Here is a 72089-nt window from a genome sequence, read left to right as displayed (position 1 = left end):
GTGTACTTTGCTTTAATTTTTGCCACCTTTAATAAAAACCCCTATAAAATTATTTTTTTTAAAAAAGGAATATTCCAGCAGCAAGCTTAATGTCATTTCCAGTTCAGCTATGTAAAAGATACCAGATGAATCTGACAATCTTCATGTCATGTTGCATAAAAAGTCATTTTAGTTGCACTTAGGGGAAAATAGCAGGTGATTTTCATGCATTATTCTGGGTCAAGTCAGGGGTTAGAACCTGCATTTGCATTTTGGAGTCCATATAACCTTGCTTGCAGAACAACACATGAAAGTTTCTTGGAATGCTGTGACCAAAGCAAATGTCCATGTTTAATCAACACAATATTTGCATAAAATGCAGACACAATTCAATTCCAAATGCTGACTTGTTTATAGAAAAGGTGCATAACTTATTTTTAAGGGCTTCAAGAGCATTTAAAACACTTTTACAAGATCATTAAACTTTTCTTCCCTGACTTATAACATTAAAACTCAGGGTCACTCAGTGAAATTGGTTAGCAGTTAACTGAGGGCCAAAAAAAGAGAAGTGTTTACATTATACATCATTAACATGTTGTTCTAGAAAGTGTTGATGCTTTCACTGGATTGGCTTATTTAAAAAAGGAAATATGGACAGCATCAGGAAGGGTATTTTTTCTTAGCAATTATTACTCTAAACAATGTTGTGCCATGTTATTTTCATGCATTCTTTGCTCCTAGAATTTACTTTTGGAAGTGATCATCCAGTAAAACCCCACCAAGAAGAGGGGGTCAACTTATTTTTGAAAGCACCAGAGAAGAAAAGATGCAAGAGAAGAAACGATTGGTGGAAACCAGAGGTGGGTTTCAGCAGTTCTGATCAGTTCGGGAAAACCGGTAGTGGAAATTTTGAGTAGTTCAGAGAACCGGTACATAAAAATTTTGACTGGCCCCACCACCACTGGTGGAAACTAATCAAGGAGAGAAGCAACCTGGAATTAAGGAAAAACTTCCTGACAGTGAGAAAAATTAACCAGTGGAACAGCTTGCTTTCAGAAGTTGTGGGTGCTTCATCACTGGAGATTTTTAAGAAGAAATTGAACAGCTGCTTGTCTGAAATGGTATAGGGTCTCCTAACTGAGTAGGGGTTTGGACTAGAAAACCTCCAAGGTTCCTTCCAGTTCTGTTCTGAGTGAGTGTAGAGCAGTGGTGGGTTTCAATTTTTTTTACTATAGTTCTGTGGGCGTGGCTTGGTGGGCGTGGCAGGGGAAGGATACTGTAAAATCTCCATTCCCACCCCACTCCAGGGGAAGGTTACTGCAAAATCCCCATTTCCTCCCGATCAGCTGGGACTTGGGAGGCAGAGAATAGATCGGGGTGGGGCCAGTCAGAATTTTACTACCAGTTCTCCGAACTACTCAAAATTTCCGCTACTGATTCTCCAGAACTGGTCAGAACCTGCTGAAACCCACCTCTGGAGTGTAGAGCAGTGGTGGGTTTCAAATTTTTTTACTACTGGTCCTGTGGGTGTGGCTTGGTGGGCGTGGCTTGGTAGGCATGTCAGGGGAAGAATACTGTAAAATCTCCATTCCCTCCCAAATCCAGGGTGAGGTTACTGCAAAATCCCCATTTCCTCCCAATCAGCTGGGACCTGGGAGGCAGAGAATAGATGGGGGCGGGGCCAGTCAGAATTTTTAGTACCGGTTCTCTGAACTATTCAAAATTTCTGCTACCAGTTCTCCAGAACTGGTCAGAACCTGCTGAAACCTACCTCTGGTGTAGAGGCTTCCTAGAAATGGCACCCCACGATGTGAAATTTGCTATATTTTCAAAACTGATCTCCTTTCTTGTGTTTTTCAAGTCAGGAAAGAATGAATACTTCTTCCTTAAAATTTTAAGAGATAGAATTGCTTTATTTCAGATGTTAGAACCACAGCCTGCATCTTCTATGGGATGAGAAAATTTGGAATAATTTAACAAAAATAAATCAGGAATGGTCAAATGGAAACTCTGGATTCAAGAAAAGCAGACTTCTGATTTATGAAAAGATGGAAACAAATAAGCATTCTTTTGAGCTAATTGTGAGGAAATTAGTGAACTCTGGGGCGCAGAAATTTAACCAACAATCCATAGAACCAGCATAGGAAAATTAAAATGACAGCATTGGCTACTAGTCTAACTGTTGACATGGCATGGCCCTTTTATTTTAAAGGAAATTGGTCTTTCTGATTTTTCTTTAAGACTTAATCAAAGGTCTTAAAGAAAAATAAGAAAGACCAGTTGCCTTTAAAATAAAAAAGAAAATAGACAAAATGGAAAGAAGAGCAACCAGGATGATTAGGGGATTGGAGACTAAAACATATGAAGAACGGTTACAGGAATTAGTGAAGAGAACAGTCTAGTGAAGAGAAGGACCAGGGGGAGACATGATAGCAGTGTTCCAATATTTGAGGGGCTTCCACAGAGAGGAAGGGGTCAAGCTATTTTCCAAAGCATCTGAAGGCCAGACAAGGAATAATGGATGGAAACTGATCAAGGAGAGATTTAACCTAGAAATATGGAGACATTTTCTGACAATGAGAACAATCAACCAATGGAACAGCTTGCCTTCGGAAGTTGTGGGAGCTTCATCACTAGAGGCTTTCAAGAAGCTACTGGACTGCCATTTGTCAGAAATGGTGTAGGGTCTCCTGCTTGGGCGGCGGGTTGGACTAGATGACCTACTAGGTCCCTTCCAACTCTGTTAATCTGTAATCTGTAAAATATGACAGTATAAAAGCACCTTTGGGACAACCATGACCTGGATGAATGAGAACCTCCATAGATGACAGACATAACACTAGTTTCCAGAAAGAAAGTGAACAGGTATCAAGCAAAGATCAGTATTTGGGAAAATGCAACTGCTCTGAAGGGAAAATAACAGTGGTAGTTTGTGCAGTTGTCCAGCTGTTGTTTGACCTTGGGAATGAAGACCAGCACCCAACAGCCTAATCCTCCATCCCTCCAAAATGGCTGTTCAGTGCTACCCAAATGCCCAGTTAAGGAGCAGCCGATAACAAGGGCAGTAGGACAAATAAACCATCAGATATTCTTGGCTAGCATGGGGGACTGATTCTTAAAGGACTAATATACTTAGTGCAGGATTTTTTTTTATTTATTTGCATTTATATTCCGCCCTTCTCCGAAGACTCAGGGCGGCTTACACTATGTTAGCAATAGTCTTCATTCTATTTGTATATTTATATACAAAGTCAACTTATTGCCCCCAACAATCTGGGTCCTTATTTTAACTACCTTATAAAGGATGGAAGGCTGAGTCAACCTTGGGCCTGGTGGGACTAGAACCTGCAGTAATTGCAGGCAGCTGCTGTTAATAACAGACTGCATTAGCAGTCTGAGCCACAGAGGCCCCTTTCTTTCTGTTTTCAGAGAATATTTTACAGCTACAGTTGCTAGGTGTATGCCAAGATTTTCCAATGAAATTTGTAGAGCTTTGGAAATTGCTTTCCCTGGCTCAGGTTGAGCTAGACACGCTTCAGGTATAATATCCCCCTCCTATAGCTTAGCCAGTGGAAAAAAGAAATATAAATGTATAAACAATAACTTCTTTGTTTTCCTATTGCATGTTTCAAGAAATTCAAACGATTAAAAGGATATAAGGTATGTAAAGTTTCATAAAATTTAGTGCAGGGATTTTCGAATTACAGACCTTTGAAAAAGCAGTTTTTATAACATGGCCCTAACTTTTGGCTTTTCATCACTCTTCACCCATCATATTGCACCCTACTTCCCCTGAAAAAGTCCTTGCCCAAGAAACCGCACTCCAAAAACAGAAATGGGCAGCTATCTGGCAATAGTGGGCATACCCTCAGTATAATATATTGGAGGCCAGAGCAGACAGGTGTGAAGTAAACAGAGAAAACCCAGAACCAAAAGCGGTATGGAGTTTCATCATATCCTTTTGCTTTTCCTCAAATCTCTCTTTTCCCCCAACTCTTTCTCTGGCACTTTTTTTTTTTAATTTAAGGAACAAGATAAAGAGAAGGAACAGATAACATAGGAAGAATACATTACCCTGAAGGGAATTCTTGGTGCAGTTTATTTATTTATTTTCAAATTAGGCTGAAATCCACATGGAATTAGAGCCAAGGTCTTAGTGTAGATTGCACAGTATTATCATAAAAAATGCCCTCATTACCACTTAATGCTTTCCACGGTCATAATTTACCTATAAAACATTTGAATTCCTCCTCATTTTTCTGATTTCTGGAAATGGTCAATTGTGTGGCATAGGCAGAACCAATTTCAGAAATTTAATGCCAGTTTTGGTGCCCCTATCTCCCCAAAAACATTGCTCTAAGTGGATTTTGGTAAAGCAAGATGTTGAAATTGTATATTCTAGAACCATAGAATGATTAAATATCCATAGTTCTTAAAATTAACATTATAGGTATCTTTAGAAGAAACATATTAGATATAAAATCCACTATACAATAGCATTCCATTTAGATGAATTATTCTGTTGATCAGATTTACAGTACCTGTTTGTTAACATGATGATGATGATGATATTGATGATGATGATGATGATGATATCCATTTAGTCCTGTCGAACTCTTAACTATTCTATGGGCCAGGTCTCTCCACATCTTCCAGTCTTGGGTTACATCTTTGAGTCTTGGTTAACATACAACTTTGTTAATTTATGTATCAACCTACTCATCTTTCCTCCCCAAAAAATAATAGGGACAAGCAACTCTAGTTATTCTTCCCCCATCCCCCAATCACACACAAAGAAGAGAGATTATAGAGGAAGGGATTTCAAGAAAATAAGCAGTTTGCTTTTCTGCATATTGAAAGCAATATAGTGGCACAGGCAACGAAAAAGTGTTTTGCAAAGGAGATTTCCTACAGAAATTGCTTGCTTCCTCTCTCCCCACCACCACCACAAAGAGAGATTGGAGAAGAAGGGATTTCAAAAGAATAAGTTTTTTGTGTAGCATTGCTGTCAATATATACAAGGCAATAAGCAAGTACTTGGGCAATCCAAAAGGCAGAGAAGTGAATACAGAATAATAGAATTGGAAGGGACCTTGGAGTTCTTAGTTAAAAGACCATCGAAAACAGAAAGTGTGAAAACGATTAATCTTGTCTCTTTCCCACTGGTAAACACAGTCATCATCACTGGTAAACACAGTCCCATTGAGCTGCAAGTTTGTTTAGAGATAGAACTGCTCTCAATTAAGGCCGTTAAGTGAGAACTTCCTGTAAAAGGAAAGAAAAATAATTCAAAATATTATATTAAATGAAGCATATCAGGAAAGTACTGTTAAATAGTCTTATCCATAGGAAAAAAAATGTACCACAGAGCTAATCATGCTGGCTAACTATACTTGGAAAAGTTTCTTTCAAGAGGGGATCGAATATAGCAGTCTGCATTGCAGGATTGGCATACACAGTTATGACTGAAATTTGCATCTTTTTATTGCTATTGTTCTGTTTCCCTTCCCCCAATACTCCCAGCAAAGAGTCCGTCAGAGGCCTTCCTTTTTTTTCCCTTTTATTTACATAGATACATGTCCTGGCCACGTCTACCCACGGGCCTGCCAAGTTTCTGGAGATAACGAGGAAATTATAGATAAGGCCAGAATTACTCACGAATATATTCTTCCCTCCATGAAATAGTTAGCTCGCGCCAAATTCATTGCTTTGTCCAAGACAAAAAACCAGGAAGTCCCGCCTCCTATTTATAGTCTCTGCAGATGTCACTGCATGACAATTATGACTTGGCTTTGTCCCAACTCTTCCGCTGCTGCGCACGCCGATCAAGCCTTCGTAATCTTGCGTCCCTCCAAAACTGTTCTTGGGGCGTTGCCAAATCAGAAGAAGGCCCGGGAGAATCAGGCCTTGCCGGCCCCTCCCTTTGAGTGGGTGCCAGGGAGGGAGAGGGCTCAAGAGAAGCAGGGCTTGCCAGGTCTTCTCCCTCATTTTCTGAATCATCCGAGTCCAGGAGTCTGGGTCCAGGAACCTGGGTCACAACACTATCCCTCACCGCAGGGCCCTTCCCCCGGGGCTGACGATCGGGATGCGGTCGGGCTGGGTTCTGCTCATGGAAGGCCTGCACCAGGTCAGGGGCATGAACGTCGGAGGCATCTACCCAGGAGAAATCAGTCCCGTATCCCTTCCACGCGATCAAATATTGGAAGCGACCCTTTAGCCAGCGAGTCTCGTGCGCTGTGGACTTCGTATTCCTCCGACCCGTCCTCGGCGACAGTGACGGGTGCTGTTGGGCACCGAAGGGGACTCGTGTGGCCTCAGGAACCAGAAGGGACCGGTGAAAACGGGTGGATCCGCATGGATCGTGGCAGGGTCAGTCGGTAGGCTACCGGGTTGATGACTGCCTCGACAGGGAACGGGCCGATGAATCGGTGGTCCAACTTCTTTACCGGCGGTCGGACGGGAGGTGTTTGGTGGAGAGCCACACCGGTCTCCAACTGCCAGCGGGGCGTTGCCCGTCGGGAGCGGTCAGCGGACCGTTGTAGTCCTCCTTTGCCCGATTCAGCTGCTGACGTACCAACTGTTGGACCGCATGCAATTCCGTCAGGAAGGTCTGCGTTCGGGAACAGGAGAGTCCGGTGGTGCCAGAGGAAGAGCCGGATGGTACCCACATTGGCAAAGAACGGGGTCATCTGAGTAGAGGTGTGCTGAGAGTTGTTAAAAGCAAACTCCGCCAGAGACAGGTAGTCGGCCCAGTTGTCCTGTTGCTGGTTGATGAAGCAACGGAGATACTGTTCCAGTATACCGATGACCTTCTCTGTACCCCGTCGGTCTCCGGATGGTGCGATGGCGACAGACATACCTGCACCTCCAACGCGGCCATCAGGCTCTTCCAGAAGCGGGCTGTGAACTGAACTCCAGCGGTCCGAAACCACCCTGTCCGGTAGACCATGGAGGCGGAAGATGTGCTGCAGAAAGAGACGGGCGTTTTGCGGCTGTGGGCAGTCCGCGGCATGGGATGAAGTGTGCCATCTTGGTGAGCATGTCCACCACCACCAGCACCGTGGTGAACCCAGAGGACGGCGGCAGGTCTGTCAGGAAATCCATAGAGATCGCCCCAGGGTCTGTCGGGTGTCGGCAAGGGCTGGAGGAGCCGGGAGGGGCCCCGTGGCGGTCTTGGCTTGCCGGCATGGTACGCAGGATGTCACGTAGGCATGTATATCATGCCGCACTCGGGCCACCAAAAGGTCCGTGTCACCAGGTGGAGGGTCTTGAAGAACCCAAAATGTCCTGCTGCAGGGTTGTCGTGGCACTGGGTCATGACGAGGGCTCGGAGTGGTCCTGTGGGCACATATAGTCGCCCCCGAAACTTCAGTAAGTCCTCCTCCAAGGTCCAAGGAGGCGTGGGGCCCACCTCCCCTCTCCTTTGCTGCGACCAGGCGTCCTGGCGCTGCGCCTCGCACCTGGGCCCGCAAGTCCACTGGCTCCCGTGCTGCGGCCAAGGCTTCTGCCGGCAGCACTGTCCGTGGAGGAAGGGGGTCCTTGGCGCAGAGGTACTCTGGCTTGCGGGACAGGGCATCCACCCTCCGGTTGTGACCGCTGGGAATGTAGGTCACGCGGAAGTTGAACCGGGCAAAAAACAATGACCACCGGATCTGCCGCTGGTTCAACTTCCGAGCTGTGGTGAGGTGCTTGAGATTCCGATGGTCCGTTCGGACCTCCACCTGATGTCGGGCCCCCTCCAGATGGTGTCGCCAAGCCTCGAATGCAGCCTTGATAGCCAGCAACTCTTTTTCCCAGATAGTGTAGTTGAGCTCGGAAGGATTGAGTTTCCAGGAGTAGTAAGCGCAGGGAAAAAGTGTGCCGCCATTCGTCGGAGCCTGTAGCAGCACCGCTCCCAGAGCCACATTGGACGCGTCCGTTTTCACCACAAAAGGCGGGCGGGTCGGGATGCCTCAGGACGGGTTCCGTGACGAAGGCTTTCTTGAGGCTGTGAATGCTTCTTGCTGCGGGGACCCCACGGAATGCAACCTTCTTCCTGAGGAGCTGGGTAAGTGGAGCTGTCAGTGTGGCGAAGCCGGGATGAAGGTCCGGTAGTAGTTGGCGAAGCCCAGTAGGCGCTGAACATCCTTCACCCGACGAGGGCTTCCCAGCTACACAAAGCTTCTACTTTACATGGGTCCATGGCTATGCCCTCGGGCGAGATGATATGCCGAGGAATTCTATGGAAGTCCGGAAGAAGGCGCATTTCTCCAGCTTCGCATTGAGTTGTTGCTCCATAGCGTTGCAGAACCAGACTGGCGTGTCGAAGGTGGCTTTCCTGGACCGGGAGTAAATCAGGATGTCGTCAGGTAGATAACCACGAACCGATCCAACATGTCTCGGAACACGTCGTTCATGAAGTGCTGAAAAGCGGCGGGAGCATTGGTCAACCCAAATGGCATGACAGTGTATTCGTAGTGTCCGTATCGGGTGCGAATGCCGTCTTCCATTCGTCTCCTTCTCGCATCCGCACCAGGTTGTAGGCCCCGGAGATCGAGCTTGGTGAAGATCGTGGCCTCCGCAACCTTTCCAGTAGCTCCGGGATGAGCGGCAGGGGTAGCGATTCCGCACCGTAATGGCGTTTAGCGGCGGTAATCACAGCATAGGCGCAAGTCCCTGTCTTCTTCTTCACAAAGAGGACCGGGGCCGAGAGGGACTTTGAAGGCGGATGAACCCTCGGGCCAGGTTTTTGTCCAGGAAGTCCCTGAGGCGGCCAACTCGGGCTCCGACATGGAATACAGGCGTCCCACAGGCAGTGGTGCGTTGGGCAGAAGGTCCACGGGCAATCGTGGGGCCGATCGGGGTAGTCGGTCCGCCTCCTTCTCGCTGAACACGTCGGCGAAGTCCGTCAGCTCAGGAGGCAAGGTGATGGCAGCGGTGGGGCGTTCTGGCGGCACAGGTGTGGCGGATGTGATCGGCACTGCAGACTCGGGAAAGAGATGGCGTTCGCGACCAGGCCACCTGAGGATCGTGGGTCGAAGCCAGGCCAACCCAAGGACCAAGGAAAATGAAGGTCCGCCGTGACATAAAACTGGATCGCCTCCTCATGGTCCCCAATAGCCAGGCGCAAAGGCTGGGTGGCGAATTTAATGGGGCGGACACCAGTTCTCGTCCATCAATTGTCTCTACCCGCATCGGAGGTCCACGGAACCACGGGACCGCAAACTGGGTCACAAAGGCCTGGTCCATAAAGTTTGTTGTGGCCCTGAGTCCACCAGCGCATGCGCCTGGAGCCCGTCCGACTGGTTCCCCAACCATATCCGTGTGTCCAGAATCAGATGCCGAGGGGCCCAGAGTCTACTTCCATAGCGTCCAGTGGGGGCTTAATGCGTGCCCGACCTAGGGTTTCCCGAGGTCGGGCCTGCTCCATTCGATTGGTCACGCTGTGATTCGGGGACGGCGTCGTGCCCGCCGCTTTCTGGGGCAAGAAGCGGCGAAGTGGCGGGCTCCCCACAGTACAGGCACAATCCCCTTGGCGCCTCGGTTCCGCTCCTGGGCTGTTAGGCGAGGTCTGGCGCTCCCAACTCCATGGGCTCTTCCGCAGCGGTTACAAAACGTGGGCGACCCTGGGTGCTGGTGGTGCAGGAAGTGGGGTGCAGATGTCGACGGAGGGTCCCGGGGTGCGACGGGACGGTCGCCGTTGCAGACGGGCATCGAGGCGGAGACAAAGGGCACCAAGTTGTCGAGGTCCGCGGCGCCTCCACGCCGGGCCAGCTCGTCTTGCAATTCCTCTGAGAGTCCCTCCTGAACGCGTCCACCAGCGCTGCATCATTCCAGTCAGAGTCCTGGCACAAAGACGAAATTCGGCGATGTACTCCTGCAGGGGCGTTTCCCTTGACGGAGTTCCTTAAGGCGCCTGGTTGCCGTCAGCATTGACGGGTCCTCATACATGGTGCGAGGTGCTGCCAAAACGCTGTTGGTCCGCCAGCAGGGGCTGTCCTGGAGCAAGAGGGCGTGGCCCATCGAGCAGCCGAGCCGGAAGAAGGTTAATCACGAAGGCCACCTTAGCCCGGTCGTCTGGGAAATCCTCTGGCCTCATAGCCATGTAGAGCTGGCACTGTCCCAAGAAGGTCGGGAACATCTCAGGCTGCCCAGAAAACTTATCCGGCACGGTTATCGGGCACTTGCGGCGAGGAGGAGGTGGGAGGATGGGGGGCTGCAGGCACATTCCTGGCAGCAAGTTGGCCTGCCAAGTGAGCCACTTGCTGCTGGAGCTGTTGATTAGCCGCTTGTAGCTGCTCTAACTGCTGCTGTACCTGCTGCTGATCCATCTTTGGTGGAAGATGTTTTAGTCAGGTCTTGGACAAAATGTTCTGTTTCCTTCCCCAATACTCCCAGCAAAGAGTCCGTCAGAGGCCTTCCTTTTTTCCTTTTATTTACATAGATACATGTCCTGGCCACGTCTACCCACGGGCCTGCCAAGTTTCTGGAGATAACGAGGAAATTATAGATAAGGCCAGAATTACTCACGAATATATTCTTCCCTCCATGAAATAGTTAGCTCGCGCCAAATTCATTGCTTTGTCCGAGACAAAAAACCAGGAAGTCCCGCCTCCTATTTATAGTCTCTGCAGATGTCACTGCATGACAATTATGACTTGGCTTTGTCCCAACTCTTCCGCTGCTGCGCACGCCGATCAAGCCTTCGTAATCTTGCGTCCCTCCAAAACTGTTCTTGGGGCGTTGCCAAATCAGAAGAAGGCCCGGGAGAATCAGGCCGTGCCGGCCCCTCCCTTTGAGTGGGTGCCAGGGAGGGAGAGGGCTCAAGAGAAACAGGGCTTGCCAGGTCTTCTCCCTCATTTTCTGAATCATCCGAGTCCAGGAGTCTGGGTCCAGGAACCTGGGTCACAACAGCTATGGATAATTTCTACCATCAGTTTGGCTGACCTCCGTCACATAAGTAACATAATAATAACAAAAACCCATAGTAAAACAATTGTTTCATTTAAAAAAATATTTCCCAATAAACTTTGTTTTGTATATTTTATATTTTATTAGTATTATTAGTATTCTATATTCTATTCAAGAATAGAAAAACAGAAAGATGTAATCAAACAAAAGATAAATAGGAAAATGATATCTGCGCATTATAAATTTAGATTATAATATTTAAAAGTAAAATTAGTTCTGCATTTTAAATATCTAGTATCAGTTTGAAGCATCAGATCATTATTAAAATCAAGTCAATATCCAGTGATTAACTATAACCAATGTAATATGAATTATGAATCAAAATAGCAAGTACAGTGTAGCTTAATCTAAGAATTTTAGCATAATCTAAGCATTCTATCTTTATTGACAAATCAAAGAAAAACAGATATTAAAACTTTATGTTTAAAAGGTTCAAACATTCGAGGAGTACTAATCCATTCATCGCATTATGAGAAGATTCAGTCTATTCCCAAAAAAGACTGTCAAAAGATTTCATCTTTGTTTTATTTTTAATTCAATAGTCTATTTAAGTTATTTGTCTGTGGATGAGGTTTCATTGTACAATTAGTTTCATGGAAGTAAATACTTAGGATTGAAGTAAGGAGTTATAGGTCTGGATGAATGCTTTCTCTGTACGTATCCAATACTTTTAATATATGTTTGTAATAGAATGGTTGTACATTAGTGTTTGCATCAAACCAAAGTTATTTGTTCAAAGCTTATGGTGGCCCTGCTCCTTCTATCAAACCAGCCCAGGTATAAAGCAGAGGTGGGTTTCAGCAGGTTCTGACCAGTTCTGGAGAATCGGTAGCGGAAATTTTGAGTAGTTCAGAGAACCGGTAGTAAAAATTCTGACTGGCCCCGCCCCCATCTATTCTCTGCCTCCCAAGTCCCAGCTGATTGGGAGGAAATGGGGATTTTGTAGTAACCTTCCCCTGGAGTGGGGTGGGGATGCAGATTTTATAGTATCCTTCCCCTGGAGTGGGGAAGGAATGGGGATTTTGCAATATCCTTCCCCTGCCACACCCACCAAGCCACACCCACCAAGCCATGCCATGCCCACCAAGCCACAGCCACAGAACCGGTAGTAAAACAATTTGAAACCCACCACTGGTTATAAAGTGATGCAATCTAGTCTAGAATCCAAGTTAAACAACTGTCATGATAGTATCATTTGAAACATGTCATTAGCCCTCTTCCTCATTCTTTCAAGTCTTGTATAAGATCTTAAAATTAATGAAAATGGTAACAGTATACACCTTCAAATGCAAATAGCCCAACAGATAACTTTTGCAACTAACTCTCAAAATCTTGACTTGATTTCTATTTGGACTGATGTCCACCAGGCTTGTAGGCAGGGGTGAAATCTAAAAATTTTCCCTACTGGTTCTGTGGGCGTGGCTTAATTGGTGGGCGTGGCTTGGTGGTCAGATGACTGGGGGGGTATGGCCAATAACAATAAATAATAAAAATAATAAATAAGGTATACAAAACAATAAGAGGTACCAAAAACCAACTTTCACACTTTACACACACACAATACAATACAACTGACTCACACACAATGTAAAAGCAGTTGCACTTCGCCCAAAATAGCCCCTACAACAAGCGGAAACCTCACACTTTCACACTTTACACACACACAACACAACTGACTCACACACACACACACACACACACACACACAATGCCACATACAGCTTTGTGAAATTTTGTGTGTTTGTGTAGTTAGAGTGAAACACTACAGAAACACAGCAAATCTCAGAAAGCTGCACAAATATTTTATTTTATTATTTTTATTTATTTTTTTAGATCGTGGTCTCCAAACTTAGTAACTTAGTTTGTGGACTTCAACTCCCAGAGTTCCTCATTCAGCAAAGCTGGAAGTCAAAGCAAGCTTTTTTTTTTCCTTCAGTAGCTGAAGAAAAGCATGTTGTTGCAGTCCACCCCAAAGGAGCAGTAATTATAGGTAAGTGAGGAGGGGGAATTGGGTGGGCATGGGTGGGGGCTCTTGTAAATGGGGGCTGTTAAAAAATGAGTGTAAAAGCCTGTGAGGATCAGGAAACTCCTCTGGGATCACCAGAGGAGGCTTTTAAAACCTCTTTTTTTTCTTTTTCCCCCCCCTTCGGCTGAAGAGGATTTTTTTAAAAAAAACTTTTAAAGGGTTTTGATGATCTCTGCTCAGCCCCGCAATCATCAGAGGGTTTTTTCTACTTTTAAAGGCATGTTTCGGTTGAAGAAAAACTGCTTTTAAAAGTAAAACAAAAACAAAAACCTCTGCTGATGGTGTGGCTCAGCAGAGGCAGGGGGCGGGGCTAGGGATTTTTTGCTACCGGTCCTCCAAACCAGCAGCTGCCATCGCTACCTAATTGGGTGAGCCGGTGCGAACCGGGAGCATTTCACCCCTGCTTGTAGGCCTGATTGGGAAGACACCCCCCCCCCTAAAAAAAAGCTCAAAGGAAAGCAATGGCAGTCTGTTATTGCTAGAAACAGACCATGGATAAGCCCCTGAATTATTCACTAGGGGTAAATAATAGATTCAAAGAGATACTTAGCTCAACTATGTGTACTTCTTTTTTAATGTTCTTTTTCAGATATAGAGATAGAGATAGTGGTAGAAATAGAGATAGGGATAGAGACAGAGAGATGATAGAGATAGACAGATAAAGAGATAGAGATGATAGAGATAGAGATAAAACTAGAGAGAAATAATAGAGATAGATATATATATAGAGAGAGAGATGATAAAGATGATAGAGAAAGAGAGAGAGAGAGGGCGAGAAAGATGAGAGAGATTATAGAGCTGGATAAAGAGATAGAGATAAAACTAGAGATAGAAATGTAGAGGTAGATAAAAATAATAAAGATGATAAAGAAATAGAAGGAGAGGGAGATATGAGAGATGATTGAGTTAGATAATGTTTTGAGTACAGAAAAATGGATAGTATTAGACTCTATTCAGTATTGTTCTCTGTGTTGCAGTAGAATTGCTTCTGACAATTTTTGTAAATCCCCCCATATCAAAATATATGGCAACTTTATTTTATATCCCTAGGTCCATTTGTGTTCATCTGCAAGTCAATTTTCTCCCAGTTTTACATAGATCTCTTTTTAATCTGTACAAAGCTTTGCATTTTATTCTACATTTAGATACTATTTATAAATTGCACAGTATGTGCTTTTCAATTACATGTTTGTAAACCTGTATTCTCTCAATACACATATTGGAAAATGTACTTTTAGTGCTTAGGTGACAACTGGTTGGAAACATTGGTGAAACGTGACAATTGTCGATTAACTAAATCTTAACCTGCACATTTGTTTATGCAGCATTTATAAAATGTGTTTGTTCATGCAAAAAGCCCTTTATGCAAATTGTTTTTGCCCCAATAACCTCTGTTGGTTCCAGCTTTTTTGTCGCAATGGGTTTGGTGGCTAACAGAAGAGGCCATCAGGACTTCCAGTTAGCGTGATGCAGTACATCTAGAGCTCGTCATTTATACTTCTTACACTGCATTGATGTAGCATGGCTTCAGGGGAAATTAAGTGCCTTGGGCAAGATGGGCAAATTCCGGTACTCTGAACTACCGCAGAATCTTTCAGTGCTGTCCTGGCTTTACAGACTAGGATATATAGATATTTATTTAATTATTTATTTTATTTATTATGTCAAACACAACAATATATATATAAGTATAAGCATGAAATAACCACACAAAATGAATATAACTAAAGGGAACATTAGGACAAGAATGGTAGGCACGCTGGTGCTCTTATGCACACCCTTTACAAACCTCTTAGGAATGGAGTGAGGTCAACAATAGACAGTCTTAGGTTAAAGTTTTGGGGATTTGGGGATGAGACCATGGAGTCAGGTAGTGCATTCCAGGCATTAACAACTCGGTTAATGAAGTCATATTTTCTGCAATCGAGTTTGGAGCGGTTCACTTTAAGTTTGCATCTATTGTGTGCTCGTGTATTGTTGTGGTTGAAGCTGAAGTAGTCTTTGACAGGAAGGACATTGTAGCAGATGATTTTATGAGTTATGCTCAGGTCATGCCGAAGGCGGCGTAGTTCTAAATTTTCTAAATCCAGAATTTCAAGTCTGGTGGCATAATGTATTTTGTTGCAATCAGAGGAGTAGAGGACTCTTCTTGTAAAATATTTCTGGACACGCACAATTGTATTAATGTCCGAAATGCAGTGTGGGTTCCAGACAGATTGAGAATTGGTCTAGCAAATGTTTTGTATGCTCTGGTTAGTAGTGTAATCTTTCCGGAGAAGAAGCTACGCAAGATTAGGTTTACAACTCTTAATGCCTTTTTGGCGATGCTGTTACAGTGGGCTTTGGCACTTAGATCATTTGATATGAGAACTCCAAGGTCTTTGACAGAGTGAGGGTCATCAACAGGGTAATGTCCATCAAGCGTGTATTTAGTGTTCTGATTCTTTTTTCCAATGTGTAAGACAGAGCATTTGTTGGTTGAGATTTGGAGTTGCCAAATTTTTGACCATTCCAACACAAAGTTAAGGTCTTTTTGAAGGGTAGCAGCATTTTTGGTAGTGTTAAATAGTTTAACATCATCGGCGAAGAGAACACAGTTAATTATAATATGGTCACAGAGGTCGTTTTATTCAGCAAAATTTAAATATCTGTGACCTAAAGGAAGAGCAAGGAATATATTCTGAACATGTCATAGGCCGGAATACAGATGTCAAGAAAGCGGCTCCATCAGAATCTTTGGAATGTCAGCCTCAGGAGAAACAAAGCCAAGAACCACCTGATTCTGATCAAACACAGGTACCTACTGAACAGTTGAAAAAGCAGATAAGGATGACATTAGGCCTCCTAGCCCCTGCATCCATTAAGTATTTGCCAAACCAAATCTTGAATACAGTTCATTGGCCTGGAATCTACACTATATATCAGACATTAACACTATTGAGCGGGTCCAGAGGATTTCATGAGAAGAGTACTCCACTCCTCTACTCACAATAGAATCCCTTATGCCACCAAACTTGATATTCTGGGCTTGAACAATCAGGAAATGCACCGCCTGCGATCCAATCTAAGCATAGTATACAAAATTGTCTGCTACAACATCTTACCTGTCAACGACTTCTTCAGCTTCAACCACAATAAAACATGGGCAAACAATTGATACAAACTCAAGGTAAACCGCTCCAAACCCGATTGCAGAAAATATGACTTCAATGGTCAATGCCTGGAATGTTCTACCCCAGGGGTAGTCAACCTTTTTACACCTACCGCCACTTTTGTATCTCTGTTAGTAGTAAAATTTTCTAACCGCCCACCGGTTCCACAGTAATGCACCATGTATCATCGTCTGTGCATGCTTCTCATGCATCGTGGATTGGGTTTGGGGGGGGGGGGCCAGCTACCAGCTCTGCTTGTCTGTTACAGCTGGGTGGTGTGGGGGAAGATGCACAAGCTATTCTGGGATGAGGCTCTTTTGTTTGCGGTTGCACTTTAGCACCATTTAGTTTCACATACGTAATGTGAACTAAACTTATGCACGGGCGATACAAATAGTATATTTTCAGAAATTTAAATTGTCACGGGGATTTTTATGAAAACCTAATGAAAAAGTTTTTAAATAATGTTATGAATTTTTTTTTAAAAAAGTCAATTAAATTAAAAAAAAGGAAAGTGCTTCAGTATCGGACAAAACTCCTACCACCCACCATGAAAGCTGGAACGCCCACTAGTGGGCGGTAGGGACCAGGTTGACTACCACTGTTCTACCCGATTCCGTTGTTACAGCCTCAAACCCTCCCAACTTCAACCTCAAACTGCCCACTGTTGACCTCAACCCATTCCTAAGAGGTCTATAAAGGGGCCGTGCATAAGCATACCATCACTCTCTTACTGTCGCCATTTATCTGTACTTACTTCCTTTGTTTATGTTCATGTTTATACCTATACCTGCTATCTTGTACATGTTTGACAAAATAAATAAATAAAAATAAAATAAATAAATAAATAAGTAGAGTAAAAAACATTTTATGAAGCAAGAGATACTTTGCTTAAATACCTTGATTAAAGGCCAAATCTCTGGCTTTTATGAAATTTAAAAAAAATTCTATTCTGTTCTATTCTATTATTCTATTCTATTTATGTAAACTTCAATGTCACTCACATCCAGGGTGCCTCGTCGGCCTCTACTCACCCCTCCCCTGCCAGCCACTCCTCACCTCCCCACCCAGGCTCCTTAGGGCCCCAACAGGAAGCAGTTGTTGGAGCTAAGCAGCCACCACAAGAAAGAGTTTTATTTATTTATTGTTCACATTTATTGTTCACATTTATATACCACCCTATCTCCCTAGGGACTCAGGGCGGTTCACAGGCACTTAAAAATACACATAAATACAAACTAAAAACTAAACTAAACTACTAACTAAAATAGTTGGCAAAACAGCTGGCTCAGTTCAAATTGGATCTGACTGTGAAGGAGGCTCAGCAGAAGCACCTCACTGAGGACTACAAGTGTTAAGTTCTGGAAGTAACGAGGCTGGAGACCAGGGTAGTGACAACAGCTCTTTAATATAGGGTGAACCCAGCAACCGGCTGGGGGAAAAACCCCTCCTTTTATACAGTTCTGGTGGAGGCTTCGTCCAATCAGCAACGTGCTGATTTCCCGCTCAAATATTTAAAGGTATATACAGTAATACATAACACTCCTCCCCTCCCAGAAAACACTTTGTCTCTATTTACATATTATTTACATGTTATTTTTCGACGTAGTCACGCAAATAACCTGGGCGTCTCCTAGTCCTTTCAGACCTGCGCGGTTCAGTTCTGGGTGGTGTTTTGAGCTGGTCGGAGGGGCTTGTTGCTCCTCCCAGCTCTGTCTCTGGGCCAACGGGCTCCGGATTATTTACAGCCTCTTTTTCTTGGCCATCCGGCCCTGGATTACTTTTGTAATTTTCCCTGCTGTTTCCCTCGGGACCCTGATGGCGTCGCTGGAACTCTGGGACCTCAGCTAAGTCTTGCGCCTCCCTCGGGTCATGGTCAGCTGTGGGTTCAAATAAGTGTGTGTCATAATCGGTTTCTATTGGTTTGGTTTGATCAGTTATTCGTTTCCTTAACTGATCTACATGGCGCCTCCATACTCTGTTGTCTTGTAACTCGACCCAGTATGACTTGGGACCGGTTGTTTTGATTATCTGTCCTGCGAGCCAGCTTGGGCCGTCCCCATAGTTGCGGGCCCACACTTGGTCGCCTATGCCCATTTCCCTCGTCTTTTCTATTTCCCCCTTGTAACCCTCTGGTGTGTAATGGGGATTCAAACGGTCCAGTGGGCACCGGAGTTTCCGTCCCATCAATAGTTCGGCTGGGCTTCTGCCGGTAGCCGTGCTCGGGGTTCTGTGCTGGATCGCCAGAAAGAAATCTATCTTGGCTTGCCAGTCGCCTGGCTTGAGTCTGGACAATGCCTCCTTAGCGCTCCGGACGGAACGCTCTGCAAGGCCATTCGACGCCGGGTGGAAAGGCGCAGAGAGGGCATGTCGGATGCCCTCATCTGCCAGGTATTCTTCGAATTGGGCTGCCGTGAATTGCGGGCCGTTGTCTGATACCAGGGTGTCGGGCAACCCGTGGGTTGCGAATAGGTGGCGCAGGGCTGCTATTACTGCCTCGGCCGTGGTGGATTTCATGATTATGATCTCCAACCATTTCGAATATGCATCGACAACCACTAGGAACGTTTGGCCGTGGAACGGGCCTGCAAAATCAATGTGGACTCTTGACCAGGGGCCTTGGGGTTTCTCCCATTCCCTGACTGGGGCCGCTGGGGGTAGGGGTCTGGACTCTTGGCAAGCCTGGCATTTCCCTACCCTCTCAGCAATCTCTGCATCCATAAGAGGCCACCATACATAGCTTCTGGCTAGCCCCTTCATCCTTACGATCCCTGGGTGCCCCTCGTGGAGGAGGTCCAAAACCTTTTCCCTTAGTTTGATCGGAATTACCACACGATCGCCCCATAACAGGCACCCCCCTTGAGCCGAGAGCTCATCACGTTTCTTGGCAAACTCTTTAAACCTTTCGCCCGGCGCAGCGGGCCACCCTCTTTGTACCCAACCGAGTACCGTCCTTAACACAATGTCCCGATGATGCCGAGCCACTTCCTTGGATGTGACTGGGCCAGAGTCCAAAGAGTCAATCAGTAGGATGGGCGTCCCCGGAGTGGGATCTTCGATCGCCCCTGGTAGTGGGCATCTGCTTAACGCGTCCGCATGCCCCACTTCTTTTCCTGGTCGATGTAGCAGTTTATAAGAATAAGCGGCTAAAAAAATTGTCCATCGAGTCAGTCGTGGTGACAGTGCCACAGGCGTTGGTGATCGCCAGCCAGTATTCCTAACAATGGTCGGTGGTCAGTTACAATTTCAAACTGTCGCCCAAAAACATACTCGTGGAATTTTTTCACCCCTGATACAATTGCTAGCGCTTCTTTATCTAATTGGCTATAGTTCCTCTCTGGGGAGGACATCGTTCTAGAATAGAACGCTATAGGGGCTTCTGTGCCGTTTGGAAGTCTGTGGCTGAGTACAGCCCCCACCCCATAAGGGGAAGCATCGCAAACCAGCACTAGGGGCAATGAGTTGTGATATTGGATGAGCAGGCTATCACTTGAGAGCAGGTTCTTGACTGCTTCAAAAGCCCTATTTTCCGACTTTCCCCAAGACCAAACAGTATTTTTTCCTAAGAGCCTATGCAGCGGTTCAGCAACGGTCGCTTTGTTTTTTAAAAAGACCGCGTAAAAATTCACTAGCCCCAGGAATGCCTGTAGCTCTGCTTTATTTTTGGGCGCTGGAGCCTTTTTAATTGCCTTGACTTTGCTCTCAGTGGGGTGAATCCCTTTCTTGTCTATCCGGTAGCCCAAGAACTCCACTGATTCGACCCCTATCTGGCATTTGTTTACCTTGACTTTTAGTCCGGCTGTCCGGAAAATGCCCAGAACCTTTCTTAAACGCTTCCCCAATTCCTCTAGGTTCTCCCCTGAAATCAAGACATCGTCGAAGTAGGGAACTACCCCGGGGAGCCCTTGCAGAAGTCGTTCCATTAGGTTTTGGAACAGCCCTGGTGCCACACTCACCCCAAATTGCAATCGGGTGCACTTGAAAGCCCCCCTGTGCGTTACAATTGTTTGGGCTTCGGCTGTGCGGGCGTCTACGGGCAGTTGTTGGTAGGCTTGGGCCAAGTCTAACTTTGCAAAGACTTGCCCTTGCCCCAAAGAGTGCAATAAGTGTTGCACCACGGGAACCGGGTAAGCGCTTTTCTGTAAGGCTTTGTTAAGCGTCGCCTTGTAGTCAGCGCAAATTCTAATTGACCCGTCCGGCTTTATTGGGGTGACGATTGGCGTCTCCCACTTTGCGTGATCGACTGGCACCAAAATTCCCTGATTTATGAGCTTGTCCAGCTCCTTATCGATTTTTGGTTTTAGGGCAAAAGGGACTCTCCTCGCCTTAAGCCTAATGGGGGCTACCTGGGGGTCTAGGTTGAAGGAAATAGGGGTCCCCTTGTACTTGCCCAGGCAGTCCTTGAAGACATCTTCGAACTCGTTAAAGAGAATGTCTTTCAGGTTACAGTCACTTCTGTAGATGCCAGTAACTCCCATGCCCAGGGCACGAAACCAGTCTAGTCCCAACAGACTGGGCAGGGTCCCTTCGACGATCGTGATGGGCAGGGTCTTTTTGTGTGGACCGTACTCGACTCGGACGGAGGTGGTCCCTCGAACAGGGATGCGATTCCCTTGGTAGTCGTGGACTCGTAGCCGTTGTGCTTGCAGGTGGCGCTTCGCGACGGACGGCAGCGACTTTGCCAAAGTGTCCCAGGACATGATGGTGATCGCTGATCCCGTGTCTACTTCGAGCCGGCACCGTACCCCCTCTATTTTTGGTTTGATGAAGATCTTCTTCTCCACTTGGGTCGAGGCGCGGCCTATGACCACAGTTGTTTGGTTGGAATCCGCGCCTTTTTTGTTTGAGCCAATCGCGGGTCGCCTTGCCGATTCCGCGCTCTGATTGGCCGATTTGAATTTTCGGCGGGAAGGTTGGGCCGCTCGACAAACTTGAGCTAGGTGCCCTTTCTTCCCACACCGCCGACATGTTGCGTCCTTAAACTTGCAGCGTTGGCGCTGGTGTTGACCCCCGCAGCTTCCGCACTCGTCTCGGTCCCCTTTGTCGCGTTTCTCGGTGCGGCAGACCCCTTCCTCATCTTCACCGTCGGATTCGGTCTGAACCTCCTCCTGGTGCACCGGAGTTGCCTTCGCGCTCGCCTTTGGTGGGACCGGCTTCTGCAGTGTCTCTGCCGCTTGGGTGGACATTTCATGTGCTCTGGCTTCGTCCAGAGCGTTGGCCAACGTTAGGTTGCTCTTTGCTAGCAGCCGTCGCCGCAAACGGATGTCTTTGACCCCTCGGATGAGTTGCTCCTCCTAGACGAGGTTGCGGTATCCGCAGTCCTTGGACGCTTTTCTTAGGGCGGCCATGTAGTCACCGATGGATTCGCCCTCCATCTGCCTTCGCTCTCCGAATTCAAACCGCCGCACGTATTTGGACGGCGTTGGTGCGAAGTGGTTCTTCAGTAAAGTCTGTAGAGTTGGCCACGACACCGACTGCAACGGCGTTGGCTCTGCCAGGGCTTCCGCGATATCAATGACCTCCGGACCACAGTGGCTTAAGAAATAAGCCCTTTTTCGGTTATCTGGAACTCCTTGCAGTTCGTTGGCTTCTAGAAAGCTTTCGAAACGGGTCATATACGTTCCCCATTTCTCTTTAGCCGGGTCAAACGGTGCGGGCGGAGTGTAACTGGCCATCTCCGCTTTTCTGCCCTGAGTTTGCTGGGTTCGGGTCTATCGTGCTTCAGCTCGGTTCTGGTTCTCCTTAGCCTCGATATCCCACCTTCGTCGCCAATGTTAAGTTCTGGAAGTAAGGAGGCTGGAGACCAGGGTAGTGACAACAGCTCTTTAATATAGGGTGAACCCAGCAACCGGCTGGGGGAAAAACCCCTCCTTTTATACAGTTCTGGTGGAGGCTTCGTCCAATCAGCAACGTGCTGATTTCCCGCTCAAATATTTAAAGGTATATACAGTAATACATAACAACAAGCATAGGTTTTCCAAGCAGAGGGAAGACCTGTGAGAGTGCAAGACCAGGTACCAGCGCCTGGAGGCTCAGCGGGCTGAGATGGTCAGTCAGTTCCAGACCATGATGCAGTCTCACTGGAACAAGGCTTCTTCGCCACTAGCACAATTTCCCTCCAGCCTTTGCCCAAAGCCCCGCACCAGGAGGCTGAAGCAGACCCCAGGTCAGAATTTCTGTCTCCCTCTGATCCACACAAAACGACCTTGAAGGGGGAGACTTTCTGCAGCAACACAAATGTTCATTGCATGTATCTGGCCCAGGGACCATAGTTTGATTTAGTGCAATATAAAAAAAAATGCAAATAATTTTTCTGTGGACCACCAAAATTTTCTCACGGACCACCAATTGATGGCCACTGCTGTATAAGACCCTGTTCTTGGGGATTCCGTGGATTCTCTTCCTTTCTAGACCTAACCTTTTCCCAGCCCTCTTTACCTTTTTATAGGGAATATTATCTGTGTTCAGAATGGAAATTCTCAGTATCTCTATGTAAAACTATCATCTGTCTGTCTGTCTCTCTGTTTGTCTGTCTGTCCGTCTATATCATCTATCTATCTATCTATCTATCTATCTATCTATCTATCTATCTATCTATCTATCTATCTATCTATCTATATCTATCTGTATCTAATATGCTATGATTTCATCCATTTCATCCCTCTATTCCTTCAAATGATGTCTAAAATAAGAATATTGCATCCAGTTTTGGTCGCCACGATGTAAAAAAGATGTTGAGACTCTAGAAAGAGTGCAGAGAAGAGCAACAAAGATGATTAGGGGGCTGGAGGATAAAACATATGAAGAACGGTTGCAGGAACTGGGTATGTGTAGTTTAATAAAAAGAAGGACTAGGGGAGACATGATAGCTGTGTTCCAATATCTCAGGGGTTGCCACAAAGAAGAGGGAGTCGGGCTGTTCTCCAAAGCACCTGAGGGTAGAACAAGAAGCAATGGGTGGAAACTGATCGAGGAAAGAAGCAACTTAGAACTAAGGAGAAATTTCCTGACAGTTAGAACAATTAATAAGTGGAACGACTTGCCTGCAGAAGTTGTGAATGCTCCAACACTGGAAATTTTTAAGAAAATGTTGGATAACCATCTGACTGAGATGGTGTAGGTTTTCCTGCCTGGGCAGGGGTTTGGACTAGAAGGCCTCCAAGGTCCCTTCCAACTCTGTTGTTATATTATATTAAGAGTCCTAGATGCTTTTGTCCACAATCTGTAGGAATGGAAACAACATAGGGCAAATCACAAATGAGTATGAATTTGCATCCGTTATGTAAATGAAACTTATGACAGTGAAACTAAATCAATATTAAAAGCATTGCCATTAGTGTCCATTAATTACTGAACATAATAACCTTCAGTTTGTTATTTGCTATTCATTCTTTCCATTGCTTCTGCTGCTGCTGCTGCTTATATTTGGAAGGAATCATTCTTTCTGTTAAAATACATTTGTATAGCATATTACATATTGACAGCAGCATCTTGCTTCAGTGCTAAAATACAGTATATAGAGTGCCTTCCTCAAGTAAGAACAAAACAAATTTACAAGAATTCTAATGTTGTTAATCAGCACTGATTTTTTTTATAAGAAAACCTGAATGAAATTTGATTTGGTGTGTTATATGTATGTGTACACTTTTGAGAGCAGGCAACAGATTCTCATTTTTAATGTGTGCCAGTGTGCCCACAGGGGAAAAAATTGACAATAAAGGTTATCTTATTAAAATAACCAAGTAAGCTACTGTGGATAGAGAGCTGAATGGGTTTATGGTTTTCAAACATCTGAAGGAATCTGCTATTTCTTTTCCAAACACATTAAAGAGAATATGTTTTATTCCAAACAAGATATGATTTTAAATGCAAAACAAAAACTAAGAATGGATTATACAACTGTAAAAGATGTAATATTGAATAATTTCCCATCACACAGGATTATATCCTTGCCAGTCTCCCTGTCCAAACTGATTTAAAAAACAAAACAAAAAACAACCAGATTCTTCTAACAAAAAAAAAATGGATGGCAGTTTTTTATAATTTCATTGTAATTTCATTCACTAGAATATATCTGGGTTCTTCATAGGTTACAACCTAAGAAAATATACATATGACATGACTGAAGCCCAGTGGTTTACTTGGAACCACCAACAGTGCCCAGAAAAATGGTACACTATAAAGGTCTGCTAAGAAACATCTCAATGGCTAGAATTGTCAATTCGTTTATCAATGTTTCTAGTTGGTCGCAATGAGCTAAAGCAGCCATTTTGTAAAAACAGAGGTTTCCAAAGCAGCCATTTTAAGTAAAATTAGCTGATATCTGTTATTTTTAGTCTTAGTTTCAGTGGTCATAGAATACAGTTCTTAAACAGCTTCCCTTTATATACCTAACATTAGTATCTTTTTCTCCTTTTTGTCCTAGTAGACTGAACAACTGACATTCCTTTAACCATGCTCATAGGACATTTCCTCACATCCTGCATATTTTTCTTGACTTTTGTTTTTTCTTCTCAATAACTAATCAGTATTCTTCAGGAAATAAGGCCAGAATCATACATAGTGTAGACACTCCATTGCGAAGTAAAATTGCATTAGTATGCTACTCTATTACCTTTTGGTATAAATGTATTTCACTTGTCAGTGGTACTAGTACTATTATTTCTGGATTACAAAACTCAGTGGCAGCAAAGAAGGTTTGAGTTGCCTCACACATCTATGCCTGATCTGCCATAGGCTGTGTAGCAGTAGCAATAGCATTTAGACTTATATACCACTTCACAGTGCTTTACAGCCCTCTCTAAACGGTTTATAGAGTCAGCCTATTGCCCCCAACAATCTGGGTCCTCATTTTACCCACCTCAGAAGGATGGAAGGCTGAGTCAGCCTTGAGCCTGGTGAGATTTGAACTGACAAATTGCAGGTAGCCAGCAGTCAGCAGAAGTAGCCTGCAGTACTGCACTCTAACCACTGTGTCACTGTGGCTCTGTGTAGTGTTTCAAATATTTATTTATTTTATTTATTTATTTATTTATTTATTTGTCATAACAATATATACAAGCGTTACATAAAAGGTTATAAATATATGAACGTATATATGAGGAGAAATGAGGTACTAAAAACGTGTATATACATAGGGAAAGAAACAGTAGGACAGGAACGGTAGGCACGTTTGTGCTCTTATGCACGCCCCTTTAGAGTCCTCTTAGGAAAGTGGTGAGGTCAACCGTGGACAGTTTTTGAGTGAAACCTTTGGGGTTATGAGAAGAAACCACAGAGTCAGGTAATGCATTCCAAGTATATACAATTCTGTTACAGAAATCGTGTTTTCTGCAATCTAAACTGGAACGGTTGACATTGAGTTTGAATCTGTTTGTAGCTCTTGTGATATTGTTATTGAAACTAAAAAAGTCATTGACAGGAAGGACATTACAACGGATGATTTTATATGCTAAACCCAGATCCAGTCAAGGCGACGAAGTTCCAAGTTTTCTAGACCCAAGATATCAAGTCTGGTGGAATAAGGTATTTTATTAGTTTCAGAGGAATGGAGAATTCTTCTCGTAAAATACCTTTGGACACGCTCAACTGTGTTGATGTCAGATATATGGTAAGGGTTCCAGACAGGAGAGCAGTAATCAAGAATTGGCCTAACAAATGTTTTATATGCTCTGGTCAGTAGCATGGTGTTTTTTGAAAAGAAGCTACGTAAAATTAAGTTGACAACTCTTAGAGCCTTCTTAGCTATGTAGTTGCAGTGGGCTTTGGAACTTAAATCGTTAGATGTAAAAACTCCAAGGTCTTTGACAGGGTGGGGTCATCTGCGAGGCAATGTCCATCAAGCATGTACTTTGTGATTGGGTTCTTTCTTCCAATGTGCAAGACTGAGCATTTACTGGTTGAAATTTGTAGTTGCCAAATTTTAGACCAGGCAGATAGATGATCAAGGTCCTTTTGAATTGTGGATGCATTGTCAGTGGTGTTGAAAAGTTTGACATCATCAGCAAAGAGAACACAGTTACTTGAAATATCAATACAAAGATCATTTATATATATTATAAAGAGAGTAGGTCCAAGAACGCTGCCTTGAGGAACACCACTCTTGACAGGAACAGGATTTGAAAGAGCATTACCAATTTTAACTATTTGTTGTCTGTTTGACAAAAAAGCAGATATCCAGTGGTGTAAGGGTCCTGAAATGCCATAGGATTTTAATTTTAGGAGAAGTTTATCATGTACTACTGAGTCAAAAGCTTTGCAGAAGTCTATGTATATTGCATCTATTGATTTACCTAGATCAAGATTAGTAGTCCATAGGTTTTTACAGTAGAGAAGTTGTAGATTGCATGATAATTTTTCCTGAAGCCAAATTGTTTATTTGAGAGAAGGTTGTGCATTTCTAAGTGTAAGGTAATGGATTGGTTGATGATGGATTCCATAACCTTGCAGGCGACGCAACATAGGAGATAGGTCTATAATTATCAACTAAGCTGGGGTCGCCTTTTTGAAAACTGGAATGACTGTGGCTAGCGACCAGAGACTGGGAAGGAACTGGTTCTAAAGGCTATATTAAAGATTATACTTAGGGTTCTGCTAGATTACTAGAGAGTTTTTAAAAGTAAGCACAAAGACCATCAGGTCCAATGGATAGAGATGGCTTCAATTTACTTAGAGCTTTACCAACATTTTCTTCTGTAAAATCAACAATTGTTAAGTTGTCATGCTCATTGATTGTACAAATTTGGAATGTTGGATGAGTGCCATCACTGTTGACAAAAACTGATGCAAAGAATTTATTAAAGAGGTTTGCTCTAGATTCTTCAGCATTGTATTCATTGCCATCAGGATCTTTTAGAGGTGGCATGCGTCTAGAGTTTTTAAGCTTGTTGTTGACAAAATTATAGAAGGCACGATTGAATTTGTGCGCAGAAGATCCTCTTCTTGCTTGGTGTGGTAATTTGTGCATTCAGTTTTATTTGGTTGCATATAGTTCTGTAGCGTTTTTAAAATTAGCTACATAGCCCTTTTTTTTTCTTTTCCAGAGGGATTTTTTTTTAGATTGAAGCTTTTTTATTGATATGGGTAGTTTGCTTTTCCTAATCTTGATGGTAGTTAGTGGTACATATAGTTCGATGACTCTGTTGATTTCGAGTAGAAAAACTCTATAGTGGTCTTCAGCAGTTATACAGGTTGAGAACAGATTTTGCCAGTCTAGAAATGAAAGATCATTGTTTATAGAGTCATAATTGGCTTTTTTGAAGTTGTAAATGGGAATGCTATTGATATGATGGTTAAAGTCACAACGATATTAAGATGGAAGTCAATCATGCAATGATCACTGTTGGAAAAGGGTTCTCTTATTTGTAGTCCATAAATGGTATTGTTATTGTTGCAGAAGATGAGGTCAAGGCAGTTGTTTAGTCTTGTATTATTGGTTACAAGTTGTTCAAGACCTAGGTTAGTAACAGCGTTGTATATTGTTGTGTGGATTGGATCAGTTGTACTTTCGTTAGTTATCCAGTTGATGAGAGGTAAATTTAGGTCACCCAGGAAGATGAGTGGATATGGGCAAGAGGCAGCCCAAGTTAGTAATGAGGTTAAAATATTAGCATGAGTAATATCGTAGTCGGGGGCTCTGTAGCATAGAATGAATCAAGTGCGGTATTAGATGATAGATCACATACAATAGTTTCAGGAAGAGAAAGTTTGTGGGCAACTTGTATGTTTTTTAGATTAAGTGACTTTTTATAGAAAATAGCCACTCCACCACCTCTTCGGTTTTCACGATCTGAACGGTGAACTTGATATTCTTTGTTTAAAATGATGGAATCAGGGATGGAAGAGATTAGCCATGTTTCAAATAAATATAATGTCAAATGTACCACTGTTTAGCAGGAGGATAAATTCAGGTAATTTGTTAAGAATACTTCTTGCATTCATCAATTTACATTTAAAATCTGTAGAAAGAGGTGTTAAAGAGGTAAGAGGCGTGCATACCTAGTTTTGAATGTTAGTTGGTTGAGGATATGTATAACTGGTGGTTGTATTGGAGGTTGGATGGGTGGATGGAAGTTTTGGGTAGTGAGTGCTTGGATGTTGGGTACTAGACTGTTTGTTGATAAGGTTTGTTGGATGGATGGTTGAAAGGCTGGTTGGAAGGTTGGTTGGATGGATGAACGGATGGCTGGTTGAATAGTTTGTTGGATAGCTGTACGGATGGCTGGTTGAATGGTTTGTTCGATGGCTGATTGGATGACAGTTTCGATGGATGGTTGGCTGATGGGTACTTGATTGGTTGTTGGGATGGCTGGTTGGATGTTATGGGTGATGGGGGGTTTGGTGGTGAATTTTTGATTGAAGGATTTAATTTTAATGCAATTGGCACGGTAATCAATATATAGGTTTGATTCACCATTATCTTGTCTTCGTTTAAGCTCAGTGCGGAGTTCACGAGCGTATCCGCTGCAGGAAAGATAGATCAGGGCGTGATCTAAGTTTACTGTAGGCAGGATTAGATTTAGCAATAGAGTTGATGGTATATATGAACTTACGTTTGCTGTTCTCGTTTATGCAGATGACTCTGCAGAATCTTGGTGCTATTGATCCGTCACTGTTTTTATATTCAGGACCATCTCTGGAGACTGAAATAATTTCATTTGGGGAGATGGATGATGAATTATAATTTCCAATTAAGTTTTGAATTTTGGTGATATCGGATTCATTTGTGTTATCTAGACCAAATAATATTGCATTATTTATTTTTTGGCCTCTCTGAAAGGCATCTCTAATTAGTTGGTCAGTAGTAAATTGTTGTTTAGGTAGGGTTGAAGGATCAGTATTATGTAAAGGTAGATGAGTTGGGAAGAGATTTAGATCAGTCGAGAAATCATTTTTTTGTGTTGTAATTTGTTTTATCAGATTGGTGAAGCTTTGTTCTATAACTGATAAGATTTTTTTCTAAGTTTTGTTCAATGGCTAGTATTCTTTTTTCTAGGTTTTGTTCAATAGCAAGTATTCTTTTTTCCAAGTTTAGTTCAATTGTAGCTATTATTCTTGCTTCTAAGTTTTTATCAGAGTTGGATTTTTTGGCTGGCATAGTGATAGATAGATAGATATATTTAATATTATTATTTTAAATAAATTATGTGATAAGTAATGAAGAAGTATCTTTCTTATTATTTCTATTTTAATTATTGAATAATTTTTATAATTATTTTAATTATTGAATAATTTTTATAATTATTCGATAATTGAGGAAGTATCTTTTCTAAAACAATCTTTCTCAATTACTATTTCACTCTCTTTCACTTACACTGGAATAAATTTGGAGTAGGGATACTGGAGGTGCAGAGAAGGAAGTGATGTGAAAATGGAGTAAGCAGGGATAGCAATTGTGGATGCTGTGATCCACTATGTTTATGGTGGAGATTGGTGGGAGATTTAAAAAGACCTTTGGGTATGGAGGAGGAAGTAGAGTGGGCGGTGGCGGCGGCTGTTAGAATCGCTGCTTGAATAGCTGTTTGCCGGTCGTGTGTACACCGGCAGCTGAGGGGGCGGCGGCAGCAGCAGCCTCACTAATCCGGATCTCCTGAGTCCACTGGGCCACCAGAGAAGAATCAGTGGGGCCAGGGGGTGGTCTGACGGCTGTCAGAATGCGGATGCGGCGTGGGTCAGCGGCGGGCGGCGGCAGCGGCTGTTTGAATCAGCTGTTTGGCGGTCGTGTGCCCACCGGCAGCGGAGGGGGCGGCTGCAGCAGCAGCCCCTCAAATCCAGATCTTCTGAGTTCACCGGGCCACCAGAGAAGAATCAGCGGGGCCAGGCGGTGGTCCGACGGCTGTCAGAATGCGGATGCGGCGTGGGTCAGCGGTGGGCGGCGGCGGTTGTTTGAATCAGCTGTTTGGCGGTCGAGTGCCCACCGGCAGCGGAGGGGGCGGCTGCAGCAGCAGCCCCTCAAATCCGGATCTTCTGAGTAAAGTACACTAAAGTACACTACCTTGAGCTCCTCAAGAAAAAAAAACCAGTAAAGAAAACATTTTAAAATCCTGAATGGACTGAATCAGTGATGAAATAGTTCTGGCAGGGTGACGTAATCTTACTATAATACATTTTCCCATTCTCAACATTTCCAGTCCCCAATCTCAGAAATGCTTTAAAGTTAAGTCCCTAATCATCTCTCTTCTGCTAATCTTGGAAGATGGAGTACTATCTACAACAGCAGAATGGATTGGGGAAAAGAGCAAGAAAGCAGTTCCCATCAATGGAAGAAAAGACTAGTTGCAAGAACTTGGAGAAGAAGTGCTTCAAAAATATTACTTTCTTTTAGTTTGTGTTAATTGTTATTCTTGTTTTTAAAACTTTCAGTGCAATCATGTTTAAAAATGTTTTGGATTTTACCACCCAAATTTCTGCATCTTGGTTGGAACTGATGGGAGTTGAATCCCAAAAGAATTTCAAAATAATCTGGTTGCTTACCCTTCCCAATATATGCATTTTATGATTGTTGCTTGATGTGAAAACTATTCCACAGTATTCAGGAGAATGCAATTATGAAAAGATAATCATGTTTTGATTCTGATATTAGTTTGGGAAGTGCAAAACAGGTAGATCTGCATTATGTTGTGAAACTTATGTACCTCATTTCTTTTCCCAAATGTTTTCCAATAACTGTGGAAGTCAGTCTCTAGTGTTATTACAGTTCTCATATATGACAGACAAGTACATTTCCCTAGTTACCTGCAGTAGAATCCTTTACAGCTCGAGAAAGAGACGGATTTCAATTTTAAAATATTCAGACACAAAAAACATAATTTAACCCATGAAAGAACAAAGTTGCTTCTTTCTGTAGTTTGAAATCCATGGAAATAAAAGCGATAACTTGGGATCAAATTATGCAGATGTCAGTAAGAAATTGGTTCTAATGAGAACCATGGGAAAGACCCTACATGGCATGAGTTGCAAGGATATATTGCAGAGGTGGTATTCAGCCGGTTTGCACCAGTTTGGGTGAATATTAGCGACGATCGCGAGTGGGCCTGCCCAGCCGCCCCGGCTCCAAGTTGCGGTATTTAGGCTCATTTTCGAGGCCAAGTGCATGCGCGGAAGGCACGCGAGCAAGCAAAGTGCATGCACAGAAGTCTGGGCACATGCGTGGATAGCATGCACACACCCCTGATATATTGGTACTATTTACAGGATGGATAGATGATCTGCATCTAATTTTTTTCAATCAACAGTTAGAATTACGTTATGCTGTCCCAGTTTCTTTGTCCAAGGTTATTCATTGCTTAGGTTGCTTTTTTTATTTATACTTTTGTCCCTTTAAGTCAGTCTTGACTCCTGGGCAAGTCCCTGCAGTTTTCTTGGCAAGGTTTCTCAGAAGTGGTTTGCCATTGCCTCCTTCCTAAGACTGAGAAAGAATGACTAACCCAAGGTCATGTAACTGCCATTGTATTTATTGCCAGAGAAGAACTCACAATCTTCTAGTTTTTAGCCAGGTGCCTGAACCACTACACTACATTGGCTCTTGGTATTATTTGCATATTGCCGCCAACAATCTGGCTCCTCATTTTACCAATTTCCAAAGGATGGAAGGCTGAGTCAACCCTGAGCCCCATCAGGATCAAACTCCAGGCTGTGGGCAGAGTTTGTTTGCAACACTGCACGTTAATCACTGCACCATCAGATCATTATAGACTTAGGCTATTGTCTTTAAACACATGGCTGTTGGTGCCTTTGAACTTAATTGGGCTTAATTTTTGAGAAGATAGGTATAGAACTAAAAATATAGGGAGTGCACCAAACAGGACGATTTATGCATCAGTCAATAGCTACAAATATTTATCCATTGAGATCACTGGAGATTACTCCCAAGGTAACACACATTAACGTCTAGTCTGTGGCTGCAGTCCAAATCTCACTAATCTATAAAGCCACAGCAAAGATGGAAAAATAACCAAGAAACAAAAAAACAAAAGTACTAATGAGAGAAAAGCAGCAGATGAGGTATTTATTTAAAAAGAAGAAGAAGGGAAAGAAAACCTATGCTTCCTTTTACAATGGAAGAATTTAGGATCATCCCATTAAACTAGACATACCCAATTGCAGCAATCATTGTTTATACGTTTTAGCCTCCAGTCCCCTAATCATCTTTGTTGCTCTTTTCTGCACTCTTTCTAGAGTCTCAACATCTTTTTTACAGAGTGGTGACCAAAACTGGATGCCATTACCAAGGCATTATAAAGTCTTATTAATACTTCACGTGATCTTGATTCTATCCCTCTGCTAATGCAGCCTAGAACTGTGTTGGCTTTTTTGGCAGTTGTAGCACTGCTGGCTCATTTATTTAAATGATTGTCCACTAGGACTCAAAGATCCCTCTCACAGTTACTACTACTGAGTGAGGTACCACCTATACCGCAGTGGTGCAATGGTTAGAATGCAGTACTGCAGGCTACTTCTGCTGATCACCAGCTGCCAGCAGTTCTGGTCTCACTGGCTCAAGGTTGACTCAGCCTTCCATCCTTCCAAGGTCAGTAAAATGAGGACCCAGACTGTTGGGGGCAAAAGGCTGACTCTGTAAACTGCTTAGAGAGAGCAATAAAGCACTGTGAAGCTGTATATAAGCATAAATGCTATTGCTATTGCTATACTGTACCTGTGCATTTGGTTTTTCTTGCCTAAATGTAGAACCTTACTTTTTTCACCATTGAATTTAATTTTGTTAGATAGTGCTCCATGTTCAAATGAACATAGATGTCATGAGAAAATATGTGCGTGTGCATGTGTGTCATTAACAGCTTATTAGATGGGAAAAGTTGGTTAAAAAAAAAAGTCAGAAAAAGTAATGGTCCAGGACATTTTTCAATAGCAATTAGCAGTGCTTCCATCCTTCCAAGGTCAGTAAAATGAGGACCCAGACTGTTGGGGGCAAAAGGCTGACTCTGTAAACTGCTTAGAGAGAGCAATAAATGGAAGCTTCTCATACAGTGGGCAGCAAATGTAGAAGGCAAATAGCAAGGAAGGCCATCATCCCTGCTTGTAAGCATTTCAAAGCATTAAGCCAGCTGTTATTGGAAGGCATTTTTATTTTCTTATTCAGCCACCCACCATGAAGACAATCTGGCAAACACCAAGCTGGAGACTTGACTGCCAGACTAATATACTCTATCAGCAGCCACCCAGTAGCTCTTAATGTGGCTTTTACTATAATATTTTTGTTTTACAATATATGCAGGTTTTGGTATGTTCGGGTCTTTTCCCGTGTAAGATTGAAAGTATTTAGGCAACGTTTTAATAAGATCTCACTCATCATCTTCAGGCTGGAGTTTTTTTGGCTTTGTTCTTATGTGAGCAAAGTGTGGATTTAAACTGCTGTTTCTCTATAAATACTGGTAGGGGGCGGTGTTTTTTGAATTGCTGGCCTAGCTGCTGCAAGCTGATTAGTTGGCTGTGTTGCTAATTGGTTAATGGGGTTGATGTTTGTGTGGGAAGTAGCATTTTGGGCCCTGGTCTGGTTCCGAGTTTGAGATCCTGTTATGTATTGATGTTTGTGTGGGAAGTAGTATTTTGGACCCTGGTCTGGTTTCGAGTTCGAGGTCCTGTCGTGTGTTGGTGTCAATTTTTGTAGCTGGGATTCGTTTCTTAACTACATATACATATAATTAAAAATTGTTAAAAAGGAAGATAAAACATATTGCAAATTAGTATTAAGTAAGAAAAGGAAAGGAAGAATAAAGAAATCTTGCAAGAAAAGGAACAAAAGGTAAACGAACAACCAAAAGAAAGAAAAAAGGCTTGCAATCTTCTTTATAGCAGCTGTAAGTACAATTACACATTTATCTCTTTCTTTAAAGTTACATCATTACTCTCTTCTTTCTATAATCTATCCTGTCTAATCATCAAAATCATAAATCATTAGTACATTTTTTTTCTGCACTACACAAAGTCCATAAGGGATTGAACAAAGATATTGTCTTTTCTCTGATCAAAGAAGTCAGTTTGGCAGGAGGGAAAAAACAAAACAAAACCACAAGCTAAATATAAGTTGTGACAAATGCAAAGCTTTTTAATTATGATTTTAAAATTTGCATGGATTTTAGCATGTGAAAGGAAGTTTCAGACAGGAAATGCATCTGATGCTCAGCGAGTTAAGACAATACCCAACAATGGTATTGGGTGCATATTGGGAAGAGAATTGCATCAACCTCCCCCCCCCCCCAGAAAAAAGATCAGTTGAAGAACAGTGGGTGCTTTCTATTATGCCAAATCCCAATCTTCTTCCACCAGATGGTGAGGTGATGTGTGGACAAGGAACTTAGGGACTGAAAAGAGAATTTTACTTCCGTTCTGCTAATGAGTCAGTTGCTACTTGGAGTCTTAGTGGACAATCAGCTAAATATGAGCCAGCAGTGTGCAGTAGCAGCCAAAAGAGCCAATGCAATCCTAAATTGCATTAACAGAGGGATACAATCAAGATCAAGTGAGGTACTAATACCACTCTATAAAGCCTTAGTAAAATCACATCTAGAATATTGCATCTAGTTTTGGTCAACACACTATAAAAAGATTTTGAGACTCTAGAAAAAGTGCAGAGGAGAGCAACCAGGATGATTAGGGGACTGGAGACTAAAACATATGAAGAACGGTTACAGGAACTGGGCAAGACTAGTCTAGTGAAGAGAAGGACCAGAGGACACATGATAGCAGTCCTCCAATATTGGAGGGGCTGCCACAGAGGCAGGAATTAAGCTATTTTCTAAAGTACCTGAAAGCCAGACAAGGAATAAAGGATGAAAACTGAACAAAGAGAGAATTAACCTGGAAATAAGAAGAAATTTTCTGACAGCTAGAACAATCAACCAGTGGAACAGCTTGCCTTCAGAAGTTGTGGGAGTTTCATCACTTGAGACTTTCAATAAGAGATTGGACTGCCATTTATCAGAAATGGTGTAAGGTCTCATGCTTGGGTGGGGGGGTTGGACTAGATCAGGGGTGAAATCTATTTACCTTCCCTACTGATTCGGAAGTGCGTGCACGCCATCGTCAGGTCTGATTTTTGACCCTCTGTGCATGCACAAAGCCTTCTGTGCATGCATAGAGGATCAAAAATGACATCCAGATAGGTGGGCAGAGCCTTGCTCTGCTGCCGCTACTGGTTCGCCAAATGCATGCAGCCGCTACTGGTTCGTACAAGCCGGACAGAACTTGCAGGTTTTCACCAATGGACTAGATGACCTACAAGGTCCCTTCCAAATCTGTTAATCTATAATCAGTGGAAGACAGAAGATTGGTTTAAATGGTTTCTTAATCTGGGCCACTTTAAGATGTATGAATTGCAACTCCCAGAATTCCCCAGACAGGATTGCCCGTTGCAACCCCATGGACAATGTTCCTCCAGGCCTTCCTGTCCTCTACCATCTTCGAGAGTCCCTTTAACTCATGCCTAATGCTTCAGTGACTCCATCCAGCCACCTTATTCTCTGTCATCCCATTCTTCTTTTGCCCTCAATCTTTCCAAGCGTTAAGCTCTTCTCCAGTGAGTCAAGCCTTATGACACTCAAAAATGGATTTGGGGGGTAACTATTCTCCCCTGGAACAGTTGTCTCATTTATCCCCATCAACACATTTACAGGCCATGGAAAAACATCATCACAATTTTAGTTTGAAATTATAGTTGACATATGCTGTGGGACTCTGCACTACCTTTTCACTTAATTGTCTGTGCAAGGAACATCCTCAGTGAGAATGGCATTCTTTGAGTAACAACAATGTTGTGACACTGTTGGCTGGGAGGAGATGGAATTGTGGGCAGGGAAACTTGCCAGAGACTCTTACCTGCAGCCAGAGATCAGAAACAACAATGTAATATTTGGATGACTAGGTTTAGGTAACGTTAGGAACAAATGGCTATTACCATTGCCTGGGTAGGATATTACTTCTTAATGTATTTATTAAGATACTGAATGAGTTAACATTTAAAATGAGCCTCATTTCCATGCAGGAAAGGTTGAAATTACTAGCCCCACATTCCCTAGAACAGGTGTGCCTATCTTAAAGTCCCATGGGAACATATAATTCCATAATCATGAACCCCTAAAAGCCCTTCTTGAATATTATTTCTTGAATCACAACAACAACAAAAAACCCACATTAAATTCTTGTGAAGCAATTATATTAATTATGTTTAACTAAATTAATTTCCTCTTTTTCTTCACTTCCATCCTGTAGGATTCTTAGGAACTGCCTGGACAAATCCCTGCAGTTTTCCTGACAAGATTTCAGAAGTGGTTTGCCATTGCCTGCTTTTTAGGGCTGAGAGAAAGTGACAGACCCAAGGATCACCCAGCTGGCTTCATGCCCAAGATGGGACTAGAACTCAAAATCTCCCAGTTTCTAGTCTGTTGTCTTTAACACTACACCAAACTGCCTCTCTAAATGTATAATTAGATGTAGATGAAATTAAATCAAATGTAGTTTTACCCCAGCACTACATACTTTGTGTAGTGTGCCCCTATTCACAGGATAGATGTTGTCCTAGGTATGAAAAATGTATACTCCTGATAGATACCACATGGGGGGGGGGGTTTCTTGAGTTATAGCCTAAATATCTTTACATCATTTCCCCACATAGAACCAAAATATTCATTCTCAAAGCAATCTGGACTTTGAGAATCCCCTGTTATGAAAGGAAATGCTAGTGAATATGACAGAGATAAACCCCTTCTTTCAACTGTGTCTATAAGTTTGCCCACAGATCCCTGCCAAACCTGATCCATTCAAAATATCCCTTTGAACCCATCCTCTTTGGCTTCTTCTTGCAACGTTATAGGAGTGGATGGGAAAACCTAAAGGTTAATTTGTTTGCCAAGGCAAAGAGAAAAGAATGCCTATGTGACAATATTGGCTTCTTATGATCATTTTTAATACAGTTTAATTGAGTTGTATCAGAATTACGGCAATAAAATTAGTCTTTAACCTAAGACCGTAACAGAGTCTGGAATTATGATTGCAAGTCATTGCAATTCTTAAACTAGTCACCACGTGACCTGACTTCATCACTTTTTGTAATGGTCATTAAGCAAACAGCACAGCTGTTAAGCAAATGTGACAGTCATTAAGTGACTCAATTTTCCCCAATAGGCATTTTTGGGTGGAAGCAAGAAGTTAACATCAGAAATGGTAAAAAAAAAAAAAACCTACCAAAAATTGTAATCATGTGATGTGGGATGCTGAAAACAACTGGAAAAGGTGACCTGGTTGCCAACTCCCAAAATTAGACCACTTGACCAACTTTGGGGTGGCCTATCTTAATTTTGAAATCAAGTCTTAAGTAGCTTTTGGCAGGTCCATTGCAACTTTGGTTGCTAAGTGTAAGTCGAGGACTACTTGCATTTATGTGAAATAAATAAATTCTTGAAATGAAACAATTATATGCTCCTGGGAAGAGAGAGTTTTGCTTTGACAGCCAGGCTTATATAGTTATTTAGACATATTCATATCCCGAAGGTGGTACAGCTTTGCTCTACCTCCTGTGGTTTATGTCTTGTTTCTTTGCCTATTAGAGTCGAGCTGTGAGGGTTGCTTGATGACAATGGAATAGAACCTTCATCTCCATCTTTATATTCTGTTTGAATATAAATCAAAAGATTTATATTTTGCCCCTTTTGTGGGCTCCCTCTCTGGCACCCTTAGAAACAGGAAAGTGAATGAAAAATTCAGTGCAGAGGTGTCAAACTTGTGGCTCGCGAGCCAGATGCATCACACACTGGCCACCCCCGGTTTAGCAAAGGGGAAAAAAGTCGCGATACGTCATGTGACGCCTCCATGATAACATGAGTTTGACACCCCTGCTGCAGTGCAGTCCAGCAATATGATTTGTACATCTATTTCCCTCCTTTTTCCAATGCTTAAAAAAGATTAAAAAACATTACCTTGGGTAATCTTGAAAGACTAAGTAGGGGTGAATTTGATAAAGACTTGGATCACGAGCCCCTTAAACATATCACAGCCGTAAGCTAAACCAGGAAATTGGGGGAAAAAATATATCTGGGCAAAAGACAATGGCAAACTAGTTCTGCACATTTGCCAAAACACCCTACACAATTAGAATTCACAGTTGCTTACCTCTTGTTCCCTTCTCTTTAACTGTACAGGCTTGTTTCCAATAATGAAAAGGGATCCAATTCAGTTCATCCATTGGCTGGTGAGAATTTATATTCAGCAGGTGCAAACTGCACCAGAGACTAATTTAGCACAAGAGTAATGGAAGACAATGCCTTTTAGAAATACCAAGGGTACCTGTGTTACTCATTTTGCTTCCAAGACCTATATTAGAATACAAAATACAAAAAGAAAGGAAAAACAACGATATACAGAAGAATGTAAGTATACAGTAAGTATACAAAAGAATGAGGAAGTAGTATGACAAAAGAGATTTGTTTTTTCTCTAATATGCAAAATTGATGCCATATATATAGCAGCCAGAAAAAAATAAATGACAAAGGAATCAGAGCTAAGAATACTATTGATCAGTCTCCACGTTTTTTTTTTGTTTTTGTTTTTTTTTTGTTTACATTTATATCCCGCCCTTCTCCGAAGACTCAGGGCGGCTTACAGTGTATAAGGCAATAGTCTCATTCTATTTGTATATTTTTTACAAAGTCAACTTATTGCCCCCCCAACAATCTGGGTCCTCATTTTACCTACCTTATAAAGGATGGAAGGCTGAGTCAACCTTGGGCCGGGCTTGAACCTGCAGTAATTGCAGGCTACTGTGTTCTAATAACAGTCTTCTTAACAGGCTGAGCTATCCCGGCCCTATCGACAGTGCATAAGCAACTATGTATCAGTTATGTATGTATGTATGTATGTATCCCATGTACCAGTTTCATGTACCTGCCAGGTCAGGTTTATCAGATCATAATACTTATGCTACTTTGGCCTTTTAGATTTGTATCTGTTTTTATACTGGATGTTTTATCTATTGTTATGCACCAGCCAGAGTCACCTTTGGTAAGATGGGCAGCTGTACAAATTTCATTAATAAATAAATAAGTGATTGGTGAGGTCATACTCAGCAGCACTGCTCCTTGATAAGATAACTTGTTTGTACAGTCAGGTTAAGATGTACAGATCTGGATGACAAGACAAGGCAAGACAAGGCAGGAATACAATCCAATACAATAACAGAGTTGCAAGTGATCTTGGATCTTCTAGTCCAACCCTCTACTCAGTCGGGAAACCCTATATCATTTCAGACAAATGGTTACCCAATCTCTTCTTAAAAACTCCCAGTGTTGGAGAACTCACAACTTCTGGAGGCAAGTTGTTCCACTTAATTGTTCTAACTGTCAGGAAATTTCTCCTTAGTTCTAGATAAAGTAGAAAAATGTGGGTTAGACAGCACCACCACCAGATGGATTCGTAACTGGCTGACCAACCGCACTCAACGTGTAGTCCTCAATGGAACTACATCCACATGGAGGGAAGTATGCAGTGGAGTACCCCAAGGCTCTGTTTTAGGCCCAGTACTCTTCAACATCTTCATCAATGACTTGGACGAGGGGATAGATGGGGAACTCATCAAATTTGCAGATGATACCAAGCTGGCAGGAATAGCCAACACTCCAGAAGATAGGCTCAAGTTACAGAAAGATCTTTACAGACTTGAACATTGGGCGCTATCTAACAAAATGAAATTCAACAGTGAAAAAAGTAAGGTTCTACATTTAGGCCAAAAAATGCACCGGTACCGTATATGTGGTACCTTGCTCAATAGTAGTACCTGTGAGAGGGATTTTGGAGTCCTAGTGGATAACCATTTAGATATGAGCCAGCAGTGTGCAGCAGCTGCGAAAAAAGCCAACACAGTTCTGGGCTGCATAAATAGAGGGATAGAATCAAGATCACGTGAAGTGTTAGTACCACTTTATAATGCCTTGGTAAGGCCACACTTGGAATATTGCATCCAGTTTTGGTCGCCACGATGTAAAAAAGATGTTGAGACTCTAGAAAGAGTGCAGAGAAGAGCAACAAAGATGATTAGGGGACTGGAGGCTAAAACATATGAAGAACGGTTACAGGAACTGGGTATGTCTAGTTTAATAAAAAGAAGGACTAGGGGAGACATGATAGCTGTGTTCCAATATCTCAGGGGCTGCCACAAAGAAGAGGGAGTCGGGCTGTTTTCCAAAGCACCTGAGGGTAGAACAAGAAGCAATGGGTGGAAACTGATCAAAGAAAGAAGCAACTTAGAATTAAGGAGAAATTTCCTGACAGAACAATTAATAAGTGGAACGACTTGCCTGTAGAAGTTGTGAATGCTCCAACACTGGAAATTTTTAAGAAAATGTTGGATAACCATCTGACTGAGATGGTGTAGGGTTTCCTGCCTGGGCAGGGGGTTGGACTAGAGGCCTCCAAGGTCCCTTCCAACTCTGTTGTTATGTTATATGTTATGTTATGTTTTTTTTTTGGTTTTTTTTTACATTTATATCCCGCCCTTCTCCGAAGACTCAGGGCGGCTTACAATGTAGAAGGCAATAGTCTCATTCTATTTGTATATTTTTACAAAGTCAACTTATTGCCCCCCCCAACAATCTGGGTCCTCATTTTACCTATCTTATAAAGGATGGAAGGCTGAGTCAACCTTGGGCCGGGCTCGAACCTGCAGTAATTGCAGGCTTTGTGTTCTTAATAACAGGCCTTACCAGCCTGAGCTAAACCGGCCCCTATAATATGTTATGTTATGTTATAATATGTTATAATATGTTATGTTATGTTAGGTTGGTTCTCTCCTTGATTAGTTTCCACTCATTACTTCTTGTCCTGCCCTCAGATGCTTTGCAGAATAGCTTGACTCCCTCTTCTCTGTGGCAACCCCTGAGATATTGGAACACTGCTATCATGTCACCCCTAATCCTCCTTTTCATTAAACTAGTCATAACCAATTCCATTCCAGCAACCATTCTTTATATGTTTTAACCTCCAGTCCCCTAATCATCTGTGTTACTCTTCTCTGCACTCTTTCTAGAATCTCCACATCTTTTTTACATCGTGATGACCAAAACTGGATGAAGTATTCCAAGTGTGGCCTTCTGGAGGCATTATAAAGTGGTATTAACACTTCACATGATCTTGATTCTATCCTTCTGTTAATGGATCTCACAGGTCACCTTCCTAATCACCAACATCCCTTATTTTGAAAGTGACTTGGATTATCCAATAGCCCTTTTTAGAAAAGAGATCAATACACATTCCTTGACACTCTTCTTCAATAAAGCTCACCAGGGATGTTCTTCAAAGGACAAGTATTTCCTTTCCAAGAAGGCTTCCTTGGAATGGCATTATTCCAAGCAACCTCTATTGTTAATTGAGACTGCACTGTGTCTTCTGTTACCCAAATGGGCACTTCGCTAGCTGTCAGTCTCCTCGGGTAGACCAGACAGGAAGCAGATCAGATGAGCTACTTCTTCTTTATTGTGATGCTACATTAACAGAACATTGCAAACCTAAAAGTACAAATTGATCATTGTTTCCCTTACAGTCTGAGAAGTTAGGGTCCCTTCTGCTACCTTTACCTTCGATACTATAGAGCACTGCACACCAGAACAACTAGACACAAGAACAGTTTTTTCCCAAACACCATCACTCTGCTAAACAAATAATTCCCTCTGTCAAACTATTCACTAAGTCTGCATTAATATTCTCATCGTTCCTATCACCCATCTCCTCCCACTTACGATTGTATGACTGTCACTTGTTGTTGTTTTTGACCTCACCCCATTCCTAAGAGGACCATAAGGGGCGTGCATAAGCGCACAAACGTGCCTACCATTCCTGTCCTATTGTTTTTCTTTTCTTCTTCCTATATATATATATGCTTATACCTCCTTATATTTACTCATATATGTGTTTATATACTATATAATCTTTTTGTATGATACCTACATATATTGTTGTGACAAAATAAATAAATAAATAAATAAATAAAGAGTTGTATCCTTACAATTTATATTGATTGTTTCCTAGTATGATTTGATTGCTTATTTGTACCCTATGACTATCATTAAGTGTTATACCTTATGATTCTTAACAAATGTATTTTGTCTTTTACCCTGAGAGCATATACAGCAGACAAATTCCTTGTGTGTCCAATCATACTTGGCCAATAAAGAATTCTAATCTAATCTAATCTAATCTAATCTAATCTACCTTCTTTCTGAGTCTCTTATTCAGCTGTGGGCTAAGACATCCCTTCTTACCTAGGCAGCATCTCTTCACTGTGCTGCTCAAGGTTTTTCACACATATAATTACATCAGCAGATAATTCAGTAAATCCAAGAATTTTTTTTTAAATCCCTTTGAGAGGTAGCAAATATGTCCTGTCCTTCAGTAAGCAAATCCTGCAATAGGCTAGTGAATTATCAGATGAAGATAAAGTAGCAATGAGCATTTCCCCCTGTTTCCAGTTCACTGATTTTTCTCTCTTACAAAACTTTACCTTTTGAGGGTTCTGTACGCAAAGTCATGTTTTTATTATCTCCTTCAAAAAAATGGAGAGGGAGGGGCAAGACCTGCTTGCTTGCTTGTATTTTTATCCTGTTTCATTCCAAGGTCTTTATGATTGTGAAATAAATTCAAAAATAAGTAATAAAACCTGTGTGTGCAAACAAGATGTATTTGTAAACGTTGGATTTTGCAGTGGTGTACCTCTGAAATTGGGCCCTACTACTTAGGCAAGATAAGTCATGGCCAATAAGGAGACATAAGGCATACAACTCATTCAGTCTTTAATAATGGTTCTCTTAGAAATTTTTGATATCATCCATATTGATATTCCTCTTTGCAGAACAGTCTCAAGCCCTGGCCCTCATATTGTTGTTTCTGCTTCTTTTTGAAAACAAACTTATAAACAGAATATATAACCTCATAGAAAGTTTATTCCAACAAATCAATTTATCTAGTCCAGTATTGTCTGCTGTGGCTGTAGCTCTCTAAGACATGAATGGGAAGAAAATTGGACCATGGAGTTGATTTCACTGGGGGCCTGAATCCAGTGATGCAACAAGGAAGAGCCCTAGACAGATTAGCAGAGTTGGAAGGGACTTTGTAGGTCATCTAGTCCAGAGGTGTCAAACTCAAGGCCTGAGGGATGGATCTGGCAAGGGGGGTGCTTAGATCTGGCCGCCAGGGCCACCCTGGAAACAGCAAAGGACCACAGTCCTTCCGTGTTCTGTTTTCACTGGCAGAGGGTTGCAGGAAGCTGTTGCAGCCAAAAATGGTGCTCAGGAGCCCATTTTTGCTGGCAGAGTGCTTGGGCTTGGGCTTGGGCTTCCCCTGACATGAATGACATTGAGCTAGCCACGCCCACCTGGTCACAGTCATCCAGGCCTCCCAAGGTCAAACACATCCCTGATCTGGCCCTCAATGAAATCGAGTTTGACACCGCTGATCTAGTCCAACCTCCACCCCCCACCCAAGACAAATGTGGAAAAAGCCACACTCCTCTTTTCTGTCTCTTGCTTCCTTTTCATTTTCTTTCTTCTCCTTTTTTATGTTCTCTAAGTCAATATTGTTTATCCTAATTGGATGTAGTTCTATGCCTCATATAGATGATTGTTGGTTGTGGAAACTGAATTTAAGAACTTCTTTATACAAAACATGTACTTTACCAGCAGCATATAATTTCAATAGAAAAGTGCCATTTATTTCATTTTCAATTTAGGGTTAGCCTAAGCCTAACTGATGCCTGATACGCTAGAATTACAATTTCCCTTTGGCCATGCTGGTGGGAAATTTTGAAAGCTGCAATATTTTAAAGAGAACCTGATTGGAAAAGAGAGGTCCTGGGTGCTCTCTGAACTTGGTTGTTTTCTTGCAGACATTTCAATACCCAACACAGTTCAAGAACACCAAGATCCCCCTCGTTTCAACCTTGAAGTACAACTATTCTCCTTTATTGATTGGAGAAGGTCGGCCTTACATGAAAGTTGGCTTTGAATGCAGTGAGAAACAAATGAAATCAAGTTCAGGAAGTTGTGTTGGCTTTAAATTATGCATAAATCTACCACAGGCATGTACATTTTTAATTCATACTGTTTTTTATTGTCCGGAGTTGAAAGAATTCCAGTGTTTAGAATGCATTTACCACAATGCAAATAAGATTGATGATTCTCCCTGATGTTCATCCATAAGATGCACATCACATCTCTTCCACTAGGGAGTCTGACCCACAACAGCATCAGAATGTAGCATGAGAAGGATCCATTGAATCATATCTATTCAGGATGCTTGGAAAAGGAAACAGTTGGAATAAAACTCATAAAAACTTGGGTAAAAATCAAGGTAAAAAGCAACTTAAAACTAAGAAAATTCCCAACAGTGAGAACAATTAACCAGTGTAATGGCTTGCCTTCCAAAGTTATGGGTGCTTCACAGTGGTGGGATTCAAATAATTTAGCAACCAGTTCTCTGCCCTAATGACTGGCTGGGTGGGCGTGGCCATGCTGGGCATCGCCAGGGGATGTGACAGGCAGCACTAGGCCTCCTGCACCCCCTGGGAGCAAAAATGGGCTGTGGGGGGCTGGGTTCCCCCCTGCTCCCTGTTTTGGGCCTAGTAGTCCTCCCTACAGCCTCCTGGGAGCAAAAATGGGCCGCAAGGGGACTCCGCGGAAGGGGCATGGGCAGAGTGGGGGCACGGGAGGGGCAGGGCAGGGCCAGGGTGGGGAGGGGAGGGGAGGGGAGGGTCAGTCAGCAATTTAACAACCGGTTTGGCTGAACTGGCCCAAACTGGCAGAATCCCACCACTGCTAAATCACTGGAGATTTTTAAGAAGAGCTTGGACAACCATTTGTATGAAATGTTATATTTTTATTTATTTATTTATTTATTTGATTTTTATACCGCCCTTCTCTCTCCAGGGCAGTGTACAGGCAAAAATAAAACAGATAATACAATATACAATTTAAAAAGCAGATTAAAAAACTTATTTTAAAATTAGCCTGATAGGTTAAAATATACTAGACTAAAAAACCCCATTTAAAATTAATTAATAAAAATTTAAAATTTAAAATTAATAAAATTCAATTCAAGCCAGCCCCGCGCGAATGAAAAGATGTGTCTTCAGTTCGCGACGGAAAGTCCGAAGGTCAGGTATTTGGCGTAAACCCGGGGGAAGCTCGTTCCAGAGTGTGGGAGCCCCCACAGAGAAGGCCCTTCCCCTGGGGGCCGCCAGACGACATTGTTTGGCGGGCGGCACCCTGAGACGTCCCTCTCTGTGAGAGCGTACGGGTCGGTGGGAGGCATGTGGTAACAGCAGGCGGTCCCGTAAGTACCCAGGCCCTAAGCCATGGAGCGCTTTAAAGGTCATAACCAACACTTTAAAGTGCACTCGAAAGGCCACAGGTAGCCAGTGCAGTCTACGCAGGAGCGGTGTTACGTGGGAGCTACGCGTAGCTCCCTCTATCACCCGCGCAGCTGCATTCTGGACTAGCTGAAGCCTCCGAGTGCACTTCAAGGGGAGCCCCATGTAGAGAGCATTACAATAATCCAAGCGAGAGGTAACGAGCGCATGAGTGACTGTGCACAAGGCATCTCGACCAAGAAAGGGGCGCAACTGCCGAACCAGGCGAACCTGGTGGAAGGCCCTCCTGGAGACGGCCGTCAAATGATCTTCAAACAACAGCCGATCATCCAGGAGGACACCTAAGTTGCGCACCCTATCCTTTGGGGCCAGTAACTCGCTTCCAACAGTCAGCTGCGGGTGCAGCTGACTGAGTCGGGATGCCGGCATCCACAGCCACTCCGTCTTGGAGGGATTAAGCTTGAGGCTGTTTCTCCCCATCCAGACCCGTACGGCTTCCAAACACCGGGACAGCACTTCAAAAACTTCATTGGGGTGGCCCGGGGTGGAGAAGTACAGCTGAGTGTCATCAGCGTACTGCTGGTATCTCACCCCGAAGCCACTGATGATCTCACCCAACGGCTTCATGTAGATGTTGAACAGCAGGGGCGAGAGAATCGACCCCTGCGGTACCCCACAAGTGAGGCACCTCGCGGTTGACCTCTGCCCCCCTGTCAACACCGTCTGCGACCGGTCGGAGAGATAGGAGGAGAACCACCGGTACACGGTGCCTCCCACTCCCAATCCCCCCAACCGGCGCAGCAAGATACCATGGTCGATGGTATCAAAAGCCGCTGAGAGGTCTAATAGGACCAGGGCAGAGGAGTACCCCCTGTCCCTGGCCCTCCAGAGATCATCCACCAATGCGACCAAAGCTGTCTCCGTGCTGTATCCGGGTCGGAAGCCGGACTGGAATGGGTCTAGATAGACATCTTCATCCAGGTATTGGGGTAGCTGTGGCGCCACAGCACTCTCTACAACCTTCGCCACAAAGCGAAGGTTGGAGACTGGACGATAATTACCCAAAATAGCTGGGTCCAGGGAGGGCTTCTTGAGGAGGGGTCTCACCACTGCCTCTTTCAAGGCGGCAGGGAAAACCCCTTCCAACAGAGAAGCATTGATAATCCTCTGGAGCCAGCCTCGTGTCACCTCCTGAGTGGCCAGTACCATCCAGGAAGGGCACGGGTCCAGTAAACATGTCGTGGCGTGAAGCCTCCCCAACAACCTGTCCACGTCCTCAGGAGCCACAGGGTCAAACTCATCCCAAACAGACTCAACAAGACGTGCCTCCTCTACCTCGCTTGGATCATCCCAATTTCGGTCCAGACCGTCCTGGAGATGAGCGGTTTTATCGTATAGATAACCACTAAACTCCTCGGCTCGTCCCTGCAAAGGGTCATCCCGCACCTCCTGGTGAAGGAGGGAGCGGGTCACCCGAAACAGGGCGGCTGGGCAGTTATCTGCCGACGCAATGAGGACCTAACTAGTGTCCGATCAGCTTCGGAACGACTGGACTTCCAGGTGCTCTCTAGGCATCTTCTCCGGCATTTCATCTCCCTCAGCCCCTCGGAGAACCAAGGGGCCGGACGAGATCTGCACCGGGTCAGAGGCCGCAAAGGCGCGACACGGTCCAAGGCCCCAGCCACGGCCTGTTCCCAGGCCACGACTAGTTCCTCAGTCGTGCTGTGGGCCAGATCCTCAGGGAATGGCCCAAGCTCCATCAGGAACCTCTCGGGGTCCATCAGGCACCTGGGACGGAACCAACGTATAGGTTCCGTCTCCCTGCGATGGTGAGTGGCGGTACGGAAGTCTAGGCGAAGGAGAAAATGATTGGACCATGACATTGGTTCTGTTACTAAATCATCTAATTCCAGATCATTTAACCACTGTCCAGAGATATAAATCAGATCCAGCGTGCCTCCCCCCATGTGCGTAGGGCCATCATTTATTCGAATCAGGTCCAAGGCCGTCATGGAAGCCTGGAACTCCCGAGCTGCCGTCGATAACAAGCCAGCCGATGGCAGGTTGAAATCCCCCATGACTATAAGTCTGGGGGTCTCAAGTGCCACAGCGGCAAGTAACTCCAGCAGCTCGGGCAGGGCTGTGGTCACGCAGCAAGGAGCCAGGTACGCGATCAACAAGCCCAACTGATTCCTATGGCCCCACCGCACATAGAGGGATTCACAGCCGGCAATCTGAGGAACAGTGGCCTCCCTCGGCTCTAGATCTTCCTTAATGACAACCGCCACCCCCCCACCCCTACCTTGGGCCCTCGGCTGATGAAATGCTCGGAAACCTGGCGGGCACATCTCAACAAGGGGAACCCCCCCCTCTGGGCCCAACCAGGTGTCCGTAATGCCCATGAGGTCCGCGGACTCCCCCTGAATAAGATCGCAGATCAGGGGAGCCTTATTAGCCACGGACCGGGTTTCCTGCTTGAACAGGGGGTTGGATTAGAAGACCTCCAAGGTCCCTTTCCAACTCTGTTACTATTCTGCTATTATGTTAAAAGGTAGGCAGAGACACCCCATTCTGAGAAAATTACTAATACTAATACTAATACCAAGCCACTTATTTATTTTCGTTTGCTCTTTCAAAAAGTGAATTTCACAAAATTCAAATGGTTGGGTAACAGAGCTTTATGAAACTTTGGCATTTTTCCTGGTAGTTCTCAAAAGAGAAAAACAGAGGGAGAGAGAAAGCAAGGCAGGAGAGACTCCTATACTACAGCAATCCCAACTGAAGAAAAGTCATTGAATGCTGAGAAAACTCAGGTAATTATCTTGATGACTCTTCAGTTCGAAGACTCTCCCAACAACTGTCTGTTTGCATACTGAGCCAAACAAAATTTTCCAAGGTTCTGTAGGAGGCAGGAAAGCTTCAGGTCATTGAAACAAATAAACAAAAAAATCCAGGAGGACTCCAGTTCCAAATACAGAGGTGAAGTTTCATACACAAGAGAAAATTTCCCAATAGATGTTTTGCTCCAAGACAACCAAAGACACCTTATCTCACAAAGCTTCAAGAGGGATGGAGGCATAGGTGGTATTCAGGTGGTTCGGACCGGTTCGGGTGAACCAGTAGTAACGACCTGTGAGGGGCCCACCCACCCGCACCCCTGCCCACCAGCCCTGGCACTATGCCGTCCTATTTAGCCACATTTTCAAGCCGTGCACATGTGTGGAAGCTGTGTGTGCGAGCAAAGTGTATGCGCAAAAGGCCGTGGAGGTGGTGTGTGCAAGCAAAGCAAGCGTGCATGTGCCAGCGCTCACATTTTCAGTGCAGGGTGAACTGGGAGGAAAATTATATGAATCCCACCCCTGGATGGAGGACACCAGGATACTTAGGAAATAATTCTCTTGCCCTCTTTTCTATAAAACTGAACTGTAGCAAGATTCTAAATTGCTTCTAGTCTGTGTAGTTTCTCAGCACTGGCTGGATGAAGGAAGGAAAAAAAAACATGAATTTCCTGTTAAATGCTTCTGTTTAAAAAAAATCTATAAAAAGAAATTATGAATGAACACAACAGAATGTAAAGTGACAGTGGACCACTGGTTTCTCAGGAGAAAAGGCTTTGGAAAATGAACCTTCTTCTCCCAAAATGTAACTCTTATTATTTTTATTTTATTTTATTTTATTTGTTTTGTCAAGCATACATAAGATTACAGATAAAAATATAAATATGATTGTGAATATACGAGATGGTTACGAATAAATGGGGACATTAGGACAGGGACGGTAAGCACACTGGTGCGCTTATGCACGCCCCGGAATGGGGTGAGGTCTACAGTAGACAGTCTAAGGTTAAAGTTGTGGGGGTTTGGGGAAGAAACCACAGAGTCAGTTAGTGCATTCCAGGCATTGACCACTCCATTGCTGAAGCCATATTTTCTGCAATCGAGTTAGGGGCGGTTTTACCTTAAGTTTGTATCTATTCTGTGCTCTGTAGCAGATAATTTTATGTACTACACTTAGGTCAGACTGAAGGCAGTACAGTTCTAAGTTTTCTAAGCCCAAAATTTCAAGTGGCATAAGGTATTCCATTGTGAACAGAGGAGTGGAGGAATCTTCTCGTGAAATATATCTGAACTCTCAATTGTATAAATGTCCGATATGCAGTGCAGGTTCCAGACAGATGAGCTGTATTTGAGAATTGGCCTAGTAAATGTTTTGTATGTTCTAGTTAGTAGTGTAATCTTACCGGAGAAGAAGCTATGCAAAACTAGATCAACAACTCTTAATGCCTTTTTGACAATGTAGTTACAGTGGGCTCTGGCACTTAGATCATTAGAGATGAGTACTCCAAGGTCCTTGGCATTATGTCTGTAGGCTGAAATTTAATTATTGTGTAAGCCACATGACTGGGAGCAGAATATTTACCAATCATGTGATAGATATTTCCAACAGCTGAGCTGGATGCAATTTACGGTGCTGGTTATCACCTTTAAAGATCCTCTTGATTCAGATTCTGGAGACTAAGTGGATCATCTTTCCCTAGTGGTCTCTGCCAGTCCCTCCGGGTCCCATCCTTTATGGCAGGAGTGTCAAACTCACATCGTCACAGCAGCATCATTGACATATTGGGACTTTTTTCCCTTTTGCTACAATGGGTGTGGCCAGCACATGATGCATCCAGCCCATGCTCCAGGAGTTTGACAGTCCTGCTTTATGGAATGCCTCTTGCCAGGGATTTTGGGACCTAGCCTTCTCACTCACTCTCATGCTTCTTTTAATTTGCATTCCCCTGATATGTTTTTCAAGTTTAATAAATTATTATAGCTGTTGACTTAGAGATTGTGTTATGATCGTTCTTCAGCTCTTCTGATGCAATTTGTTTCATTTTGCTTCTATTATGTTCATAATAGTAAGGTCAGTAAGCAGTTCAGAGCTAGACATAATTGGAGAAGTACATCAGCACTAAACAAACGCACACAGACACAGACACACACACACGTGTAAACTAAAAGAACTGAATATCTGTCCTTCCTTGAAGATTGCAGGTACAACCACCCCCCATATATCGTATCACCTATACAGATGACCCCACCATCCTATTATCACAGGGAACAAGAGGGAAGCTAAGCATTTGTGTTTCAGTAAGATTGATCAAAGATCAGTAAATGAAGCTTGTTGTGGAAAGATAACCGCAGACAAGAAATACAAAGCAATAGAATCTCCGAAAGGATCTCTGAAAAATAGAATCTCCGAAAGGAACTTACTTGGATGGTTTTGCTTTCAACAGGAATACACAGAAGAATAGTCAAAATCCAGTCCAGAGTTCCAAGATCCAACTAGCCCAATATTTCAGAAGCAGAAGTCACACAAGAGCCACAGATGAGTCAGTTGATTCCAATAAAAGATCATGGGTCAGAGCTGCCTCTTAAATCATGCTGCAGCTAGCTGCCTTTAATCAAGAGATTTACCCTTGCTTGGCAAGGAGTCTGATAGAATGTCTTTGCTCTGTTCATTGATCTACATATGAGGTGTGGGTTATGAGAGGCCTAATGTTATCATCGATTAACTGTTCCAGCTGTTCGGGAGGTGCCTGCTTTTGATCCATCTCAGGTGATTCTTGGCTTTGTTTCTTCTGAGCTTGACATTTCACTGGTTCTGCTGGAGCATTTTCTTCAAATTCAGAGTTGTGTCTGAATTCTGGGCCATGACAGATATGATTAAAAGGAGGACCTGTGGAAAAAAAAAATGCCCAATTTTCCCATTATGGAAGAGTTTGATAAGTCACAGTCATTTGTCAGTTTCATTCCTGTCTATGTAACATGGAGCTCAATATTGTGACCTCCACAGGAAACCTATAAGGATTACTAAAAAAAAATCTAAGAAATGTTTAACGCCATCTAAAAATCTCTTTTCCTCCAGTGTATGCTACTGCAGAATTGCAAACGGCTCTTTAATTTGGTTTCAAGAACTGGATTCATGTCTCTCTGGGACTGTGATTCTGCTATCAAGTAATGTCCACGGCCTGGCTTGTTACAGAGAATAGGTTTCTTTTTTCCCAAATTACTTTCAAAGCCCTACAGACTACAGGAGCGTCTTCGGTAGCTATTTCATTTCCCTGATGTGAAAGGAGTTGATGGCTGTTTTGAATTCATTGCTGTGATCCAGTCACCGCTATTTATTTATCCCTTACTTTTCCTGAGAAAAAATGCCTAAAGTGACCAAAGTTCAAGAATAAATTCAAGGTCAAAAAACAAGGGAAACTTATCTGAAAAGAATGAATTCAAGGTCAGAAGACAGTAGAAACTCATCCGCCAATAAACATACCTGGTTTTTAGGCCAGCAATTTAAGCACTACAGTTGTTGTTGTTAGTTGCGAAGTTGTGTCCGACCCATCGTGACCCCATGGACAATGTTTCTCCAGGCCTTCCTGTCCTCTACCATCCTCTGGAGTTCATGGAGGTTCATGCCTATTGCTTCAATGACTCCATCCAGCCACCTCGTTCTCTGTCATCCCCTTCTTCTTTTGCCCTCAATCTTTCCCAGCATTAGGCTCTTCTCCAGTGAGTCCTTCCTTCTCATTAGGTGGCCAAAGTATTTCAGTTTCATCTTCAGGATCTGGCCTTCTAAAGAGCAGTCAGGGTTAATCTCATCTAGGACTGACTTGTTTGTTCGCCTTGCAGTCCAAGGGACTCGCAGGAGTCTTCTCTAGCACCAGAGTTCAAAGGCCTCAATTCTTTGGCGTTCAGCCTTTCTTATGGTCCAACCTTCACAGACATACATTGCAACTGGGAAAACCATAGCCTTTACAAAAAACTGACTCTCATTAGCATTACACACCAAGACAAAATATGACATGATCAACATCCCCAGTTCCCAGCCAGGTTTATCTAATACCTTGACCAATTTTTAAAGCCTCATGAAAGGCCAACAGAGTTGGGCCATCTAAAGCAGAAGTCTCCAACCTTGGCAAGTTTAATTCAAGTCCCAGAATTGCTGGCTGAGGAATTGAAGTCCACAAGTCTTAAACTTGCCAAGGTTGGAGACCTCTGATCTAAAGTTTAGAAGTAGGTTATCCCCAAAGTAGGTGCTACAACAGAGAAGGATATTTCCTAGATCAGAGCTGTTGAGCTCCCGGCCTATGCCTGGTATAGCAAAGGGGAAAATAGGTCATGTGACAATGTTGTGGCTACGTAAGTTTGACACCCCTGTCCTAGATCCATTAGATGACATTGTCTCATAGAAGGAACCTGAAGCATCTCCACTTTGTCAGGTCTTGTGAGATGGATAGCAAATCCACCAAGTAACCACTGATGATGCAGGTATGACCTTATAAATATTCAAAGTGGTTCCTGATAGACAACCCTAGAGGTTTATCAGATCACAAAGTGTCAGAAGCTACTTAAAAACCAAACAGCAGCAACAATAACAAAAATCCTTTTCTCCCAGCTGGTGTTTTCCAAACACATACAAAATAACTCAAAGTATCTTTAAGTTGTAGAGATGTGGTGGCTCAGCGGCTGAGTTTGTCGATCGAAAGGTCAGCATTTCAACGGTTTGAATCCCTAGTGCCGTATAACGGGGTGAGCTCCCGTTACTTATCCCAGCTTCTGCCAACCTAGCAGTTCGAAAGCACGTAAAAAATGCAAGTAGAAAAATAGGGACCCCCTTTGGTAGGAAGGTAACAGCGTTCTGTGAGCCTTTGGTGTTAAGTCATGCCGGCTACATGACCACGGAGACGTCTTCGGACAGTGTTGGCTCTTCAACTTTGAAACAGAGATGAGCACCACCCCCTAGAGTCAGGAATGACTAGCACATATGTGCAAGGGGGACCTTTACCTTTATCTTTAATTTATGTAGCCCCAGAGAACTGCAATGATGCCCACAACTTATATGCCATGACATAATTAGATAATAAATGTCTCTGCATACTTATGTTGGGATATCTGGTACAAGTATATCAATTGCATCATTCGCGTGATTATGACATCACACATGGCTTATCATTTTGCTTTCTTGCATCCCTTGCAGACATCCATTTTTGGTTATGCTTCTGCTTAATTCCTCTTCCTATGGCATTCTCTTTCTGAGAGATAAAAAGTTTCAGAGGTAGGCTGGCTTCACACTTCCTGACAGTTTATGGTTTAACATCTTAGGCAAACACAGACAATTGTGGTTTATTTAATAAGTCCTGGTTATGCAAAATATGACCTAGCAAAATCTATATAGAAAGGTAAAGGTTCCCCTCACACATACGTGCTAGTCGTTCCCGACTCGGGGGGGGGGGAGGCGTGTTCATCTCCATTTCAAAGCTGAAGAGTCAGCACTGTTCAAAGACATCTCTGTGGTCATATGGCCAACATGACTAAATGCCAAAGGCACACAGAACGCTGTTACCTTCCCACCAAAGGTGGTCCCTATTTTTCTACTTGCATTTTTTTCGTGCTTTCGAACTGCTAGGTTGGCAGAAGCTGGGACAGGTAACGGGAACTCACCCCGTTATAGGGATTTGAACCACTGAACTGCTGACCTTTCAGTCAACAAGCTCAGCGTCTTATCCACTGAGCCACCAAATCCCAATACAGTTAGACAGTATAGACAGTTAGGGAATATTTAATATCCAAGTCTGCAATTAATCTGCAATTATTTTTTATTATTGCTAATTTTACTGCTTTTATTACAGCAGTGTTATGTTCACTTTTGGAAGATCTCAAGGATAAGGTTAGGGATCAATCATCCTGAAGAAAATCTATGTGGTCACTAAGAGTCAACTCTGGCTGGATGGCACCTGATTGACATCATCAATCGCTAATATTGGAGGGACAGAAAATGGATGCAATGCTGTGAAACCATCTTATCCTGGTTTCTGGAGGCTGAGTGGGTCTGGATGGGGAACAATAGGCTTCAACTGAAACCCGGTCAGCCTTAGTGGCTCTGGATTTGGGAGTCACTGATTTCAGGAATATGCTATTTTTGGTGCTACATGGGGCCAAAATTTGGTAGGTCTCAGGAGATGTGGCTTTCTCTGTCATGGCACTTGTCTTATGGAACATTCCTCCCAGTGGTGGGATTCAAATAATTTAACAACCAGTTCTCTGCCCTAATGACCAGCTGGGTAGGCGTGGCTCAGTGGTCATGTGACTGAATGGGCGTGGCCAACTCAACGTCACTTATGTCGATGGGCACTTCGCCTTAGCTATTACAATGTAATAAGGGTTAACAAGAGAGGCAGTTTCTGTAAGCAGGGAAATAAAGATTAGGCAAGAAACAACACCAGAATGTTTCCTTCCTACCTTCCTTAGAGGATTAGCCCTGTAAAGTGGAAAAAAACAAAATAAGATTTCTTCCAACAATCAGTTCTTCGAGCTGCTTAGAAAGTTAACAGCCGGTTCTCCCGAATAGGTGCAAACTGGCTGAATCCCTCCACTGATTCCTCCCCACCCCCCTAAAATTAGATTACCTCTATCCCCTTTAATATTAACATAAGGCCCTGAAGACCTAATTTTGTTATCAGGCCTGGATGTCTCAGGAAATCTGGAAACAGTATAGATGGCTCAATTGTTGAGCTGGCTATTTTGATCCACCAAAGGTTTGTCACCCTATTTATAATATTTACTTTCAATGTGATTTTATATATTTCTTGTATATATAAATGTGTTTTTATCCATTTGTTGTGCACAGCCCAGAGTCACCTTCAGTGAGATGGGTGGCTATATAAATTTGATTAATTATTAAATAAATACATTGAGCTGATCTATGATCGCTTGTTTGTACTTTGGCAAGTTTAATTAATTAGACCGCTATTATTAGGTGACAAACATGCCTGTGCAAACATCTCAGCATTTCTATTTTTTCAGCTTTCCTTACATCTCATCCCAAAATACATAAGATGACACTTTCATGCTGCAGTTTTAGAAGCAAGGAATGAGAAAGGTTCCAGAAGCCAACAGAATCCAAGTTGTAGTGATAGGCTGTTCTTCTTTCAGCAGCCCACAGATCAACTGGTACAATCCTGAACACCACAAAGCAGATCCATCACAGTCTAGGACCTGCCAAGCAAATACCTCCAGATGATTTGCGCAAGTGAAAACCTTGACATTCTGCTTATACATAATGCATTTTTTTCGCCTGCTATGGCTGTTTGACAGTAATGGAATAGTCCCAGGTTTTGTTGGTGGATAATCACTCGAGCAGCCACATAATGAACATTTCTGGCCCTACATGCACGCACGGCTGGTCTGCTTAACACCCGGATGACTTTGCTTTCACTCCATCCACCAGCCTCTAAGCAGGGCTCAGATAATCAATTTGTGACAAAGTTTTGTTCTGCCCAACACTCTAATTTATGTTGCCAGCTTGAAGATTCCTAGTCATTAATCATATATTTGGTGCTTTGTGTGGCTTTCGTATTTAACAGCTGAAGAAGTGGAGGAGAGGCAGTTTGCATCTCAGAGCACAATCTACGAGAGCTGACTTCAATTCTATCTCAGCTAGAAGGAATGAAGAATCCTGGCTGGGTACATCATCAGTTTTCTTAGGAAATGAAACAGGGAGAAAGAGATAGATAAAGCGATAGTAAGAAGTGTAAGTTGTTTAAAATAATCAGACTGCCAGATCAAGATAAATAGGGTGTCAGACAAATCTTGTTTCGCCAGCCTGCCATCCCAAAATACTTCACATGGGAAAAGTGACAATGAGCCTTTTGATTATAGAGGTTAAATGGACAAGGCTAGGGAACCAGGGAACTGTGAGTTCTAGTTCTGCCTTCAGCATGAAACTAACTGGGTGACATTGGATCAGTCACTTTCTCTCAGCCCTAGGAAGAAGGCAATGGTGAACTACTTCTGAAAAATAGTGCCAGAGCCAAGTCTGATTTAAAACCACAATCAATCAATAAAAAAGCAGGGGCTTTGATAGCTAGACTGCATAAATCTGGATCATCACTTGATGGCAGTGAAGAATGATAATTTTCCATACCTCTTGCTGCCTTTTTGTGGTCATTAAGCTGTTTGCAGCTCAGTCTTTGTACTCGTATCTTAAAATGAAGACTTTTGTACCTACCATAAACTAATTTTGCATTCTGTCTAGCACAGTTTCTCAGCCTTGACAATTTTAAGATGTGTGGTCTTTGACTCCCAGAATTCTAGTAGTTGAATACTACTCATCTTAAAGTTGCCAAGATTGAGAAACACTGCGTTAGATGGTGTTAATATCACCCTGAACCAGTGGTGGGATTCAAGTAATTTAACAACCGGTTCTCTGCCCTAATGATTTCTTTCAACCACCAGTTTACCAAACTGCTCAGAAAGTTAACCGGTTCTCCCAAAGTGGTGCAAACTGGCTGAATCCCAGCACTGCCCTGAACACACACCTGTATGTACATGAAGGTTTGATGACTGGTGAAGCAATGGCTTGAGAAACCCAATGCCATATTATTTACTTCATCCTATCCAAGATATGATCTATTTTGCACATTTAGCTTCAATAATATTGGAGTTCAAATTATTACAATTCAGACACATTATGTGAAGATTAAACTCTTTAAGGAAGGTTCCAATGCCAGCAGAAAATATATCCATGTGGACATTAAGAATTAACAATGATTTGACAGCACATCATCTATCGGTCAATCCATTTTGGAAAATCAAGCAGATCCAGGATACTGAATTTGGCCTTTCAAAGCACCATGAAAAGTACTAAGGATATAACTCTCTCTGTGTGTGTGCATATCTAACTATGACCACTGATAGCCTGACTTCAGTATCTTTTTTCCTATACTTCCAAATTCTGAGTCAGTGGAAGGCCAAGGAGGGACTAGACATAAAATAAAGTATGACCTTTTGGCAAACTGAAATCCTTGGGACTGTGGTGGCACAGTGGTTAGAATGCAGTATTCCAGGCTAACTCCGCTCACAGCCAGGAGTTCGATCCTGACGGACTCAAGGTTGACACAGTTTTCCATCCTTCCGAGGTCAGTAAAATGAGGACTTTTTAAAATATAAAGATATACATTCCTTTGGGATGGGTGGTATTTGTTATAAAGGGCTCTGTATTGATTGATTGGAAATGTCTCCAAGGTCCATATATAACCATAGGGCCACTGGTTATCCACCACTGCATGACTGGATATAGATTATAAAGACATTCTATCATTTCAGTTATCTGTATAACTTAATCTTTGTATCCATGGGAACACATGTAACAATATAGATATTGTTGCGGTCATATGTATATGTATATGTATATATATATATGTAGTACACAATCAACTAGGAAGAATCAGTTTGATCAAAGCCTGTTATGATACACCTGAAGAAATGCTATGAACAGGAAGAGAAAGATGAAAAGGGATTAGGGAAAGATGGTGCTTGTTTCCAAGTTTGAAGATTTTAATTAGATCTCATTACTTTTTCTTTAAAAAATTCTATACCATTTCTTCAGTAACTTTGACATCTCTTGAAGCCTATAAATGAATGTTTTAATTAACAATGCTTAATGAAGAGAGGAACTAGTGACCCAACACTACTTTCATATCTTGTAAATTCTTATAGCATCTGCCTCTCAACATATATAATCACGTCTCAAAATAACACAGTAAATTAATAAAATAAAACTGTATCTTGTAAAGATTATGCTTTTTTTCCTCATATTTATCTTTTTATTTCATAAGATTTAATGTTTAAAATAATTGTGGAAATTTTCCCCAGAGTATAACCTATTCACTTATCAACCTATAGAACACCCAAGATGAGAATGTGTGTGTGTGTGTGTGTGTGTGTGTGTGTGTATGTCGGTCTTTGGTTATTCGGGTTTTTTCCCGCGTAAAATTGGAAGTGTCTTGCCGACGTTTCAACGAAGTCTCATTCGGCATCTTCAGGCTTCAGCTTCGTGCTTCTACAGGCTTCTTCAGCTTCTTCAGGCTTCTTCAGCTTCGTGCTTCTTCAGGCTTCAGCTTCATGCTTCAGCACGAAGCTGAAGCCTGAAGATGACAAATGAGACTTTGTCGAAACGTTGCCAAGAGACTTACAATTTTACATGGGAGAAAACCCGAATAACCAAAGACCTACATACAAACACCCGTGAAAACCTCAGAAAATATATATATGAAGCCTGAAGATGACGTATGAGACTTCGTCGAAACGTCGCCAAGACACTTCCAATTTTACGCGGGAGAAAACCCGAATAACCAAAGACCTACATACAAACACCCGCAAAAACCTCAGAAAATATATATATATATGTAGGTCTTTGGTTATTCGGGTTTTCTCCCGCGTAAAATTGGAAGTGTCTTGGCGACGTTTCGATGAAGTCTCATTCGTCATCTTCAGGCTTCAGCTTTGTGCTTCTGGGAACAATGTGTGATTGCAGCTGTTTCTTCCTTTTTAACTGCTAGTGGGGGTTTGAACTGATTGGGTGGGAGCTTGGCTGTGCTCTGATTGGATGGGGGTTTTTTTGTGCTCTGATTGGCTGGAGGTGTGTCCTGTGTTGATGGGGGCTTGGTTGTGCTCAGATTAGTCTGAGTTGCAGGGGGATTTGTGCTGGTGAGCTGCATTGCTGTTGTTTGGCTTCGTGTTTGTGGTCGTGCTACATCTTCATAGTGGGTGTCAGTCTGCTGCATGTATGGATTGGAGGGGTTTGAAATGGCTAATGTTGCAGCTGCGGTCTGGCTTCTGGTCCTTGGTCGTGCTTCCTGATCAGTGTGGGTTTGGGTCTGCTTTCTGGGTGGATGTGTGGTGGTGACATCCTGTGTGGACCTCGTGAGTGTGGGTCTGGTGTCATTCCTCGTGTTAGGGACTCGTTTGTCAATAAGGGCGGGTTTCCAAATGGCTGGTAGGCGGGAGGTATCATCTCGTTTGTTCATGCTGTGTGGGCGTTTTTCTATCTCAATAATCAGAGAAGCCAACATTAGCCATTTCAAACCCCTCCAATCCATACATACAGCAGACAGACACCCACTATGAAAATGTAGCACGACCACAAACACGAAGCCAAACAACAGCAATGCAGCTCACCAGCACAAATCCCCCTGCAACTCAGACTAATCTGAGCACAACCAAGCCCCCACCAACACAGGACACCCCCCCAGCCAATCAGAGCACAAAAAAACCCCCATCCAATCAGAGCACAGCCAAGCTCCCACCCAATCAGTTCAAACCCCCACTAGCAGTTAAAAAGGAAGAAACAGCTGCAATCACACATTGCTCCCAGAAGCACGAAGCTGAAGCCTGAAGATGACGAATGAGATTTCGTCGAAATGTCGCCAAGACACTTCCAATTTTACGCGGGAGAAAACCCGAATAACCAAAGACCTACATACAAACACCCGCGAAAACCTCAGAATATATATATATGAAGCCTGAAGATGACAAATGAGACTTTGTCGAAACGTTGCCAAGAGACTTACAATTTTACATGGGAGAAAACCCGAATAACCAAAGACCTACATACAAACACCATAAAACCTCAGAAAATATATATATATATATGTAGGTCTTTGGTTATTCGGGTTTTCTCCGCGTAAAATTGGAAGTGTCTTGGCGACGTTTCGATGAAGTCTCATTCGTCATCTTCAGGCTTCAGCTTTGTGCTTCTGGGAACAATGTGTGATTGCAGCTGTTTCTTCCTTTTTAACTGCTAGTGGGGGTTTGAACTGATTGGGTGGGAGCTTGGCTGTGCTCTGATTGGATGGGGGTTTTTTTGTGCTCTGATTGGCTGGAGGTGTGTCCTGTGTTGATGGGGGCTTGGTTGTGCTCAGATTAGTCTGAGTTGCAGGGGGATTTGTGCTGGTGAGCTGCATTGCTGTTGTTTGGCTTCGTGTTTGTGGTCGTGCTACATCTTCATAGTGGGTGTCTGTCTGCTGTATGTATGGATTGGAGGGGTTTGAAATGGCTAATGTTGCAGCTGCGGTCTGGCTTCTGGTCCTTGGTCGTGCTTCCTGATCAGTGTGGGTTTGGGTCTGCTTTCTGGGTGGATGTGTGGTGGTGACATCCTGTGTGGACCTCGTGAGTGTGGGTCTGGTGTCATTCCTCGTGTTAGGGACTCGTTTGTCAATAAGGGCGGGTTTCCAAATGGCTGGTAGGCGGGAGGTATCATCTCGTTTGTTCATGCTGTGTGGGCGTTTTTCTATCTCAATAATCAGAGAAGCCAACATTAGCCATTTCAAACCCCTCCAATCCATACATACAGCAGACAGACACCCACTATGAAAATGTAGCACGACCACAAACACGAAGCCAAACAACAGCAATGCAGCTCACCAGCACAAATCCCCCTGCAACTCAGACTAATCTGAGCACAACCAAGCCCCCACCAACACAGGACACCCCCCCAGCCAATCAGAGCACAAAAAAACCCCCATCCAATCAGAGCACAGCCAAGCTCCCACCCAATCAGTTCAAACCCCCACTAGCAGTTAAAAAGGAAGAAACAGCTGCAATCACACATTGCTCCCAGAAGCCTGAAGCTGAAGCCTGAAGATGACGAATGAGATTTCGTCGAAATGTCGCCAAGACACTTCCAATTTTACGCGGGAGAAAACCCGAATAACCAAAGACCGACCTACCTACCTACATATATATATATATATATATATATATATATATATATATATATATATATATATATATATATATATACACACACACATACATACATACATACACACACATACATATACACATATACAAATACCGTGTTTCCCCGAAAATAAGACTGGGTCTTATATTACTTTTTGCTCCAAAATATGCATTAGGGCTTATTTTCTGGTTAGGTCTTATTCTGGAGAAAATATGGTACTAAATGCATCCATCTAGCTGATAATCTGAACTGAGGTTTATATTGGGGTTTATATTACGAGCATCCTGAAAAATCATGCTAGGACTTATTTTACGGTTGGGTCTTATTTGGGGGAAAACGGTATGTGTGTGTGTGTGTGTGTGTGTGCATACATGCATATTAAAATTACTTGCATAGAGTATTATAAGTTAATAGCTTACTTTCTTTTTATTTATTTTATTTATTGAAAAGATTTATATGAGTGACCATCTTAAGCAATTCTGGATAGATCCAATCTGGGTCAATCACCAGGACCACAAGGTTAATCTTTTAGGTTTTTGGAGTCATGCTGGAACTTCTGCCTAGCAGAATGTGTGCTTTGGCCTATTCTATGTGTAGTATTTCTGTGGTTTCCTTGTGCTGCTAAGCCCTTGGCTCTTAAGTATTTGATAAGCTGGTAGCAAATCAGCAGTCCTGTTGACTGACAAGTGGCCTGTTTCAAGGATTCAATCATTTCCCTGGGTATTTTTGTCCCTGCTCAGCCAACAGTGTTACAAGCTGCAAAACTGAATGTATGTCCTTATTCATTCAATTCTGGGTGGTTTACTTCCTTAACAAGAAAAAGAGAACAAATATAATATAAAACCAAATACAGATAATATACTGCAAAAGTTTGGATAGTTAAAAACATAAAATACAACTCACAGAAGAAGAGACTATTTTGATGTTTAAGATGCTTGTAAGTGGGGACCATAAAGAAAAAAAATATGAAACATAGGACATACATTAGAGATCTGGGGGGAAAAAACCATCAGTTGATTTGAAACAGCAGGGCAAGAAACAATGCTGGAAACTAATCAAGGAGAGAAGCAACCTGGAATTAAGGAGAAACTTCCTAACAGTGAGAATAATTAACCAGTGGAACAGCTTGCCTTCAGAAATCATGGGCGCTTCATCACTAGAGGTTTTTAAGAAGAGACTGGACAGCCATTTGTCTGAAATGGTATATGTTCTCATGATTGTTCAAGGGGCTGGACTAGAAAATCTCAAAGGTCCCTTCCAGTTCTCTTCTCTTCTGTTCTAATTCTAATAATGGTTAAAATGAATAGTAAGAAATAACATTTTGTTATGGCAATCAGTTAGTTGAAAAAAAGTCAGATGAGGGGTTGTTAAGATAGCATCATACAGAAATATGATTGCTTACTGATCAATGGTATCTTGATGTAGAGGTCCACAGAGTGGACCTTGGAGAAGAAATGCAACAGCAATTAGCAAAACATAAACTAAACCTGGGAAGAGAAGAAGACATTAGAAAGAAACTTAAAGGAATTAACTCACCTTAACTCTCTTTGAGGAAGGAAGGAAGGAAGGAAGGAAGGAAGGAAGGAAGGAAGGAAGGAAGGAAGGAAGGAAGGAAGGAAGGAAGGACACAGACTTTTAATATTCTGTTGCTTTAACCCTGTCTCAATAAAGCAGACTCCAGGCATTCGTGAGGAATCTGTTTCTTGGCTTGATGTACCTTGTCAGGGCTGACTCCTGAAGCTTTGGTGGTGATTTGGACTCCCAAAAATGCTAATAATCCAAACAAACCAAAGGTGGGGATGCAATACCACCTTTTATGCTCTCATTGTTGACGTCTATCAACAAGGATATGATTTGATTACCTTGATGAACGTATCTTTTCTTTTATGTACACTGAGAGCATATGCACCAAGACAAATTCCTTGTGTGTCCAATCACACTTGGCCAATAAAAAAATTCTATTCTATTCTATTCTATTTTTTGACTGGAGTATCACACTACCCTAAGAATCATTTATGAGCTTCTGAAGAAATCCTGTTTTGGACAGGTTCATATAAAATGTTATCATTTGTTAAGGAGCAAGCTCTTACCTGTGGCCAACAATATCTACAGGGGCTTGAAAGAGACAAGAGGGTGGTCATGGAAGCCTTTTGTACACTCAACAATATTGCATACAAATATAAAGTGGTGGAGATTCAATTATAATATCATATCCACCCTCTTGCTTGCTTGATGTGACCTCTCTTTCATAAGGTAAATGAGAAGAGTCCTCCACTCCTCTACTCACAGTAGAATCCCTTATGCAACCAGGCTTGAAATTTTAGGCTTGGATAATCTGGAACTGCACCACCTGTGGTCTGATCTAAGCATAGTACACAAAATTGTCTGCTACAACATCTTCCCTATCAATGACGTCTTCAGCTTCAACCTCAAAAATACACAGGCAAACAATCGATACAAACACGAGGTAAACCGCTCCAGAAAATACAACTTGAGCAACAGAGTGGTCAACGCCCGGAATGCTCTACCCGACTCCGTTGTTACATCCTCAAACCCTCACAGCTTCAACCTCAAACTGTCTACCGTGGACCTCACACCAGTCCATAAAGGAGGTGTGTATAAGCGCACCATCGTGCCTACCATACTTTTCCTACTGTCCCCATTTATTTGTATAAATAAATAAATAAATAAATGTCACTATCTGTGACAGCCTCACAGCTCTCAAGGTTTGTTCAAGAACACTTTCTCCATTACAACTCCTGCAAACCACTTTTTTTCAGAGGGTTTTAGAGTTTTGATATATGTTTGTTGAAAAGATTCAACTTTCAACTGTATAAATCTATGGTATGTAGGGAAAGGTTATGTTTTATTGGATGCTATATATCTAGTTTGTAAATTAGTTTGAATGTCTATGATTAATGACTTAAAATTCTTTGAAGTAAGTTTATTAAAGGCCTGCTTTCTGATTCTACTTTACTGGGTCAGTTTTGTTTCCTCTTATTTTATGTATCATTCTGAGTTGCTTTTCTTTCAAGGTTATTGTCATTGTGTTCTTTGTTCTTGAAACTCAGAGGTTAAATTCAACCAGGAGGTCTATACTTGAATTATTAGGGGATGAATCTGCATTTTCCTTGTCTAGGGGAAAAGAAAGGAAAGGCAGAACTGCTAACTAAGGATAGGGGAGAGCATCAATCACCGTATACTGGAAGGATTAAAAAAAAACCAGAAAATGTTTTAGGTCACCAAGTATGCATTGCCAAGAACAGGAATCCAACAATCTTTCCCTATGGAATGAGGAAATCAGTTACCATAGCAGACCAAAGCAGACATTCTGGTGAGAGAGAAGTTCCCTGAGGATGGACTCCAGGACGACTCTGAAAGCTCAGAAGACTAAAACTCTGGTCCCACTGACTGACGCAGATTGAATCCTGTGACATTATCCTGGGACACGTATGTTTGTCTTGATTTGTGGAATCAGTTATCAATTGATGAGTTTGAGTAACAATATTTTAAGGCAATAAAATGCCTTTAAATCACCTGCCTTATTCACTGGTGAATAAGAATAAAGGTAAAGGTAAACGTTCCCCTTGCACATATGTGTTAGTCATTCCTGACTCCAGGGGGTGGTACTCATCTCTGTTTCAAAGCCGAAGAGCCAACGCTGTCCAAAGATATCTCCATGGTCATGTGGCCGACATGACTAAATGCCAAAGACACACAGAACACTGTTACCTTCCCACCAAAGGTGGTCCCTATTTTTCTACTTGCATTTTTTACATGATTTCGAACTGCTAGGTTGGCAAAAGCTGGGACAAGTAACGGTAGCTCACCCTGTTATGCAGCACTAGGGATTCAAACTGCTGGACTGCTGACCTTTCGATCGACAAGCTCAGCATCTTAGCCACTGAGCCACCACATCCCTCAATAATAATAATAATAATAATAATAATAATAATAATAATAATAATAATAATAATAACAACAACAACAACAACAACAACAATAATGATAATGACAACAACAACAACAACAACAATAATGATAATGATAATAATACCGTTATTATTACCAGTGGTACTGGCACACTGGGAGCTGTGCCTAAAGACCTAGGCAAGCACTTAAAACCAATTGGCGCTGACAAGATCACCATTGGTCAGCTGCAAAAGGCCACCTTACTGGGATCTGCTCGCATAATTCGCTGATACATCACGCATTCCTAAACGCTTGGGAAGTGTTTGACTAAGTGATCTATGATACGAAATCCAGCATAGTTATCTCGTTTGCTATGTATACTGTCATTTTGTGATGATGATGATGATGATGATGATAAAATAATAATAAAATAATAATAATAATAATAATAATAATAATAATAATAATAATAATAATAATAATAATAATAATAATAATAATAATAATAATAATAATAATAATCAGAAGAAGAAGAAGAAGAAGAAGAAGAAGAAGAAGAAGAAGAAGAAGAAGAAGAAGAAGAAGAAGAAGAAGAATGCTGATCTGCAAAAATCAGGATTTGGCTACTCATTAATAAAAATAGGCTACTATTCAATTATAGAATAATATGGATTGGGTTTAATCACTGCAGACAACTTTGTGGAAGAGGCTGAAAAAAATATGAAGCTTCTCTCACTAATCCAATCATCTTCCATAGTGTGTGTGGGGGGGGGAAGAAAAATGAAATTGCAGTTCCCCTTGGGCCTGCCAGAAGTATCTCCTTTAGAGGGTGGACAGTTAATGGAGACACATGATGGCTGTTGTGAAATATGAACCTAAACAGTGAATAAAAGAAAAACAAGCGAGTCCTTTGGGTAACAAAGAAGAAACTCTGAATCACAAGGAGCAGACATTAAGCTAAAGACTGATATTTTATGAGGAATATGCAAAGTATATGAAATAGCTTTTGGGGAAACCCACTTCTCAAGGCTTTAAAGCAGCTGCATCCTCTGGAATTATCAGTAGAACTGCTCTGAAAGCTTTTCCTAGTTGTCTCAGTGTGTGTGTGTGTGTGTATGTGTGTGTGTGTGTGTGACTTCTCTGACAATTTTAGAAAAAGTGAGGGGGGAAGTGCAGTAGCTTAATGACACTAGAACTACCAGCCAGAAATGATCTGCACCCCAACATTTTGAGACCAGCTCAATAAAATGGAGCTAACTCCCGCCGCTCACTTCCTAGCACCTTCCCACTCAGCAGTTCAAAAATATGCAATATTGCAAGTAGATAAATGGTCACCACTTTGGTGGGAACAAGCTAGCTGTGTGCATGTATGCAGACAGCAGAAGCCAGTGAGGTGAGGTGAGACTGGTAAAGGAGCCCAGAAGAGCCAACAAACTGAGAACATAATAGAACAGAACAGAATAGAATAGAATTTTTTATTGGCCAAATTCCTTGTGTCGGAAACAAGAAATTTGTCTTGGTGCATATGTTCTCAGTGTACATAAAAGAAAAGGTACGGTCATCAAGAATCATAAGGTACAACACTTAATGATAGTCACAGAGTACAAATAAGCAATCAGGAAACAATATCATTATAAATCGTTAGGATACAAGCAACAAAGTTACAGTCTTACAGTTATAAATGGAAGGAATTGGCTGATGGGAACAATGAGAAGATTAATAGTAGTGTAGACTTAGTAAATAGTTTGACAGTGTTGAGGGAATTATTTGTTTAGCAGAGTGAAGAAACTATTCTTGTGTCTAATTGTTCTGGTGTGCAGTGCTCTGTAGCGTCATTTTGAGGGTAGGAGTTGAAACAGTTTATGTCCAGGATGTGAGGGATCTGTAAATATTTTCACAGCCCTCTTTTTGACTCGTGCAGTATACAGGTCCTCAGTGGAAGGCAGGTTGGTAGCAATTGTTTTTTCTGCAGTTCTAATTGGAAAAATGGAAAAAATAGAAGGAATAGAACTGGGAAATGGAAGCATAGTGAAGGCATTAGCAAAGGATGATTGTTACAAATACCTAAACATATTGGAAGCAGATAACATCTTGAATGGAAAAGTCAAAGAGTCAATGCAAAAGGAATACATCAGGAGGGTCTGCAAAATATTAAAATGCTGGAAACATAATTAAAGCCATTAATACATGGGCAGTTCCAGCGATACGCTACTCAGCTGGAATCATCAACTGAACTTTGGCTGAACTGGAAAACTTGGACTGGAAAATGAGCAAACTTTTGGATATGTACCACGCTTTACAGCCACAAAGTGACATTGACAGGTTGTACCTGCCAAGAAAAATAGGGGGCAGAGGACTATTGCAAATCCATCAAACTGTAGAAGAAGAAAAACAAAGTTTGAGTGCCGGAATAGCTCAGGCTGTAAGGAGCCTGTTATTAGAACACAGTAGCCTGCAATTACTGCAGGTTCAAGCTCGGCCCAAGGTTGACTCAGCCTTCCATCCTTTATAAGGTAGGTAAAATGAGGACCTAGATTGTTGGGGGGACAATAAGTTGACTTTGTAAATATACAAATAGAATGAGACTATTGCCTTATACACTGTAAGCCGCCCTGAGTCTTCGGAGAAGGGCGGGATATAAATGTAAAAAAAAAATTGTGTGAACCAAAATGCAGAAAAATTGCTGCAGGCTGTGAAAACAGAACATTATAAAAACAATAGAAACAAAGGCAGAATATAAAGAAAAACAGCTGGATGACAGATTAAATAGATGGAAAACCAACGTTTTGCATGGACAGCACTTGAAAAACATTGAAGGAAAATGTGATGACAACTTTACATGGGCATGGCTTAAGATGGGAACCATCAAGAAAGAAACAGAAAGTTTAATACTCGCTGCTCAAGAACAAGCACTACAAACTAATGCCATGAAAGCAAAGATACAAAAATCCACCGACAATCCAAACTGCCGACTTTGCAACAGCAAAGTTGAAACTGTTTCACATTTAATATGTGAATGCAGCAAAATCGCATAAACCGATTACAAAGCAAGACACGACTGAGTTGCTAAATTAATCCACTGGTCCTTATGTAAAAAATACAATTTACCTGTATCCAAAAGGTCATGGGAACATAAAGTGGAAAAAGTTATAGAAAATGAGGTGAAGATCTTGTGGAACTTTAGAATACAGACGGATCACCATTTGGAACACAACACGCCAGATATCACAGTTGTCGAAAACCAAAATGTACAATTTATTGATATCGCGGTACCAGGAAATGCCAGAGTTGAAGAAAAAGAACTAGAAAAAAATCATGAAATATTGCAACCTGGCCACTGAAACTACACGGCTGTGGATGAAACATGTAACAGTGATACCCATTGTCATTGGGGCACTTGGTACCATGTCCAAGAATTTTATAAGATACATCAACAAATTGCAGCTTCCGGCATTAACACCAGCAGAACTGCAATAAACTGCGCTACTTGGAACATCATATATCTTAAGAAGGTACTTGGTTGATACCTAGGACACTGGCAGCAACCCGTATCAACCATTAGCACCAGTCAATGGTATTTGTGATGCATTTTTGAATGTTCAGTTGACTGAGTTTCATGTTTAATGAATAAAGTAAATTATTCATCATCATCATCATCATCATCATCATCATCATCATCATCATCATCTCTGTTAGGTGAGGAGCAGACTATTGTTGCATTAAAAAAGTTCTTATTCATAAGTTCCATCTAAGGAATGCTTTTCCCAGGGAGATGTAACATAGACATTTCAATGTCTGACAAATGCTATTTATACCTTTGTCATATCTTTAAATTGTTCTGATTTGGTTGTTCTATTGTTTAGCACTGGAATTGGAATCAGCATCTTGTTGAACCAGGGTACTTTCAACAATGTATTTTTGATTTCTTTGATTATTGTTTTGTTGTATGCTATTATTAGATACATTGACAATATTAATACTGTAAGTTCTAGTATAAATACTGAAACAAATAGTGAAGAATTGCTTAGTCAGTTACTTACAGACGAGAATTTCAAGATCAGACAGTTTGCAGATGGCCTTGATTCTAAACATTGCTATCTCTTTTCTTGGAAATTAACTCTGGGGAACATCTAGCCAGCTTCATGTATTAAACGGTATATTCTCTGTCTCTCTCCCCCACCCCCACCCCTTTCTCTCACTAACAATTTGGCAGGGACTTAAACACTTAATAAGAAAATGAATGTTTATAATGCCATTTAACCCTCTTTAGGTTTTGAGTTTGCCTCCTAGGCTTTTAACATAATGAAAAAGCATCCCATGTGCACTGAAAAAAAGTTATTCATATTTACCTCCTTCCTTACACTTTGAGTCAACCTAGAATACCAATAATGAAAGCTGCTTTCAAATTTATTCACTTACCAATAGCTGTCACCCAAAACTACTTCTCCATGAGGAATACTATTTAAAGTCTTATTCTGGCATGTGTGAGGCTCCAGTTACATGCTACATTACCATGACAGCTCCACCAATGTACTGAATTGGTGTATGCTTGAATTGGAATGTGAAGAAGAGGCATTTAAACACTATTATTTTTTATTTAGCACAGATTCTATAGGTAGATGAAGAAAGGATCCTGTCTGAAATCCTGAAGAGCTGCTATATAGGCCTGCTGCCACCTATAGCCTCCCATCGACCTGTGCGCTCCCATAGGGAAGGCCTCCTCAGGGTGCTGTCAGTCAACAATGTCGACTGGCGACCCCCAGGGGGAGGACCTTCTCTATGGGGACACCTGCCCTCTGGAATGAGCTTTCTTCAGGATTACAACAACTTCCTGACCTCCGGACTTTTCATCGCGAGTTGAAGACGTATTTATTCTACCACGCAGGGCTGGCTTGAAATAATTAGTAATTTTAATAGGCGTTTATTATACTTTTATTTTTGTTTTTAAATTTTTTTGTTGTTAGTTGCGAAGTCGTGTCCGACCCATCGCGACCCCATGGACAACATTTCTCCAGGCCTTCCTGTCCTCTACCATCCTCTGGAGTCCATTTAAACTCATGCCTACTGCTTCAGTGACTCCATCCAGCCACCTTGTTCTCTGTCGTCCCCTTCTTTTGCCCTCAATCTTTCCCAGCATTAGGCTCTTCTCCAGTGAGTCCTTCTTTCTCATTAGGTGGCCAAAGTATTTCAGTTTCATCTTCAGGATCTGGCCTTCTAAAGAGCAGTCAGGGTTGATCTCCTCTAGAACTGACTTGTTTGTTCGCCTTGCAGTCCAAGCGACTCGCAGGAGTCTTCTCCAGCACCAGAGTTCAAATTTTAATTTTAAATTTTAAATTCGGCCAAATTGAATTAGTTTTTTAATATATTTTTAAATTTTATATTATATGTATATCTATGTTTTATCTGGCTGGAAACCACCCTGTTCTCTGGGAGAAGGGCGGTATAGAAATCAAATAAATAAATAAATAAATAAATAAATAAATAAATAAATAAATAAATAAATAAATAAATAAATAAATAAATAAATAAGAAATCAGTTTAGGTCAGGTTACATTATAGTATTATATAAGGCCCCTAAAACCTGGGGTACAGTCCTTATGGGATCCAGTTGCCGCTGACTTGAAATACTTCCTGTAACAAAGACAAGAAGATAATATAAATAATAATTAAGTTAAATTAAATAATAAAAAAAATAAATGGGAATAATCATGTTAAATTAAGTGTGATTTATTTAAATTATATCCAATTTAATTTTTATCGGCCAATATTTTGGATCATATCCCCTTATGCCACTTAAGGACTAAGGTTTGAAAACGGCTGCACTGCCCTTGCATGAACAATTGGAAACTAAATAGTCCAATGGCATGACTTAATTTGAGGCCCCTTTCTAGGTTTCTGTGAAGTTATTCACTCTGCAAAATAGCAAGAGAACTCAAAAGAGCTTGACTAAAATTCTCAATGCTTTTCCAGGTCTCCTGGTTGCAGACATTTCACAATAAGCTTTAAAATGACCTTGGAATAATGAAATTTGTCATAGCTAGATGAATAGATAAGTTCTGTGACATCCCTTGCTCTGTTTGCTCTTTTGTGAAAACCCTGTCTTAACCCTTGAACCTAGAGAAATTTTAAAACCAATTTCACCAGTGTTTGTTCAGCTGTCTTCTGTCAGATGTATTTTTGAATAAATAACATGTTTTGTCAACAAAAGATAACTCTGCAGACCCAATCAATATGTCTGACATGAGTCAGTCTCTTCTGATGTTTGAAGCAAGTTGTCACCTGCTAATATTTCATCTAAGTCCAGAAGTGGTCCTGTTTTGAGGCAAGGGTAAGGAAGCAGTACAGGTTGGTGCAATAAAAGTAGCAGAATTGGGAGACAGTTCTACACCACAGGGTTCAATGCACCACAGAGCAAAACCCACCAAGAAGTCCTTCTGCGTATTCTTCTGAAAAATGGCAGAATAACAGCAGAATAACTGGGGAGAATTCATGCATATCTCCCATTCATTTCAAGAGGACATCACTGGGAGACTTCTTATTCTGTTTTGACCCTTGTGGGTAAAGGGTAGCTACCTAGATTTCATGGCCTCAGGCTCTTGTAATTTTAAGTCAGACTCAGCTCTGCCATCTAGTTCATTGAGAAAAGAGATCTAATTTCTACTGTTGGCAACCTACTGGAACATCATTTCTATCTCATCCATCCCAGTTTGCAGAAAAAGAAACCTATGCATTATGAGTGCAGCTTGCATGGTAAGCTTTTAAAAACAGCTTATTGATTTTGGAACATGTGGCAAGTCATTAAACTTCAGGGGGAAGCTTCCCAGCAAAGTATCTTGAGCCTCAGACAACTATTTAAGTCATCTCTACAGAAAGAGATCTAAAAGGACTTCATGTATCAAATAGTCCTTGCCCTATAGTGACAAGGTTTTTCCTAAATTCTCCTTTCGTCCCCAAATAATCTTCCAAGTTCTAGGTTATTCTTCAGTGCTGCCTCCCAATATTTTTTTCAATCCTTATTTTTTCTTATAGCAATAGCAGTTGGACTTATATACCACTTTATAGTGCTTTATAGCCCTCTCTAAGTGGTTTACAGAGTCAGCATATTACCCCCAACAATTAGGGTCCTCATTTTACCCACCTC

Source organism: Ahaetulla prasina, chromosome 1 (assembly GCF_028640845.1).
Source record: "Ahaetulla prasina isolate Xishuangbanna chromosome 1, ASM2864084v1, whole genome shotgun sequence".
Taxonomy (NCBI): Eukaryota; Metazoa; Chordata; class Lepidosauria; order Squamata; family Colubridae; genus Ahaetulla; species Ahaetulla prasina.
This window is presented reverse-complemented; position numbering follows the sequence as displayed.